Consider the following 54,337-nt stretch of genomic DNA (forward strand, 5'->3'; position numbering starts at 1 on the left):
GTGGCCAGACAGATTATAGGAAGAACAGGATGGGTCAGTCAGGCTTTGAAGAAATTTTACGCTATTGTTTTTAAAAATTAGGGAAGTGGTTTAAAAAAGTATCGTTTGGAGATCTTTTCTATTTCTGGTTCGATCCGGAAATAGGCGACTTCGACAGGATTGATAAGAAAGGGATCAAACATTTTTAAAAAACCCAATCGGTTCGACAGAAATCAAATGCTTAAATCAACCTATAGAATCTACAAAAACGTCTCTTCTATACTAGATACTGGAAGTTGACTGGCTAGCCTTGTTTATTAATCCATAGCTGATTATACTTTTTCCTTCCGCGGCCCTAGAAGCTTACTACCAAGTACTAACGTTCACGAAAATCGTTAGATCTTTCAACACGAGCTCTCACACTATTATTGGGATAGTATTTTTGGACATCGAAATTAATTTTTTAATTATTTTTATCCACAGATTTTTGTTTCACTATTTACACTTTTGGTAATTTCCAATTGTGAACCACCTGTCCCAAATAATCCATATTTACGACTAAGTAAAATGGGATTAAAAAGATTTGAAGTTCCTATGTTGAGAAGAGGTGGTTTAGGAAGTTATGGTGTTCCAAATCAGTCTTATGGTTTACCCAGACAAAATAATGATATTCCACGTCCACAATATGGCCCACCAGAACAAAATAGTGAATCGTTTGGCTATGCTGAATTCAATAGCGATATTCCAAGTCAGTCTTACGGTGTACCAAATGCAAATAGTGGTGTTCCCAGACAAGCGTATGGTCCACCAAGAGCTAAAACTGGTGCTTCAAGGCAAGCTAATCGTGCACCAAATGTAAATGGTGGTGCTCCAAGGCAATCTTTTGGTGCACCAAATGTAAAAAGTGGTGCTCCAAGGCAGTCTCTTGGAGGTCCAAAAGCAAATAGTGGTAGTTTAAGTCAATCGTATGGCGTTCCTGAATTTAATAATGCTCCAGTTCAATCATCCCGCCCATCAAAACAAAACAGAGGAACACTCAGTACTCGCAATCAAAATAATGGTATTCCTAGTCAATCGTATGGTCCTCCAATTGAAAGTATCAGAGCTCCAAATCAAAACTATGGAATTCCCGAGGAAAATAACGATATCCCTAATCAATCTTATGGTGTTCCAAATCAATTTTTCGAGTCTCCAGTGGAGTTCAATGACATACAAAATGATATTGCAAGTCAATTATATGCTGCTAAAAATGTAAACAGTAGATCTCCAAGTCAATCTTATGGTGTACCAAGTGCAAACAGTGGTGGACAAAATGGTGTAAACAAACCTGCTCCATTCAGACCAACCGTAAACAGTCCACCTCCAAGTCAATCTTATGGTCCTCCTGTGCAGTTTGTTGACATTCCAAATGAATCTTATAATCCTTTGAGTGTAAACAGTGTTGCTCCAAGTCAGTCATACGGTGTTCCTGATATAAGCACAATACCAATTGAAAACAGTGGTCTAAGTGAATCTTACGGTTTTCCAAGTGCAAACAGTGGTCCGTCAAGTCAATCTTTTGGTGTTCCACGTGCAAACAGTGGAACTGTTAGTCCAAAAGGGAACTCAATTGGTCAAATTGGAGGAAACAAACCTACTCCACTTAGAGCAACTCGTCCATCCTCAACATATGGGCCACCTCCTAAAGAAATAACACCTAGCATCACTATACGATCAAACATAGAGTATGGAATGCCAAGTTCCATTAACCAACAACCAAATAATGCATACTTGCCCCCAAGTGGACAAGAACTTGGAACTGGTGGAAACACTTACAGTCATGGAGAAAACAATGGTGACGAATTATCTGTAAGTATGATTAAATATTAAACAATGTCTCCTAAAATGTGTTTAACAACTAATCTTATTTTTTCTTTATAATTTAGGAGCCAGCCAACTATGATTTTGAGTATATGGTAAGTGATCCACCATCTGGTAATGATTTTGGCCACAAAGAATCTCGTCAAGGTGATGAAACTCAAGGAAGTTACTATGCTGCCCTCCCCGATGGCCGAAGATTAATTGTAGATTATAGAGCAGATAAAAATGGTTATCAACCAAATGTTCGTTATGAAGGTGAAGCTAAATTTCCAACACCAACAAGTAGTTCAACAAATCAAGATGGAGACTATAGTTTGAATGATGCATCGAGCGGAGGCTATGAATCCAACGATGGATTCGATTCGAATAATGATGGTACTCAGGATGGATATGTTTATTAACTGACAACAAAAATTAGTTGTTTATTTAAATTGTTATTATTTATTTATATACAAATTTTTATAGTTTTGTAAATAAAATTTTTATTCAAAGAAATTGATTTTTTAATTAGTGAAAACAAACAATTGAATGAGTTAATTGTTGAAATACCATATATAGACAGTGTTGATTACTCTGTCACATTACATATTCGCTTCGTGTGTGAGTTTCGTTTCCATGACAACGATACACTACTTTAATTATAGAATTGTATGGATGCATATATAATTGTGTTGATTGCATTGAAAACTTACATTTAAAATTTAATATTCTTGTTTCACAAATTTAAATAAATAATTATGATAATTTACATTTGAAAAATAATATTTGTACAATTTGATTTTTTATTTTCACAATTTTTAATGCATTAAGTTTAATTAATTAGTGTTTTTCAATCATTTTAATTTGACAGTTTCTATATCATTAACATGTAAAGAATTGCAAATTAGTCATAACAGCCCCCTTTATCTCAAAAATTTTTCACTTAAAGCGCTGGCATCGATTTTATTATCCCTACCATGACTACGCACACAACGAATACATAAATGTCACACACATATAACTGATATTGCCATAAAATACATACTATCCAATTTGCGCTCTCACGGGTAAACAGTGATGTATACGAAAAAATGTTTCAAAAAGAATACAGAAAGACGACAGAGTGACAACCGGAAATGGACTAGGAAATGGAAATTAGGTGATTTTATGAACACCTATACCAAAACTTTGTTCATACCATCAATATTTGTAAGCGTTACAAACTTGGGACTAAACTTATCTTGGTATATTTCCCAAGTTTGTAACGCTTAAAAGGATTGATGCTATGAACAAAGTTTTGGTATAGGTGCTCATAGAATCACCTAATTAGTCCACTTCAGGTTGTCTGTCTGTCTGTCTGTCGTCTGTCGTCGTCTGTGCGTCTGTCATCACGATTACTCAAAAACGAAGAGATATCAAATTGAAATTTTAATAGCGTGCTGAGGATGTAAAAAGTGAGGTCAAGTTCGTAAATGAATAACATAGGTCAATTGGGTCTTGTGTCCATAGGACCAATCTTGTAAACTGTTAGAGACAGATCAAAAGTTTAAATGTAAAAATGTTTCCTACAGAAAAATAAAATAAACTCTTGTTGAAACATTTTTTCATAAACAGTACTGCTTACCCGTGAGAGCGCAAATTATGCGCAAATTGTACAATAGTATTATTATTTATGGCTATATTAGTTATATATGTGTGACATGTATGTATGCGTAATGTGAGTAATCAACACTGTCTACACATGGTATTTCAATAATTAACTCAGTCAATTGTTTGTTTTCACTTGTTTTCTAATAAGATCTTTATCGATAATTTTTTATTGATTAATTATCGATATTCTTATCGATTTTGAATTCAACTTTGGTATCAATAAAAGAATATTATTCTCTTATTTCAATTATAATTGATTTATTATTTTCATAATGTTTGTAATAAGTTCAAACGAAAATTTTATATATCAATTTTGCAAACCGACACGGTTAAGGAGTTTTGCGAAAATCCGAACAGAGGGCGACAAAATCAATGTTTTTCGGCCACTATTTTGTACACATAGCATCCTAAAGATTGGAAATATGTATTAGACTCACAGTAGTTTTCCACCATCATGCAATCTCAAATTTGCTGCCCTTCAAATTAGCAGCTACTTGTTTACTTTACCTTAGGTACTTATGTAGTTTAATAATAATGTAAACATGACTTTCGTATAACATTTCTGAGAGATCTTTGTGGAAATATTTGGGACCTGGTCGCCAAAACTATTATATTTTTTTTGTGATTTATCAGAGAATATGATATTATTCTTTAAATGAGAGTATTTATTAAACAAATCTCATAGGTAGGTAATCTATCGAAAATTCACAATTTGGGTGCTTGACATGAATCCAAGAAGTCCGGGTTCGAGTCCTGGTTCGAGTGTATAATCAATTATAATCGAGAGACCATGATGTATATAAATATCGTATACATGATTAAAAGTAAACAAAAATTAATCAATCACAAATTTTTATTTAAAAAGTAAAGGATGCTTTTACACAAATCTGAATTTAAATTCGATAAAAGTATAGCATGCATTCTTTATATTGCGGCCTTGACATAAAGCTTTATTGATTTGCTTTTTGATTAGATTGATAATCTAATAATTATGAAAAATTTCTTTGATTTTTGTATATAAATAACGTTATATAGATGTTTTGGCAAATACAAATGGTCAGGTTTATCGATAATGAAGCCGAAATGAAAGAAACGAGACGATACCCGTATAAGTCAACGAAAAGTAAGACAATAATAAGACTTGGATAAATATTAGACAAACAGGTGATTGAAGAGACAGCCGAGATATTTTTTACTGTTCTTAGAAAGGAGCAAAGTAAATAATTTAAAAAAAAGGATAATATTTTTAGGTTTACCAATCTTGATTTAATCTTCTACCAGACGGCAAAGCAAATCTCTTAATTCTGTTTATCCTTAAAAATGTTGGAAGTATCTAACCAGAAGTAATGATTATCATTATTATTTATGTACAAAAATTTATTTTTAATTGATGCGTCTTCTGGAAACACTGTTGGTTATTCGAACTGTCTTGATAGAAATGACAATAATGCTTTCGACTTAAATAGATTCTAATATATTTGAAACTATGTCCATTTCAAAAAAGAGATTAGAAAACAAAATCAAATAAAAACTCATTCTAGACATATATTTTCATAATTTTTCATAAATATTTAACTTCCGTAAAATAAATCACATTAATTTCTCTTTTATTTTATTTTTTTCAAATGAACGAATTTTAATTATTTTTATGTTTATTAATTTTTATTTGGTATATATTTGAAATAAATTAATGTTATAAACATTTTTTATTGTCTGTATTATTAATATTTATTAATTTTATTTAATAATACCCTTTACTTGTTATTCTCACCTCCCATAAATTTCTGTAATTATTATTTTCACAAATTCATTTATGGAATAAATCATTAATTTTATTCCGGCTAGACTAAATAAAAATAAAAAAGCGTGAGGATGCACAAAATAAATGTTTGTACTTTGATGATGTAATCAACGGTATGACGTTAGAAATAAGTATAAGCAATAAATTTGGTAATCAATTAAGCTGTTTGTCTGTGGAGTTTTCTTTGGTATCATATCTATCAAATGGATGTAATGGATTAATTTAGCAATAAGCAATATAAATAGTTCTATAAATAAGTAATCAATTTTGTAGTTCGTGGACTTCTTTTTTTGACATCATAGCTTTCAAACGGATGTGAAGTACTTACTGATTTCTCAATAAGCAATATAAATGAAGTTAAATTATAATGAATTTGGTTGGCCAATTGTGGATTTTTGTTTTAGTTCATAGTCACGATAAATGAATGTCACAGGTTAAATTTGGTTTTTTTAGCGCTTAGTTATCTGATTGAGAAGATCATACTGGATTAGGAAATTTAAATTATGTTTTTTCTTAGAGTGATATCCATGATTGACCTATGCTATTTGTACCAATTGAGAAATTAGTATATTATAATTTTTCATTTAATACAACGTACCTGTTTTAATCGTTTATAATATCCATATTCCAATGAGAATTTGGTGATCATGTTCAAAGGTTATTGTATAATTATCGGATTTATAAGTAGAATCGGTAGAAAGAAAACTGCGCAGTGAGCACTATTTTGAGTGACATTCAATGATTCAAGAAGAGAAATAGTAAACAAATGGTAAGTTTAGGTATTATAAACGACAATAGATATGATGCATTGCCAAACTGCCTCATTTTTTCGTTTCTGCCTCGGAGGATCTGAAAGACGTATAACTGGAATAGGATGTGGAACATATAAAAAACTTCGTATGATTTTAACGACTCTGTACTGCAAAAATAATAGTTTAAAAAACACACTTATGTAACCAGCTAAACTAAAAAGAAGAAAATAATTTCTATAAGTGAAAAAAACAGACTGATTAAGATAAAAATCATATTATGAAATCTTATCTGCGCTTCCACCATCAAAGATTTTTTAAGTAAATTGTAAATCCTGACGATCCTGACCAGAAAGATAGGACAAACTTATTAAAATAATGTATTGGCATCGGTCCTTAATAAGTGTGCGAAGTTTCATCCGACGTTTCATGTTATGTTTTGATGTGGATGAAAATTTCGTTACATAGATACAATAAATACATTCCAAGCTGTGTTAAAAATCGATCATAGAACTATTTGTATCGGAAAAAGATGGACATAAGGGTTGCAAGGGTTGAAACAAGGATCAGATTTTGTTAGGGGGATTGAATGCCGGCTTTTATTATAGGAAAGTAAATATCACGAGGCAATATAAATAATAGGGTTCTCGATTGGCCAAGAAAGGTTAGAGCAAAGAAAAATTGAAAATGCTTTTTGCGACATATTATCCAGATGGTTTACTAGTATATTTCTCCTTATTTTATAATTAATGTAGAAATATTTTTCAGCTTATGCATAGGCAAAGATTTCAATGTAATAAAGGACTATAAAATGTTGTAGTTAACTAATGAGTATACCGTAACAGGCAGTATTCAACAGAAATTTTTTGCATTTTCTCTTAAAAATTAAAAATAACAAGTGAAAACAAACAATCGACTGAGTTAATTGTTGAAATACCATGCATAGACGGTTGATTACTCTATCACATTACACATAGATACATTACACATAGATACATATCACACATACATAACTGATATCCCCATATAATACATACTATACAATTTACGCCTTATTTGCGCCCCCACGGGTAAACAGTGATGTTTACGAAAAAATGTTTCAAACAAAAGTTGGTTATTTTTTATAAGGAATATTTTTTACATTTAAACTTTTGTTCTATCTCTATCGGTTTACGGACCCAAGACCCAATTGACCTTTGTTACTCATTTACGAACTTGACCTCACTTTTTACGTCCTGAGTACGCAAAAAAAATTTCAGCTTGATTTCTTTTTTGTTTTTGAGTTATAGTATTGACAGACAGACGGACAGACGGGCAGACAACCGTAAATGGACTAAGTAGGTGATTTTAGAAACACCCATACCGTAATTTTGTTCATAGCATTAATATATTTAAGTGTTAGAAACTTGGGACTAAACGTAGTTTACCTTCCATATTACATATATGCATGGCATAATAACATCCACTTTTTCAAGAACAAAAAGCTGCTTCTTTATTGATTTATCAGTAAAAAAGAAAACCGTGTAGCCAGCGAGAGACTTAAAGAATAGAAAATCATAAAAGATGATTAATAATGAAATTAAACAGGCAAGGGTAGCAATTGAAAACTTGCAGTATCGCTGCCAACAGTCGAAAACAATCGCTACATTATGGGCTTAGTTTTTTTATCCTAAAACACTTTAGAAGGCAGTAGAGATAAGGAGCAATGAAATAGTACAATAGACCAGAAATCTGTAAGTAAAGACCAACCGGAAGTCTCGAAGTAGACACATTCTGATTTACTAATTTACTATAGATGATGAAATTTTCTAATTTACTATAGATGATGATGTTTTTTTTTTATACTTCATACTTTAGTGATAAAAGCAAAAGAAATAAAATTAAATATAAATATGTGAAATTAGTTTTTAGTACTATATAAAAATCATTTTAAGAAAGATAATAAAGTATTAGAGATAAAATTTTGCAAAATTGGATTCAAATTTGCTCTTCAGATTTTCATACACTTGAGAACTAATATACATAATAACTATACCGGTGGGAATATCGAGTAATAAATTACGATAAATCAAGTTTAATATGTTTTAATGATAATATTTTGGTAACGACCTAAGATGTAATGAAACGTCCTTGTGTTACCGAGATAATCGTATAATTTAAATATTCTTCATACAACACAAATATAATAAAAATAATTACTAATTATGTGTGCAATGTTTATTTAGATCATGAATTTTATGTGAATATGTAAAACAAAATTATTTATGAACCTTAAAGATGAACGCAATGAATAAATAAAATTCTTAAATGATTCTTGATTTTACATAATAAATAAATAATCATCACGAGCAATGATTCAAATTCATATGTACATACTTTAAATTTATTTTGGGGGTAAGAATGTGTTGTTTACAGGTATTGTAATGAATTAGTATAAATATGTAGATCTGAATGTTATTAAATCATTACAAAGTTAGTACTTCTCATCTTCATTTGAATCAATTTTATTATTTTAGTTTAGGTATAGTTACTTAGAAGTGTGGTAGCACTATGAAGGTAATTCAATTAAAAAAAAAAAATTATTGTTAATATTGTGATTCAAGCATTAATTTAAAAAAAAATATTTTGTGATTAGATTTTTATACCATTATGTGCACTATTGGCGTTAGCCACAAGTGAACCACCTGTACCAAACAATCAATATTTACCACCGGGACAATCAGGATCAATACCTTCATCTTCATATGTAGTACCAGAAAGAAATAGTGGATTAGGATCAAATTTTGGCGCACCAAGTCAATCATACGGTGTTCCAGGTGTAAATAGTGGGGCTCCAAGTCAATCATATGGTGTTCCCGGTGTTAACAGTGGTGCTCCAAGTCAATCTTACGGTGCACCTGGTGCTAATAGTGGTGTACCTAGCCAATCTTACGGTGTTCCAGGTGCAAATGGCGGTGCTCCAAGTGAATCTTATGGTGTTCCAGGAGTAAACAGTGGTGTGCCAAGTTCTTCTTATGGTGTTCCAGGTGTAAATAGTGGTGTTCCAAGTCAATCCTATGGTGTACCATCATCACGTGGAAATGGACGATTTGGTGGACGATTGGGAAGCAATGGTAATGGATTGGGTAAACGTCCATCTTCATCTTTAGGTGGTGCAAGGCGGCCATCCACACAATATGGAGCTCCTGGAAATGGAATAACTGATGCAGTTATTCGTCCAAGCACAGAATATGGAGCACCTGGTTTTAACAGCCAACAACCAAACAATGAGTATCTTCCTCCGAGTTCAAATGATTTAGGGTTAGGAGGAAATGGTGGTTATGACTACAGTCGTGGTGGTAATGGAAATGGATACGATGAAGGTCCATCAGTAAGTTTTTTTTTTTCAATTTATATTGAAACAATTGCTCATAAATGAATTTTTAGGAGCCAGCCAACTATGAATTTGAATATATGGTAAATGATCCACCATCAGGAAATGATTTTGGTCATAAAGAATCTCGTCAAGGGGACTTTACTCAAGGTCGATACTATGTATTACTTCCTGACGGACGTACACAAATTGTAGAGTATGAAGCAGATCAAGGAGGTTACAGACCCACCATCCGTTATGAAGGTGAAGCCAATACCAATGGTAATGGAAATGGTAATGGATATGGTCGTGGACCAGCAGGACAAAATGGTGGATACAGTTCAAACGGTGGATATGCTTCAAATGGAGGATACAATTACTGATCAATTGTATTTGACAAAGCTACCTTGTGTTCCGATGACTGTTAAAACACTCTCGTTTGTAGAGTGATTATTAACTTTGTTCATCCTATACTTTAAGACAAAATTTGGTAACTTATTTAATGATTAATGTTATCGTTGAAGAAGAGAATTTATTATTTATTTATTTTTTATATTTTATTTTTTATTTTTGTAAATAAAATGCTTTAAAACTTTATTTATTTTCGTTTTTGTTATGATTCGATAAGCTAAATTCATTTCCTAACATTACATATTTTTGTTGGAACTAACTTCAGACGATTGAAATACGAACGCGAAATTCCAAAACACATTAATAGTCCTGAATTTAACAATTACAAGCTTCTATTTTTTAATAGTTTCCAAAGTTCAGAGCTTTTAAATGCATAGTAAGAAAATGGCTTTTTTTTTAATTTTAAAGAGAAGGTGATAATAATTAGTTTACCATTCATCTTTGGATGACTATATTTTTTAGCTTCTGCATAAAATGAGGAGAATTTTACAAGTTGAACGATTGGATAATATATCAAAAAATGCGTGTTCAATTTTTCTTTGCTCTAATCTTACTTAGTTATTTGAAAGCGTATACCATTATTTAATGGCCGCACGGTATTCACTTTCCTATTTTTGATTAGCAGAAAATTATATCTTATTCCTTCGATAGCTTCGATATTCTATCTTATTCCCCATGCCTATCTTTTTCCGATACAAAAGGTTCAATCATAGATTTTTTCTCTGAAGAATTGTAGAATTGAGAAAATTTTTTTAAATTGGGTTAACAAATGTTTTGTTATGTTAACAGCAAAGAACATTTTACACGTTATTCCACTAAAACCTATTAAATTTTCAGAATCTCCGAGGTAGATTCGAAAAAATGAGGCAGTTTTCCAATTCATCATCTTGTCGTTTCAAATACTTTTTTTTTTTTTTAATTTCCTCCAATTTAATATTTCTCTCTTTTAATCATTGAAGTTCATCCAACGCGTTGAAATAGTTCCTTATTAGATCTTCGACTCCTACCAAAATTATAGAACCGTGATACAAATTTCGACCATTTCTATTTTAAGGACATTCATGCTATTTTATTTTGGCATTCGTGGAATAAAATAACTATTTCAGATATTTTTTACATTATTTTTGGCTTTATGAACACACGACAAAAATCTAGGTTTCTTAATTCTGAAAACTTGTGAAATAAGCTGAGCCTTATTTGGAAATGTAGTATTCAATGTGAAATATTTATATATAAATAAATCGCGGCTTGTGATACCATATATTCAAATAATAAAGCATAATTTATAGAAATTTAATGACAGCTTTGCAAAGCTCCAACACAAGATTATCTATTAAGGTGATAATGATTTCATTTTAATGTACCTTGTGACATTATCTTTAAGAAAACCTTTTCTGTCTGAAAATAATTGAGTGTAAATGAGTAGATACATTAAATTATGAAAATTTCATATACGAAATCAATTACTTAAGAAGAAGTACATTATTACGGGATAGTACGTAAATGCAGGAGCTTTTTATTTTAATTAAAAAGTAGGAAACACTAAATAATTTTTTTTAATTTTAAACAATAACGCAGTTTCTAAAACTTAAATATGAACAAAAAAAAACTTTTGAACAACAAAATCAACTTTTAAACAAACCTAATCAATTAAATGTCCGTGCCGATCGAAAAATTCGGCTATCAGTTTACTCATAGATTTATTACAAATATTCTATGTTTAGTATCACTTTCTCTGGTACCTATGACAAGTTTTATTATTTAATCTCAAAATTTTTCGAACTTGCGTTCATTCTCAAGAGATTCAATTTAAGTTAATTATATTTAAATATTGATTAGAATGAATAAATTGTTTTTAGAGCTTTTTCAAATTATTTTTATTTTATTTTATTTTTTTAATTATCGGTTTTACGATTTCTGTAAACATATTCTGAAATCTAGTGATAGTGAACCTTATTGCGGGAGTCTTCTGTAATTAAAATACGAAGTAATTATTTTTAACTCTCATTTTCAATTGGCATTAAAATTATTAAAATATTTTATGCCAATAGATGCAGAAAATACCATACATTGTTGTAAGGTAACTACGGGATGTGTTGTTTTTTATTTTATTTGTATAATTAAGCCTAAAATATTTGCCTTTTATGAGAAATATTTAGAACCTATGAAAATTCAATTATAATTTCTATTAATTTAATTAATTTATTTACGATAATATTTTTATTCATTTTATAGCATAAAATTGCTACCACAAAATGCTAATATTAGATTAAAAAATTTCCTTTTAATTTATCTATGTCAAGTGTATATCCCGGAAATATGTACATCTATTCCCGGATTTAGATTCAAAGTCAAATTTAATCTTGAATTAAAGACAAACTCTAAGAAACAGAAAATTAACATTTAGTACTATAAATTGAAGACTTTGGTGTGAAAATTGTCCAAAACTAATTGTCAATAATCATTTTGCACGACAAACCAATTTTCATGGTGAAAATATTTGTATTTATTTTAATAATCAGCCTCAAAGTGCTTTATGCTTAAGCATCTCGTAATTTGGCACATTTTCCTTTACTTAAGGATATATTAAAAAATAAAATATCATATACAAAAATTAAAAAGTGAATGACATTCTTCTAATATTTTTAAAGAATATATACATACAATGCCTATGCTGACTTTGGTTGGTTCAGAAAATTATTGCTGATAGCATTCAGGATAGACACATCTAACATACAGATAACTTTTCCGATTTTGAGTGCATATCATTCAATTTATCGGATCAAAACAAAAACGAAAATAAATAAAGTTTTAAAGCATTTTATTTACAAAAATAAAAAATAAAATATAAAAAATAAATAAATAATAAATTCTCTTCTTCAACGATAACATTAATCATTAAATAAGTTACCAAATTTTGTCTTAAAGTATAGGATGAACAAAGTTAATAATCACTCTACAAACGAGAGTGTTTTAACAGTCATCGGAACACAAGGTAGCTTTGTCAAATACAATTGATCAGTAATTGTATCCTCCATTTGAAGCATATCCACCGTTTGAACTGTATCCACCATTTTGTCCTGCTGGTCCACGACCATATCCATTACCATTTCCATTACCATTGGTATTGGCTTCACCTTCATAACGGATGGTGGGTCTGTAACCTCCTTGATCTGCTTCATACTCTACAATTTGTGTACGTCCGTCAGGAAGTAATACATAGTATCGACCTTGAGTAAAGTCCCCTTGACGAGATTCTTTATGACCAAAATCATTTCCTGATGGTGGATCATTTACCATATATTCAAATTCATAGTTGGCTGGCTCCTAAAAATTCATTTATGAGCAATTGTTTCAATATAAATTGAAAAAAAAAAACTTACTGATGGACCTTCATCGTATCCATTTCCATTACCACCACGACTGTAGTCATAACCACCATTTCCTCCTAACCCTAAATCATTTGAACTCGGAGGAAGATACTCATTGTTTGGTTGTTGGCTGTTAAAACCAGGTGCTCCATATTCTGTGCTTGGACGAATAACTGCATCAGTTATTCCATTTCCAGGAGCTCCATATTGTGTGGATGGCCGCCTTGCACCACCTAAAGATGAAGATGGACGTTTACCCAATCCATTACCATTGCTTCCCAATCGTCCACCAAATCGTCCATTTCCACGTGATGATGGTACACCATAGGATTGACTTGGAACACCACTATTTACACCTGGAACACCATAAGAAGAACTTGGCACACCACTGTTTACTCCTGGAACACCATAAGATTCACTTGGAGCCCCGCCATTTGCACCTGGAACACCGTAAGATTGGCTAGGTATACCACTATTAGCACCAGGTGCACCGTAAGATTGACTTGGAGCACCACTGTTAACACCGGGAACACCATATGATTGACTTGGAGCCCCACTATTTACACCTGGAACACCGTATGATTGACTTGGTGCGCCAAAATTTGATCCTAATCCACTATTTCTTCCTGGCACTCCATATGAAGATGAAGGTATTGATCCTGATTGTCCCGGTGGTAAATATTGATTGTTTGGTACAGGTGGTTCACATGTGGCTAACGCCAATAGTGCACATAATGGTATAAAAATCTAATCACAAAATATTTTTTTTAAATTAATGCTTGAATCACAATATTAACAATAATTTTTTTTTTTTTAATTGAATTACCTTCATAGTGCTACCACACTTCTAAGTAACTATACCTAAACTAAAATAATAAAATTGATTCAAATGAAGATGAGAAGTACTAACTTTGTAATGAATTTAATAACATTCAGATCTACTTATTTATACTAATTCATTACAATACCTGTAAACATTACATTCCTACCCCCAAATTAAATTAAAAGTAGTAAAGTTTTTTAATATTTGATTTATTCATTAACTGTTTTCGTATTTATAATTTCGGGAATTTTTATTTAATGATTTGTCTGGTTTATTTCCATTTTACGTTATTAAATTTAATAAAGTTTTTTTTTTTTTAAATTTGTAAATTTTGATAAAATAGATAAGTACAGAATGAACTGTGTGATCACAATATAGGAGGTCAAAAAACAGACAAGGGAAATTGATTCTTATCATAGAAAATGCTTAGTGTGAGTGACCCGAAAGGACGAGTGAAAAGATTTTAAAAGAATTTAAGCGGACCATAACTTGATCTAGAAAAGTAGGAAGCGGGAAAATAAGACCTACCTATATAGTTTTTTGAAGAAAATTAAGAATCTGTTTGTTTAATTATCAGCTTTACGTTCTAAAACTATCGATAATGAAGGTTGTTTTATTAATCCAAGTGCCAGAGCAAAACGCCATTGTTGATAACGTGACGAATATGCTTGGTTGACTCACGATTTCAAGATTTACAGCTTCAGGAAGGAACTTTATGTCGTTTTTTTTTTCGTTACATATTATAATTATTGCCGAAAAAATAAGGAAATTATCGCTTATAAAAACCATTTGAACGTTAAAATTATAGACTGAAATTAAGACTAATTATTAAAATGATTTGTTTTACAAGTATTTTATGAATAGTTTTCATCGAAAAACAAGTGAATATAAACAATTGACTGAGTTAATTGATGAAATACCCTGTGTAGACAGTGTTGAATAAAAGGGTTTTTAAAATAATTTTCTAGAAATTATGTTTTTCGATTTTTAAAAATATTTTCTCAAGTTCCCTAATTGAGCTACCCTACAAATTTTTAACTAATTAATTTGCACCCCGACGGAAAAACAATGATGAATATGAAAAATGTTTCAAGCAAAAGTTGTTTATTTTTATATGAGGAATATTTAATTTTAAACTTTGGTCCTGTCATTTAAGGTTTACAAGATGGATCTTATGGACCCAAGACCCAGTTGATCTATGTTGCTCATTTACGAACTCTGCCTCAATTTTTGACGTAAAAAGCTATAAAAATTTCAGCTTGATCCCTTTTCATTTGTGAGCTATCGTTTTGATAAACGAGCAGGCGAACAGACGGACAGACAGACAACCGGAAATGGTATGTACCTTTACCAAAATTAATGCTCTTAGCATTAATATTTTTAAGCATTACTAACTTGTGGCTTAACATAATTTACCTTGATATATTTCATATATAGAGTTTTCATCGATGAAAAATATGATTGTAGGCATTCTGGATTTAAGATCAAGGTTGAAAACATTGAAAGAAAAAGAAGCATAGTCTCGAAAATCATCGAGTTTTCACCGAATAAAAAAAGGACTGGATTTAAGTTAAAAAGTTGAAAACACCGAAAGAAAAAAATCATAGCCTTGTAAAATATTTGTATTTAGTAAATTAATAATTTCGATTGATCTACTAAACTCAATGAATGAAACGAATTAAAAAATTACAAAAAAAGAAGATTTCAAAACGCTTTTTCAATTAATTAAATATGTTTTTATATTTTGGCAACTGAAATAACTGATTCAAAATATTTATTTATAAAATTATATATTAATATTATAAATTTACAAACAATAAAATAATTCTTTCTTTAATATGTGTTTAAAATATTTTACATTTATAAATTGGTTTATGTAATACCCACGTTTAGTTGTTGTCGGACTAATTTAATTAAAAATTAAACAAAAGAGATTTTTTTTTGAAATATATTCACAAAAATTTTTTTTTTACATTTGTTGTTTCTTATTTTTTAATGCAAACTATTATTATATATTTTACACATCATTATATCTGAATTTATTACAGATTTATTAATAATTATTATACTTATACTTATACAAACTGAAATTATTGTTAAATTAATGTACTACTAAATTTAGACAAATGTATTGTAATTTAAATATGATTTTTTATACCATGTATATGAAATATACCAAGGTATACTAAGTTTAGTCCCAAATTTGAAACGCTTAAAATATTGATGTTATGAACAAAATTTTGGTAAATGTGTTCATAAAATCACCTAATTAGTCCATTTATGGTTGTCTGTCTGTCTGTCGTCTTTTTATAGCGTGCTGAAGACTAAAAAGTGAGGTAGAGTTTGTAAATGAGCAACATAGGTCAATTGGGTGTTGGGTCCGTAGGACCCATCTTGTAAATCATTAGAGATAGAACAAAAGTTTAAATTTAAATAATTTTTTCGTAAACATCACTGTTTACCAGCTGTGAGAGCGCAAATTGTATAGTGTGTATTATATTGGAATATCAGTTATATATGTGTGACATGTATGTATGTGTAATGTGACAGAGTAATCAACACTGTCTATACAGTCAATTGTTTGTTTTCACTTGTTTGTATAGTAAATTTAAGATTATAAATCTAGCAAGTTTTTAAAAGATTTCCAAGTAAATTGGCAACATAGGACTAACCGACCATTAGCCAATACTATTTACTACTTTTAACACTCTTTTATTAGCTTGATCTGTATGTATGTTTGAATGTAACAGAATCTTTCAACGTAATTTTCCGCAACTTGTAAACGTCCGATTAGTTCAAAATTTCCAATGTTATCAAGGAAGAATGATAATAAAATAATTTTATCCTAGTATCCTGACCAGGATCATCAGGATAATATTAATAAATTAAACTTTTGTTCTATCTGGAATGGTTTACAAGATGGGACTGCTTACAAAGAACTGTTTAAAGAACCAATTGACCTATGTTGCTCATTTCAACGGAACGGTTCATTTCATCATCAACGGAAATGGTCTAATTAGATGAATTTATGAACTCATTTTCCAAAATTTTATACGGAGCACCAATACTTTTAAGTGTTATAAATTTATATTAGACTTATATACAGGGTATAAAAACGTAATTAAATAAGTGTTTTCTAATAAACAAAAATGAAAATTGCATTATATGCCTAAAGCAAATATGACCTGGTTAGATAAGGTACTTTGCATAAATCCAAGAGACCCGAGTTCGACTCCTGGTTTCTGTGTATTTTTTTTCAATTCTCTTTAATTAAAACTTAATGTTTTAAAAGATACAGACAGTATGGAATTGAAGATTAAGAGACCGAATGAGAGAAAGATAAAGTTTCTTTATTAAATGAAAATTTCAGAATGGCCTGTAAAAGCAAGATAATGAATTAAGGGCCAGGCCAAAAAAAAATGCGTAATCGCAATCCTACGGCAATCATAACTGAATTTTATTTATTTATTATACATACATAAGGGCTGACTGACCAGCCCTGTTCTAACATTTAACTGACTAAGAGTCATAACTGTTATTTATATGCAATGTACAATCTGTATAACAATTTTCAGCTTTAGTAAATTCATTTAAATACCACGAAAATCATAATCGATTCTGACTAACCTCAGTGTGAGTGTGTGCACAACTACTATAACCATATCCTCAAATAATCAGCTTTAGTAAATTCATCGAATTTTTTTTTTGGCCTGGCTCTCCCATTATTAGTAGATGAATTAGAATCCCTATTATTTTAAGGTATCTCTTTATCATACACTGTCTGAAGACAACAGTCAATTTAGGATTTTAATTCTTTTGGTTTAATTAAACTTGAATTATTGAGTGTTTTGACTAATCCAGAAGTATAAGGGTTTCAAATTATGAGTATTTTGAAAATTTTTATAAAATTTTATTTATTTATTTATTTATTTTTTTAAATAGTCGAATTTTTTTATTCCAATAGGATTTTTAGTAATAAATGATGCAAAGCCTTTCTGCTTTTTTAACCGACTTCAAACAAAAACGGAGGGGGTTATCAATTCGACTGTATTTTTTTTTATGTGTTACCTCAGAACATTTGACTGGATGAACTGATTTTGATGATTCTTTATCTGTTTGAAAGCTGGTGCTACCCGTGTGGTCCCATTTCATTTTAGTCCAGTTCTGACAACGGCATCCATGAGAAAACCATTAAAGTCTTAAATTTGCATTAAGTATGCACGAAAAGAGGACGAATAACTCAATATCATGCCAACCAATCTCGATAATTCTTTTTTTAGTGACAAATTAGTTAGTGTACTTCAGATTCACTAAAAATCACAAAATAAAAAAAACTTATAAAAAAAGAAAACCGACTTCTAAAGAAAAACTTTTTCAAAACAAATTAATATGCACTAAAAAGTAAAAAAATCAAAACGATTATTATAATGTAGTTATAATTATTGTTATTTTTGGAGTCGTTGTCAGCCAAGCTAATGATGCAAACTGTTCTGTCAAAGTTGTTTCCTTGGCTGACAAAAAAAGTTTTTAAAAGTTTTCTTTATCCAATATAAAAATATCTCATATTACACAACACAGAAAAAAGAACTGGACTAATAAACGAAATGCTATACAAATATTCAGAATCCTAAACCAATTCAGCTTTAGGATAAAAAAAATATTTTTCAAAAAATGAATAAACTGTATCAACAAGTTTTTATTAAATTTCAAAATAAACATTGTAATATGCCGTAATTACGATTAGCGAACAAGATGATACGAACTATAAATCCAAATTTTATTTTATCCGAGAATAATTTTTATTGGCAATCAAGTTTTTATGTCGTAATTCTTAATACACACTGGAATAATATAATAGACATATAAGCAAGCGAAAAAAAATTACATATGCCTTATTATCTTAAAAAAAATTACATAAAAACTTAAAAACCTATCTTTAAAAATATAGCCGATGGGCGATGCTACAATTTAAATTATAATTAATTTATATGTATCATCATTATCAAAATATGTACATCGTTCGTCCTTGCCTTTTAAAATTTGTATGAAATTGGGACCTTTAACATGGTAAACACAGAGCATATAAAATAATAGTATAATTAATTATATATTGCAATATTTATTTAGATCATAAATTTGATGTACGTTTATATGTAAAACTAAATTTATTTATGTACTTTAAAGATGAACGCAATGAATAAATAAAATTATTAAATGATTCTTGATTTTACATAATAAATAAATAATCATCACGAGCAATGATTCAAATTCATATGTACATACTTTAAATTTATTTTGGGGGTAAGAATGTGTTGTTTACAGGTATTGTAATGAATTAGTATAAATATGTAGATCTGAATGTTATTAAATCATTACAAAGTTAGTACTTCTCATCTTCATTTGAATCAATTTTATTATTTTAGTTTAGGTATAGTTACTTAGAAGTGTGGTAGCACTATGAAGGTAATTCAATTAAAAAAAAAAAATTATTGTTAATATTGTGATTCAAGCATTAATTTAAAAAAAAATATTTTGTGATTAGATTTTTATACCATTATGTGCACTATTGGCGTTAGCCACAAGTGAACCACCTGTACCAAACAATCAATATTTACCACCGGGACAATCAGGATCAATACCTTCATCTTCATATGGAGTACCAGGAAGAAATAGTGGTTTAGGATCAAATTTTGGTGCTCCAAGTCAATCATATGGTGTTCCAGGTGTAAATAGTGGGGCTCCAAGTCAATCATACGGCGTTCCAGGTGTAAACAATGGTGCTCCAAGTCAATCATACGGTGCACCAGGTGCTAATAGTGGTGTTCCAAGCCAATCTTATGGTGTTCCAGGTGTAAATAGTCGTGTCCCAAGTCAATCTTATGGTGTACCATCATCACGTGGAAATGGACGCTTTGGTGGACGATTGGGAAGCAATGGTAATGGATTGGGTAAACGTCCATCTTCATCTTTCGGTGGTGCACGACGACCATCTTCAACATATGGAGCTCCTGGAAATGGAATAACTGCTGCAGTGATTCGCCCAAGCACAGAATATGGAGCACCAGGTTTCAATAACCAACAACCAAACAATGCCTACTTACCACCAAATGGTAATGGACTTGGAAATGGCGGTTACAATTATGGACGAGGTGGAAACGGCTATGATGATGGTCCATCTGTGAGTTTTGTTTTTGTGAATCAAGTTAATAAGGTATTTCAAATTTTAATTTTTTAGGAACCAGCCAACTACGAATTTGAATATATGGTAAATGACCCACCATCAGGTAATGATTTTGGCCATAAAGAAGCTCGTCAAGGTGACTTTACTCAAGGTCGATACTATGTATTACTTCCTGACGGTCGTACACAAATTGTAGACTATGAAGCCGATCAAGATGGCTATAGACCTACCATCCGTTATGAAGGCGAAGCCAATACCAATGGTAATGGTAATGGATATGGTCGTGGCCCAGCAGGACAAAATGGTGGATATAGTTCGAATGGTCAATATGCTTCAAATGGAGGATACAATTATTAATGATATATTTTTAATATGTGATAGGAACACTTAATTTATATTTTGTATAAAAAATTTTTTATTTTTGTAAATAAAGTTGTATAAAAAAAATTTAATTCTTTTCAATTAATTAAGAAGACCATAGCTTCCTGAGAAAAAAACAATTAGGTATATTTATAATAAACTACGGTTATGGCAACAGTCTGTGGGAAGCTACCTTTCAAAGTCCAGCTAATTCTTAAAGTCTGTTCTTTCTTAATAGAAGTTTAAATGGTCTTTATTGTGACTCCTCATCGACAGTTTCCCTTCTCATTACTTCCCCTAAAATCAGTTAAAGTAGTTCTCGTTGTCAATTTTTTGGAATATAAATAAATTATTTTGGGATATTATTGGTTTTATTTTTTGTGATTGCACAGAACGATATTCTTCGATGTTAGCACCCGACTTGAGTATCCCTCGGATTGCTTGATATACAAATTTTTTGATTTCTCAATAACATATCTTCGATATGCAGCATATTATTTCATGGCTCAAGAATATTTAAAGAATAACAAAGATGACTGGAAACAATTAGTCCAATCATCTTAGAGTTTTACAGTGAAATCTAACGGAATAGGCTGAATATTTGTACAAAACTTTATTTTGATTATACAAATGTTGCATCAAAAGTCACATATAATCACGTGTGAGCGTTCATAGATATTCAAGGTCAAAGGTTGCAAAAATCAGTTTTTTGTAGAATATTTCGTTTCCTTTGCCTTCAATCGTATTTACATTTATTATAAAAGATGTAGAGGATAAAATTTTCAACAAATTTTGTATGAAACCTGTTTTTAAACGTTGCACCGTTTTTCAAATAAAGGGCGCCCAAGGTGGAGCTCTCAACTATACGTACCTTAGAACAGGGTCAATATTTATCAAATAATAATTTATGTAGGTAGTATTTAATGAATTATTACGTAAAAAACCTAATAACAGACTGGGTCAATCAGGAATCCTAGTCTATTATATGTAACCAATCAAAAACGGATGGCTGTATCCCTTGCTAATTATTTAGCCTTCATTAATAAACTTGGTGCTCTCTTTGTGGTGCCCTTTCCTATAAGTTTGTCTTTCTCGCTAATTTTGTTTTAGTCTTCGTTAATGAACTTCGTGCCCCTTGCTGTGCCTTTTTATACAAATTTGTCTTTTCCCCACTTTTTTAAGACTTTAAAACCCACTTTGGACTCCCCTGCGGTGCCTTATTTCAAGATTCCAGTGGGAAACCGTTGCTTGCTTCACTTCTTTGTGTTCTTTTTCGCTGATATAAAAGGCGGTCAAAATCAATCTATATGCAAATAAAAACTTAATCGTTAATTTTTTAGTTTTTAAATGAAATTTGATTCCAGATCAGAGTCACCATCTATGTGAGTGCTAAGAGCCTTACACCTTAATTGCGGATATAACGTAATTTTGTATCCAGCCAAATTTTAGAAAAGTACAATAATATTTTAATTATTAAGAAATAAATGATTTTAATAAACAATGCTGTCTATCTTGTCTGTTTGTAACTCCCACATATTTTTTAAATAATTTGTTTGACAATCAGTGAATAAACCCGGCTGACTTATTTTAACACACATAGGTATATATTATATAATACGGAAACATTAGTATAATTTTGCAATAACTGTAACTTGTAAAAATGTATTTTATATATGAATTAAAATTATTATAAAGGATTTCTCATTTAAAATGATAGAACTTTACTTCAAAAAGTATTCCATGGAAATTTGTAATACGATCCATATATAACCATATGTATTTAATTTACTGAGTACGAATATGAATTTGTGAATAATTTTAGAATAAAATCAAAATAGTCATCAAATCAATAATCATATTCATCAATTATACTGTAAATATTTATTGAATTAATTCTTTGCATATTACAAATGATGATTTTATATAGAAAATAAATACAGTCAAACCTGGATAAGCGAGAGTTCAAGGAAGCACAATCTCATTCTCGCTTATAGAGGTTTCTCACTAACTCGAGTTTCTCGCTAATGCAGGTACATGGGTAGCGTTTCTCTCTTTTAGAGGTACGCAGCTAGTCACAGCAAGTACGAATGTGTTCCTCCTAAATAATATAAATAAATAAAGCTCGACTGTCGCTTATAGTAGCAGTCTCACTTACGGAGGTCCATAAGGGAAAAACGACTCTCTCTTGACAGAGGTTTCTGTTTCTCGCTAAAAGAGGTTTTGGGAGCTTAAAATGACGGGTCCTGGCTATTACTCTCACATGTAGAATTTTCTCACTTATCCAGTTCTCACTTACCCAGGTTTGACTGTACTCTAATAGTTCATGTACCAGTAAGAATGCTTTTAATAAAAAAATAAAATGAATCATAAAAGTTATTTACAACAACGACATCTGCATTTATTAAACTTATTTTTAAAATTAATTAATAGTTATTAATTTTCGTCACAATTATTATCACTAAAATTATTACGACGTTGCAATGTTTTTGACAAATAAATTTTCAACGACTTATACCGTACAAAGCCGAGCATCCGCAATCTACACAACGACTTTTTCACAATTTCTGAAGGACATGAAAAAAAGTATTTGCATTGCTGCAGGTAGATTGAAAAATTCATAAAAATTCATAATTCTACAATAGATAAAATTAAAAAGTGCTGGAGGATTAACTATATTTGATCAAACTTCACGCTTTGAAGATGATCGCATGTTGTTTGATTATTTACCGAACGGGTTTATTTTAAAACTCTTTTCATGTTGGCATTACGGTAAGTAGACCAAACGGAAAAACCATTTTCATTAAAAAAAAATCAATAACTGCTGGATATATTTGGCTGGTATTGTGAATCACAAAAATTGCCGCGCCTTTTTTAATAACACAACAAATTATATAATATTTCTTACATAAGTTGTTTATTTTATAATAAAATTTCTATCATTTTAAATGAAACACTCTTTGCAATTAAAAATACTTATTAGTTAGTATCTTTATAATAATAATTCATTTTAAAATAATAATAATGTATCTATTTTCAATTTCCGTACTTGAAAAAGTAATTAAACGACTTGAAAAACTAATTTTTAAATATTTTGATTAATTTGAATAATTATATCACTTTAATATATAGGTTATGCCGCAATGACCTCATTCAGGCAATCCAGCGAATACAATTCAAGTAGATACAGTTCTTAGACATTTTATGATCTAAAATACCGCTGACCTTTTTTTTATAATTAGAAAAATTATAGAAAATATATTTCACTACTAACAATCTGTTACTTTTTCTTGCAATATAATTACTTTAGTATATCACTCGTCATCGTCAAAGATGCAACGAATTTTGTATTTTCAAAACTACTTAGAACATATTATTTATCGACACTGTACATTCCAAAATTTTTCCGATTTCTTGCAAATTTTTAAATGGACAACTTACTTCCGGAATTTGATGAAACTGTAACCAATAAATAGAAAAATAGTGTTCATTTAGTAATTGAATGAATAGTTTTTGGGATATAATCTAGAATCCTGTTCGGAAAGCTTTTATTTCGGATCGGTCCTGAAGATATCTTAAAAAATCATTTTCGTCAATTGAGCTATTTTTTGGTTCCTTAGTACCAAAAATAATCCATAGAGACGGAAATGTAGTTAATTCTGCGATTGATCGAAATTTCTGAGGTACGTGGTTGAAGAAATTTAGTCGATATTGTAGAAATTACTTGTTTAATTGAAAACAAGACAATTATTTTTTAGTTTGTAGCAATTTTCTTTGGAAAAATGGAGGAATTTACAATAAAGTTGTTGTTATCTACATAATTTAATAATACTTTTTAAATAAGACAATTTTTTCGCAATTATCGGATCCATTTAACGATTGGTTGAACAGTTTTTCGCCTTAATATGTACAAAACTCTGTACAAAAAGTTTTTGTTTCTGGGCGATTCTGAAAATATCTCGAAAATACTCACTTTATCATCAAAGAAGCTTGAATTTTATGTTTTTATAATCTAATTGTCGAAAATAATAAAATTTTCGAGGTATCGGCTCAATAAATTGTTCCGGGGTATCATACATTGTATACAATTTCAAACGTTATCTCAGAAGCTACTTGTCCAATTGTTAAAAGAGCTTTTTTGCATATCTTGGTTAAAATTATTCTAGAAAATTATTTGTATTCAAATCAAAGAAAAAAAAGCGGTCTAGGTGCGAACCGAAAGGTCCACACGACTAACTTCCCAGTGTAAAGGATACAAATCATGACTTCATCAATTAATATTTAAAATTTTTTTTTGTAAAATTTTTTTTTTCCCATTTTACCTTCCACTGACATCCAGCGGGGGCTTCGCAACCCTTTGCAACCCGAGCGGGGACTTCGTATAAATACATACATACATACATACATGTGCACACACGGGCATCCTTTTAAAAACCATACTATTCGATTCTAAAGGCCTTGAAACGTGGAGATATGTCTAAATTTTCAATTTGAAAAATCAGACCCATTATAATAACTATCCCACTGGGAAGTTAAAAATTCTCGATTTGTTGTAGATCTCCATAGGTTACTTAATTTGAAAATATCAAGAAAATAAAAAACCAAATTAACCTATTACCATAAATTCTTTTACAGAGAAGACAAAACACGGTAATCGCTGGTATGCAGATTATATAATGCATTAATTAATATTTAATTTAATTTGAAATTTTATTGAGCATATCATAACTTTAATATAGTAGGTAAGAGAATTTAATGAAGAAAGTATGTTCATAATTATTAATTGCATAATGACATTAAATTTACTAATTATACAAAATATGTTTATTTATTTGTTTCAATTATAATTTTTAATATTTCTTCTTCAAATTAATAACAAAAATTTTATTACTTTGTAAATTATTATTTTATTAATTTTTGTGATTTAATATTTTTTGATTCAGGAGTTCGAAATCAATTGTGTAAGCATATTTCTTTTTTTTTGTAAATAGTTTTATAGCCGTCCATTGACTATAAAAAGAGCTGATACAAGTCTTTTCTTTGGCTTGAGCTCCAGATGCCAAAATTTTCCCTAGCTATAACAAACATGAAAATTACTTAAGGATATTGTTCTATTAATATTTTCTTTATTATGCTTGATGAGGTGTCCTTTTTCGAGAATTATTAGGCGCTATTGGCTCTCCGATATTTGATCAGTGCTGTTAGGTCTCTTATCCATTGACATAATGGGCGAGAGATTTAATTGCTGCATGAATCCTTGTAAGAAACGATTGCAAAAATATGATACAGATAACGCTTATTATATCTTTAGAGAAAGTATTGTGCAAAATATTCAGCCTTCGTTAGTCTGATCAGAAAATTTATACAGTTCTTTTATAAAACTTCTTTAATTTTCTCAATTCTTTGAATGTGTTGGTCCTATCGAAATATCCTAGCTATGGTGGTGTTTTTTGAAAAACTATACAAATCTACATCATTTTCTTTTTTCCGTTTTATCTCTAATAAATACCTTTTTACTCATTTAATAAAAATCTGTCTTTTTATTACGCAGAAAAATCAGTTTTTTTACAAGATCTTTTATCATGAAACAGCCGGCTTTGGATTATTTATTTTTTAAAGACTTAATATGTGGTGCTTGGCACATCCATATATATAAACTAGCTTGATACCCACCCGCTTCACTGGTCCTAAAAGTACCAACGCTTTGTAGCCTCCACCTCTCTTGATCTCACTTATAACCCTTCCATAACACTTGAAGGGATTGTTTTACGCAGCTAAAAGATATGCACAATTTTCAATTTTTTCAATTGAAAATATTCATAATTCATTGAGTATATCAGAAAAGGTGGCCATGGTTTGACATTTACTATTTTAAATTTTAACATTTTTTAAAAAATTTTCTTTTTTTTATATATCTTTATAAATTATAGTTCATGTGTTATTCTGATGTATGAGCTATATTGCTGTACTGTATAGTTTTTGCATGAAAGCGTAACAAACAAACAAACAAACAACCTTACTTTCACATTTATAATATATTGGGATAGGGAAAGGATAATTGCTGTAAGGCTTCCCTACATTTCAACTATATTGTTAACCATTTCAACATCAAAATTCAATGTTTACTAGTATCCCTAAGTATTCTATATTTGATTTATTTAGAATTTATTATCATAATAATAATTAATTATTACTATAATTAATTATTTAAATTAAACAATAAAAACTATTTAATTTATAAATAATAATAATAATAATAATAATAATAATAAATTCAGTACAAATTCTAATTTAAAAAAAATTTTGTTTTTTTAAATACAAAAACCTATTTATTAATATAAAAATATATTACTATCTTATTGTTATAAACAAATTATTACCAAATAAAAACATAAAATAAATGCATGTAAATTAATTAAAACACATTGGAATTTATTATGGTACCTCATAATAAATATTATATTTTATTCAATAATAAAATACAAATATAATTGCATATTTAATTTATTTTTTATTTATTAAAAAAAAATAAATGTGTTATACTTCTGTTAATCAATAATTAAATATCAAAATAAATGATGGGCATTTTTTATTCGTGGTTTTCAATATCATTAAATATTTTTTAATATCACATTACTTCCATCCTTTTTATTGATTGAAGTGCGTTATTTTGGTTCAGAGAAAATCAGATCACGAACTTTTTCAAAACGAGAGGTTTTATTTTTCTTCTTTAAAAATAGCTACAAAAAAGTGAAAACAAACAATTGACTGAGTTAATTGTTGAAATACCATGTATAGACAGTGTTGATTACTCTGTCACATACATACATGTCACACTCATATAACTGATATACCCATATAAAACTACAATTTGCGCATAATATGCGCTCTCACGGGTAAATAGTGATGTTTACGAAAAAATGTTTCAAACAAAAGTTGTTTATTTTTATATAAGGAACATTTTTTATACTTAAACTTTTGTTCTCTAACGGTTTACAAGATGGGTCCTACGGATTTTCGAAAAAAGGTTTTAAATTAAAAATGTTAGTTCTACGAGGAACAACTTTCTAATTAAAAATGTTCTAATTCTATCTCTTACCGAAGGATATGCAGCTATTGCTTTTGTACTGATGGTGGAATTTAGAAAAAATTTCTTCAAATGTCCATCGATCTTACCTATTAGATGTCAAAAATGAATATATATAAATATATATAAATTTTAACGATGTTCATTTTTGACATCTAATAGGTAAGATCGATGGACATTTGAAGAAATTTTTTCTAAATTCCACCATCAGTACATGTAAGAGCAAGATCTTATATACAAAACATTAAATTTTTTGAATAAATAAGAGAAATATTACTTCACAGGTGATATTTTGACCTACTGTAAATCATGGTCTTGTGTTGTTTAAATTATTCATTTTCCACAAAGCTTCGGGTAAGGACATTGTGTTTCTGGTTACACCAATAACAGGTAAAAGTATTATACAAACGTAAAAGTGTTTTGTTCATTTAATGGTAGTCATTGAATATAAAAATGGTATTTTATTCATATATTATAAATAAATATAAATATAAATATATAATATACCTTTATAAAGAATATTCATAAATAATATTGGTTCGTAATATTATAAAAACATAATCATATTTATAAATGATGCATAAAATTTCTCAATTAATAATAAGTATAACCTTCGGAATATGTAACAACATACATACATACATATGAGCACAGGTAGGTAGATTGTTACTTCTTTAGTAGGTACATCATACTGTTGTAATTTCTGTTTTGTAGCCGCTGTCAATAATACGATATAAGATCAAATTTATGTGTTCAGTATATTACTTATAAAGTTTGTACATTATACTATGTGATATGTAATATTTTATCTATATATATATATACCTAAGCGATTTATCACTGACTGACTCATCACGAAATCCCCGAAACTATCGGTCCGATTACCTTCAAATTTCGCATACTTACCTCTTTAGTGACATAGACGTCCACTAAGAACGGATTTTATGGAATTTATATCCCAACGGATTTTCTGTAGTTTATAAGTCTGTAGATACAGTTATAGAGGTAGAAGATACTGTTCACTACCCTGTCGAGTTTCTGCACACACCGGGAATACCACCTCATATTCTTCTATTTAAATACCCCAAAATTGTGCAATGGCACTAGACTACGAGTAAAAACCATGGAAAGAAACGTTATCGAAGCAAAAATTTTTAAAGGAAAGTATGAGGGTGAAAGTGTATTTATTCCGAGAATCTCTCTGATTCGGAATTCGATTGGACGTTCATTTTGAATTTAAGCGTTTGCTTAAACTTGCACAAGCTCAGAGTTTAAAATTAGCCGGTGTATACTTACGAAGTAACTGTTTTTCTCACGGTAAATTTTATGTGGCGTGTTCAAGAGTAAGTTCACTTGAGGATCTCTTCGTTCTCCAATCAGATAAACGTACGAAGAATGTGTAAAAAGTATATTACCGGTGTATATATCTTTATCCATTATAATGAGTTTCATGTACATGAAATGTTAAAATTAAGAGAAATAAATTAATGTGATGAAAAATGGAAATGTAGTTGTTATTTATAAAAATTGTCATACATAAAAAATAAAGGACGCAAAAATAAAATTGATTACAAAATTTAATTTAATACATTTTAAAAAAGATTAAAAATATTTTTTTTTTTAAATTCCAAAATTTGTCTTTAGTTTTATGGTGGTAATTTTTTCGTGATGTAGGCCTGTCTACTGGGGATCCCGCCACAATAAATAACGGTAACTTATCTCAATACACAGTACCTCACGTGGAAATCTGTGTATACACATACTGGCACTATATTTTCCTATTAAAATTTGAAATAATATTATCTAGAAATTTTGACATTAATTATAACGTACCGGTATAGTATAATGTTTAAAGTATCTGCTCCGATTGCGGACGAATATCATGTTGAAAGTCAGCAAAGATTCTTCTTAGTGCTATATTGTTACCCAAAGACAGAACAATTTTTAACTTAGGGAGACTATAAAATAGGATTTTGGCAAAAATAGACCTAAAAAAAAATTTCTTTGGTAGAGTCCCATTTTTGAACACAAGGGCTAGAAACTTTAGAACCCCACTAACTTCTCTATGATCGGCAAACTCAACTCAATCAACTTGTAATTATAACAGTACTTCGGGTTTATAAAATTTTCGGTCTTTTTCCGGGTCTATTATTTCTAACCTACAAAATCAGAAAATAAATTGAAGTTTAAACAATTAAAAAACACGCTTTATTGCCCTAAAAAATGAAAATTGATTTGAATTGTAGTGTAAAATTCAAAGCGAGGGGTCTCTGCAATCTGTCTATAAATTAATTGATTTGATAGAGACGAATCACCCCACGCTTTGAATTTTAGATTGAAATTTTTCTCCACTTTTTAGTGCAATAAAGCGTTGTTGGGTTTTAAACTATAATTTGTATTTAAATGCAACAATGAAAATGAAAATTTGTATCTTATATGCACAGTTTTTGCTCTTTCCAAGGACCTGTGAGCTTTTACCAGAATTTACTATTTTCGGTATTGTAATCAGGCTTCTTTAGAGAGGGATTTATGAAATGCCTCATAATGCGATTCAAACGATTCTCTTTAAAAACCATTCTTGCATTGTACAGCTGTTTTGCACATTTTCCTATGAAAATTCCTAAGCAATAACATTACGAACAGGTCATTACAGGTGCTAGAATATAATTCATCATTCATTTATTTTTTAATGAAAATACGTTGATTTAATAGCTTTAAAAGTAAAAGTGTTTTTTTTTCTTTTTATCTGATATTGAACCATAAATAGATAATCTTTTAGTTTCTTTTTTTTTTCTTTTTTTTTTAAATAAAAAATAAATCATAAGTATTTACAAGAATCCCTAATAATTGTACCACATTTAAAAATATATTTAAACTAATTGAATGTTTTTTTTTATTATCACAACAAAAAATCAACTTTTAAACATGACCAGTGATTTATGTTATAATGTACAAATATAAAATATTACACTAGTTAATAATTATTTGATTGGTAAATCGCTTGTTAAAGAAATATATCTATTTTTAAGTAAAAGATGTTTTATGTGTATATATTTAATATTAATAATAATCATATACACTTAAGATTAAAGTGCAAAGTGATTTTAAATGATTGATGATCATTAACTTCTTAGTAAAATATAATAACTATATACATTTCACACTTCATGCTTTTAATTAATTTTATTTAAACAGCCACCAATATTTTCTTTTATTTCTAAAACTTGACGACTAATAATATATTTATCGTGTGATTGACAAAAAATCTTACCGATGCACTAAATTTTAAAATTTTATTTATATTCCACAGCCACCTAGCTTAATTAGCCGTTCAATTACTAGCCTAGCCCTTTTACTAAACGACACACAGCTAAAGCATCCAATACAACATTTAATGAACTGACTGACTGACGCTTAGGCCATTTATACAATAGGGTGACAAATTGATAAAAAAAGATGAAATTTCGGACATTATAATTTGTTTATTTAGTCAATTTAAAATTGGTAATCATGAGATCAAATTGCGTCACTAAATAATAAAAAACACAGGTAAGTAATTAAAATAGTATTTATGAGACTACCATGGCATTTACATCCGAAAAGAACTTTGTTTAAAACAAGCACATTTCTTACTCCAACCATTTATTCATAGTAGGCTTACAACTATAGTTTTAGAATTTCTGATAACCGAAAAGCGATTGACCTGATACAACCTCTCTCAAAGAAATTGGACTTTGTGAAAATTCGTCGCAATAGTTTGTATTTGCGTACTGCAACTCTTGCCGTGAAAATCAATTTTAAATAGTACCATACTTAGTTCCAGCGTTTTGTCAATGCACTCTTCCATATTGACAGTGTGTCGGTTTCAGCGCTAGGTGGCAGAAAGTGGAACTAAATTAAAATGACCCAGATATGCAAGTAATTAAATGTTATTGATCCAAGTCATTAGACAAGCTGTTTTATTAAATGGGAGAGACATTTGTGATTAGACATTTGACAGACGGATTGAACAAATTGTATTTAAAAATGATTTTGTTTCAAGAAATTTCGGAAAAAACTAATTTTTTAAACCCTTATTCCAGACATATCAATAAAATATTAAAATTTCTATCAGAGTTTTTGTTAGGTGGTCAAAATTTTACGAGAGGCTTGCGCATTTACAACTTTTGGTCTAATAGATTTGGTTCAATTTATGTTATTTTAGTATACTGCGTTACAATCATTCATTTCAAACATTCCCTATGCACTCTCGCACATCTAATGCAAGCAAATAAAGATCTGTCTATTAAAACATCTTTTGATACATTTCTTTAATATATTACTGTTTTTAATATATAATGAATACCAACGAATCAAGTGCTTGAATATTACCTACTACTACTTTTTAAATACTTTTATCTACAAATGATCATTATTACACACATAGGTGCTTAAAAAATATATATTATTTACTGTAATTTAAATTGGTGATTCTGTTACAGAAGTGTGTATATATCACGAAAAGGTAAGTATCATTATATGATTTAAAAACACGCAAAGTTATTAGTTTTATTAACCAAAAACTACTGCATCTCATCTGTTGTCTGTGTGAAAATTATATATTCACAGAAAATGTTTTAAATACATTGACTTTGTAATAAAAATTCAACATTCCGTAAATACATATATATCAATTAAAATAATATAATTGGTATGGTGTTTTGAATAATACAAGAGATTTCAATAAAACTTTATAAATACATTTTTTGAAACAAAGTTTCAAAAAATCACAAAAAATTTCTAGGTCATCGGACTTTTTATTATTATTTTATCGTTCAAAGTGGGCTGAAAAAATGATGAATCATATAGGTTGTCCTTTTCAATTGGATATTCTACATCAAAAAATCTAGAGAATGTGATAAAAAACTATCTAAAATATTAAGACAATCTTGTAGTTTATAATACCATAAAAATATAAAAAACAAAATTTTAATTTAATTATGAGTCGAAGATCATCATTTGATGAACAGAGACGACTATTGTTAGAGTATTTATGATTGAAGAGCGATATCTATATTATCAAATTTATACATCACTTGCACATATTATATATTTTTTGTTTGCGTGGTATTGTAAGGCCAATAATAACTTATTACTTGACTACAAAGCATGTATTTGGTTTATATGTATGTCACTTTAATATCCTTTAAATGAAAACTAGCGACCCGCCCCAGTTTCGCACGGGCGCAATGCTGATACTTTATATACTACTGAATGTCTATATATACATGTTGATTTACAAAAATGGGTTTATTTACGACATCACATTATTTTCTCACAAATCTCTAAAGTTATCAGTATTTCTCTATATGCAAGCATTATACATATAAACCTTCCTCTTGAATCAATCCAGGGGGAAGCGATTTTGTTTTATACTATGTATTGATAAAACAGAAAAAATATTAAACATGATACATTAAAATTAACAGAAAGAACACCATCTTGAATACATTTCCCCTAAAAATTCAATTTTTATCACAAATTCTGGGAATTAGAAAAAGTTTTTTGGAAATAAAATAATTGTAGATTGAATTGTGTTTAAAAAAAAAGAAAAACAAATAATTGACTGAGTTAACTGTTGAAATACCCTGTATAGAAAGTTTTGAATCAGTACTTGCATTACTTTTTTATAAATTAGAAGAGTTTTAAAAAATCAACACAATTATGGACTCTCTTTATATACAAGAATACAATTCTTTAAACAGTATAAGACGTGTAGGGATATTTACAAAGCTCTTTGAGACACAAGAGTCCAGTGGCGGTTTTAAGGGAGGGGGCAAAGGAACAGTTGCCCACAGGGTCCCCAAAGTAGACCACTCCAAGGGGCCCAAAGTGCATTAACAAAAAAAAAGTAATGGCAAAAAAGGTAAAATTTTTATAAGAGGACACGGCAAGGAGGCATGAAGTTCATTAAGGAAGACTTGTTGAAAAGAAAAGTTGGGGAGACAAATTTGTAGCAAAAGGCACCGCAAAGGTTTGTAGCAAAAGGCATTAAGTTCATTAACGAAGACTAACATAGAAAGAAAAAAAGGAAAAGTTGTATAAAAGGGCATCACAAGAGTATTTATAGATTTTGCTCAAGGGATCTTTTTCCCTAAATCCGCTACTGAATGTGACTTCCATGGAATTGAATTTAGAATGAATATACATTTATTATTAAAATCATAATGTTTTGTTTACATTGAATAAAATCACGGGATTTTTAGCTCAATCATACACCACATACCTACCTGTATAGTTTGCATATAAAATGTGTAAATATGACGTAATAGCTATATATCATTATATATTCAACTAGGATGTGCGAGTATTTTTGCAGTAAGATTGGTGATGCCGCGAGAGACGAGAGAAAGGAGAATAAGTTAACAAGAGTAGATATTAAGAATTCTTTTTTTCGATATATTTTCGACAGATAGGCGAATATCAACCGTAGGTAAAAATAATCGAGAAATAGAAGACAAATTTTTCAATCAAAATATTTTTAATTTTTTTTAAATGTGCTGACAACATAACGGCAAAATTTAAATGGCTCTTAAAACTTCTTATTTTATATTTCGTATTTTTTTTAAATGCATTTTTTAAAGAAAATAAGTCTTTACAAAATTGACCATATCAAATATTCTAGTGTAAATTAGATATGAAACGACAAAATGAAAAAATTTATATAGGTTGCTCCACAAACTAAGGAATAATCGGTGTTTCAGCTAAAATATCATGAAAATGTGTTTTATTAATTTTTTTGAATACTATCATTTTCACCAATTTTGAGTTGGCCACTAAAAATAACAATAACTTAAATTATTTTTTTTAACGTAATTAGTGCATCCCGATCGAATCTAGACAAAAGTTTAAGGGGATTTATTTACTACTATATTAAGGGCATAAATTAAACTAAAATAATGAAGTTAATTATTTTTTCTTACCATGGAGAGCTATTATTAACTTATTTTCCTCAAAAATACAAGGTTGTTCACGCTATACGACACGGAAAATTTTGGCAAACGACTTAATTTTCACAAATAGATGAAGAGTTGCTATTAGCTGTACATTTTAAAATTATTTTCGTAATGTACCAGGTGACCAGAAACGCAGAATGTATCATAGTTGAATTTTATTAAACTAGGATACCCTATTGATTATTTCATTTTCCGATTCTACGATCAAAATAAAAGTGTTTTTCAATAAGTGTAGCAAATTATAGTAGCAATTTTAACGTATAATTTCTCAAAGGTTATATCTTTTTTTCAAACCAAAATTAACTTGGAGTCTACTAATCGACTACGTTTCTTTTCGCAACTGTGAATAATTGAATTACGTATACAGATTGTAAAAAAATGATTAAAGAAGAAGCTTTGAACGATAATAACTTGTTTTACTTAAATACAATACGGGGTTTATATCAACAGCAAATGTATATTGTAATTGTTTAATATCAAATACCATCAACTTTCCTATAGCTTACTGTGTACGTTTTCATGAAAAAGCATATTTTTAGAATCGAACTGATTTTAACAGATTTAATATTCATGGACAAAATCAGTTCAACCATAGATGTTTACTTGAAAAGTCAACAAAATATTTTTCTCAATTCAGTTATTCAGCTTTAATTTTGTTTGAATGTTCTTTTTAAGTTTTTTTTTTTTTAAATTTTGTTTATGTGCCATGCTGAAACTACTGAACGATTATTAGGATGAAATTTGGCACACAATTAGTTTATAATCAGGATTAACACATTAAATACTGTATTTCTTCCTTAATTCAATTCTGAAGTCTATGCAGATAGATCTTTTCAGTTTCCTGCAGATTGATTTTTTTTTTAAAATGATACAAATTTAAAACTTTAAAATATTTTGAATGTTCCACTTAACATAAGCTAAAAGATACTGTATTTTTATACCATGTATATGAAATAAATCAAGGTACATTAAGTTTAGGCCCAAGTTTGTAACACGCTTGAAAATATTAATGCTACCAACAAAATTTTGGTACAGGAGTTCATAAAATCACCTAATTAGTCCATTTTCGGTTGTCTGTCCGTCTGTCTCTCAACACGATAACTCAAAAACGAAAAGAGAGTAAGTTTGAGTTCGAAAATGAGCAACATAACTGGGTATTGGGTTCGTAGCACCCATCTCTTAAACTGTTAGAGATAGAACAAAAGTTGTATGTAAAAAAGTATTTAAAAATGTTCCTTATAAAAGTCAATTGTTTGTTTTCATTTGTTAATAATAAAATAGATTTTCAACCAGAATGTACAAAATATATCGATCCAGAAATTAGACTAACTTTTTCTTTATTTTGTATAACAACCCATATCTCATTTGGTCTTGCGGCAATACTAAGTACGGCTCTCGTTATAAACTAAAGAAGAGTATATAGTGTAGTGTGCAAGGATCAAAGTAATAAATTTACTTACACCATATGATTTACTTTCCATATGAAATAATATTTTATATTTTAATTATTTAATTGTTCTACTTTATTTCATATAAAATATAATAAAAAGATTACTTTTTAAAAAAAATTTATTTATCTTAATATTATTATTCATATTTTATATAATAGTTATACTTTAATATTCAATAGATCTTTCTTAACGAGTTTTCTTTTTAAAGTCTTTTTTCACTATACATATTTAGGTGTGTGATTATTATGAATTTTATTGTGGTATGAGATTGGAAACTTGTTGAAAATGATTTGTATCTTTTATACAATGCAAATATGTTATATAGAAAGAAAAAATTTTATTGTACTAAAAAGTAGAAAACAATTTTCTATGAGTCACTCTTACATGAAAAAGCAGTTTGTAAAAGCAGAAGAGACTCAATTTAAAATATAAAAATCAGTCAGAGCGCCTCAAACTACTACACATAGTTGTGCATGAGTGAAATTATTTTCTATTTATTAGTACAATAAAAGCTTGCCCCTTAAAAGTTTTTTTTTTATTAAAATTTTTAATTTAAAACTTAAATTTAAATAAAATTTATGTATATCAAGTATGGTGGAAGCGATGGGAAAATCAAGTAACGCTAAACATAAAAATGTATTTTTCATTTACAAATGCAAGCTAAATTTCAGCTCAATCGATTAAAGATATCTGCTTCATACATTACAGTTAAATAAAACCTTGTCAAGTAAGATAAGATATTTAGATATTCAGACTGTAAAAGATTTACAAAAAATTTCTTTTTGTAGCAGCAGTGATGGATTTATTTATAATAAGACGCATCAGAGGCACCTAGGGCATCAACGTAGAAAGGACAACGGATATTATCGCTTTTAATATAAAATTGTTAGTAGGCCGTCAATCGTAGGTAGTCAATCGTCTATTAAAGAGGCATGTGAACAGTTTTTAGTAACAATAGTATAGCTTAAAAATTGTAACTATTTTACTTCAAAATAAAATGAATATGAAATGAAAAACTGGGGCATGGTTTGCCATAAAAAATTAGGGTGCCAGTAAGTTAATCCAGCACTGCGTAGAAGAAATACTTTTCTTAACATTTCTTTCGCACTTATCATCAGACGGTATTATAGAGTGAATTATTTAAAAAAACAAATAAATAATGATTAGCGAAGATGCATTAACTTTTTTTTCCACAAATTGATAAATAAATAATTGAATAATTCATCTAAAGAATATTTAAGTTTTTTTTTTTAAATTAATAATTCCATGTTTTTATTAATTATTAACAAAAAATAGTAATATTTTTGACTTGTGACGTATTTACACCTGTTCACACTGTTAGTTAATCGGAATTACGCTAAATTCACATTTTTCGGATTGTTTCTATGAAAAATTACTTTATAATATATTGAAAGCGTGTTGAGAGACAAACCATTTATCATTCTGCATGACATTTTATAATTTCTCCGTAGGGTGGCGCTAGTTTGCTAGAAGTTTAGAAAAACAATTTAAATTGCAAAATTACATTAAAAGTCAATTTTTAAAAAAATTCTAATTTTTCTTAGTAATTTTAAAAAAAGTAAACTTTTGAAAAAAATAAAATAAAATAAAATAAAATGCTACTTCTCTATTAAAAATAATTTCCTAAATATTTTTTTAATTACAATTATAAAGGAAAATAGAAAAGTATGGATGGAAACGTAAACCTTAACTATGGATGGAAACGTAAATTATAGCAGAAAAATTTGTGGAATTCTTGTTAAAAAAATTATTTTAGTATTGTCAAGGTCTTTACCTTTCCAAAAATTATGAAGATACATTCAAATGAATTCAAACTATAATCTACAGGATGTGCAAACACTATAGTAAGTAGAATTGGATGTTTTTAAAGCTACCTATAGTAAAGATAGGGCCATTGTTTTTGGCTTTGAATTATGTCGAATTACGTAAAATGGTTGGAATAGTGATACTGGTATGGTGTGAAAGAATAGTTTTTTATGGAAGCGCTTAAGAGATAGTTTTTTATGGAAGAGTTTAACTATAACCCACAACTTTTAATGGCAATTGGTGATAAATAGGTGATAAATAAGTTATGCGTTTGCAGTTTAATTTTACGTAAGTGTTTTAATGCTTGCGTTCGTGGCGAAATAATAAGAAAAATAAATATGTCAACTATGGGCAATGTCTGCTAAGGTAATACGTAATTAAATATCTTGTCTTCTAAGCTGTACATCATTCTGTATTTGATGAACGGAAATAAATGCGGTTTTTTTAAGACAATTGTGGTTTCCTTGATGAGCATATAATTAATAATTTCTTTATGCATCTTTACTAATACACACACAAGATTATGCGATAGGTATTATATATAGATGATAAGTTAATTACTTCTTCTTTATACCGAACTAATTAGTTTCTTTCAAAACTATAAAATAGAATAAAATTTGAAGGTCGCAATTAAATCAGAATAAATAGATTTTCTATGCTTTACATATTTTTTGTTGTTGTTAAATAATGATGATTTTTTTGTTATTTAATATAGGTTAATTTAATATAATACGCCTCCTTAAAATTGTTCTTGAATTTATGATTAGTATAAGAAAAATAACGGATGTTTATTCATGAAGGTACTTTATTATTTTTTACGCATTATATGTGAGTAATTTAATTTAGTTACTTTTTAAACATTTTTTTTGCGTAGATTTTTAAATGTAAGAAATAGGTGTTTAAGGAGATATGCAAGGATTGAATAATTCTAGGGGATTTCAATCAAACTTTATAAATACATCTTTTGATTAACAAAGTTCCCAAAAAATCACAAAAAATTGCTAGGTCACCGGGCTTTTTATTTTGATTTTATCGTTCAAAGTTTGGTGAAAAATTGATGAATCATACAGGTTAACCTTTTCAGTTGGATATTTCTATATCAAAAATCTAGAGAGTGTAATAATAAACTATCTAAAATATTTAGATAATCTTTTAGTGTATAATAAGGTTGAAGATAAAAAAATAAATTTTAATTTAATTTGAGTTCATCGAAGATCCAGCATTTGATGAACAAAGACGACTATACCCGACTAGAAATTGGAAACAGGATAACCCGATATATGTGAGGACCTAATAAGGTTGTCCATCTTAAGGAAATCCTAGTGAGGTCCGAATGAGGACTTTATAAAGATATCCAAAATAGGAATATACTTGTCGGGCCCTAATCAGGATGTCCACAGTTTATCCTATCAAAGTAAAAAATTGATGAAATCAAGTTTTTCACGCTAGGTTCTTATCATGATTAGATCATTTTATCCTTTACAAGGTAAATATAATGGAATTCTGATCAGGACTGAGTGTGGTTAAACTTGATTAGCCAGAATTCGAATATCGGGTAACTATCCAAGAAAAATTAGATCAACTTCGAAATAATCAAGTTACGCAATAATCAATTTATGCATATATGATATCATATAAGCATAATCTTTATAATGTTGATTTACATTCTTAGACAACGAGACTTATTTGAAAACAATTTTAAAACAATAATCGTAGGTGTTATTTTGATTTTAATTATTTTCATTTTATATTATTTGAAATTGTAACGATTTAATTTTTAAGATTTTTGTAACGTTTTTAGATTTCGTTACAAATTCAAATATTATGTTATTGTGTGTTAATAATGAAACAATCAAATACAAATGTCAAATGAAGTTTGCGATGCGCGCGCAACTGCAATTTATATATTTTTCAATCCGCAAATTGCTCAGACTAGAAGGAAGTGATTTGTATTCCATTTCATCTTGGGTTAAAATTAATTGTATATTTGATAGTTTATGTAGAAGTGTCATTCTGGTTTTTTCTACTAATTTTTGTGAAAAGTGTTTGTATAATTAATTTCTGTTTTATAATGTCGGAGACGAACGATTATCGTATTCGGAGATCACGTGAGCTCTCACGTCTGAGAATAAATCGAAGTCGTAATGCTCATCGTGAAATGTTAATGACTTCTAACAATAACAGTGATAGTGGTTCTAATGTTCAATTAAATGATTGTAAGGCATTGATTAATGAAGAAACTACCGAAGAAAATAATTATAGAGAAGCCAGGTATGTAGAAGAAAGAGAAGAAACTGAAGCTGAACCAAATTCAGAAATTAGTACGTATGGAGAACTGCAACGCGTAACAGAGGGAGTGGATGCAGAGGCTGACTCACAGTCAGAGTCTAATATAAATTTGGAGTCTGAATCAGAATCTGAAGAAATAATTCATCGATCAACAGATTCTGATACAGAGGAGGACGTAGATAATGAAGATGAAGAATACGACGATGTTAATGAAATCCGCAAATGGGCACTGCAAAATCCCCCTATACCCCATGCTCGCCTTGAAGGATTATTAAAGATCTTACAAAAGAAGTATCCAAAATTACCAAAATGTGCAAAGACTTTTCTAAATACATCGTCAATGCCGTACGATATAGAGCATTTTGATAGTAATAGTGAATTTGTGTACTTTGGAATTGAACAACATCTTCAAATAATAATTAACCCAGCTTTACACGAGTCCAACGTTATTGAGTTACTTATCAATGTTGATGGATTACCACTTTTCAAATCGAGCTCCAAACAGTTCTGGCCAATATTGTGCAAAGTGTTTAATGATCCAGATGTTTATCACCCATTTCCAGTGGCAATTTATTGCGGTAATGAAAAACCAGCTGACCCCAATAAGTATTTAGAAAAATTTATCGACGAAGTAAATCATCTACAAGCAAACGGGACACACGTTGATGATCAATTCTTTCATGTTAAAATTAAAGCCTTTGTAGCTGATAGACCAGCACGTGCGTTTTTAAAATGCATAATTGGCCATACAGGCTTCTACAGTTGCGAGAGGTGTGAAATCAAAGGTATTCGAGTAAAGAATCGAACAACTTATCCATATTCCTGGGTAGACGGCCAGCCCATGTTCAATGATGATGAAAGAACTGATGCATCTTTTCGTGCTCAAAACAATCCTCATCACCATAATGGAGTAAGTCCATTGATTAACACTAATCCTCCAATTGATTTGATTAATCAATTTTCTTTGGATTCAATGCATCTAGTTTTCCTGGGCGTGATGAAAAAACTTTTGGAGTATTGGCTAGAGGGAACTATCAAGAATGTAAGATTAAGTCATAATGCTAAAACGCAACTATCCAATTCACTGGTATCAATACAAAATCAAGTACCTCATGATTTCCAGAGATCAACGAGATCGCTAAAAGATGTCAAAAAATTTAAAGCTACAGAATATCAGTTTCTTCTGTTATATGCTGGACCTATAATTTTCAAAAACATTCTCCGAGAAGAAATTTATACTCATTTTATGTTTTTACATATCGCCTGTCGATTATTGTGGTCGACTGAACTTGCCACAAGTAGATGTAGTCATGCAAAATATTTCTTGAGAAAATTTGTTTTGTGGGCACCATTTTTCTACGGACAAGAGTGTCTAATTAGTAATATGCATGCTCTTATTCACCTTGCCGATGATGTTAGCTACATGAATTGTCCGATGTCTAGAATAAATGCTTATCCATTCGAAAATATGCTAGGAAAAATAAAAAGATTACTTCATCATGGAAATAGGCCATTATCACAATTTTGTCGTCGGTGGAACGAAATGTTGGCTGTTATGAAGAAACCAGAAAAACCAAAATCTATTGAAATATTACGGAAACTGCATCCTAAGTGCGCTAGTGATGATATTATTGTAAAACGAATTATGTTTAAGAACTGTATTATTACAAGTGAATTCCCAAACAATATCGTTTTGCTGAAGAATGGCAGTGAAAGTGTGCTACAAATTGATAGAATGTTTATAAGTGGTGGTGATAGTGAAAACAACATACAAATCTCAGGCAAAGTCCTCGAAAAAAAAGGATCACTTTTTACAAGCCCATCTAATTCTGGAATAATGAAGATGTGGCGTATTTCAAGAAGAAATTGGTATGACAAAACATGCAGATTTATAGACATTAAACAGAAAATGATTTTATTTGCTATTCATAACGGAAGTCGTGAAAAACTATATGTCATGCCTCTGTTGCATTGAAGAAAAAAAAAATAGACTAAAAAAAAAATGGCAGTCACAGGTACTGTCGATAGAAGTGAAAACTTAGAACTTTTAGTATAAAAATTTGAAATTTCATAATATTTGAATTAAAAAGATCAACATGAATCTGGTTTTCACATCTATTTACACTCCGAGCAACAATATTATGCATGTTTATATGGTTTTTTATTATTTAAATATATTACGGGCTGTACAAGATTTTGACAAAATATAAATACAAATCAATTGAAATAACAATCATATGATTTGTGGATAGAATTTGTATTGAAATTTACATAAATTTCAATGTACACAATTTCAACGGGTTTTCACTTAATAAAACAACAATGTTCACTCTATGCCCACCAGTATTAACTCACACAACCTAAGCTGTGTGTATGTGAGCTGTGTGATTCGATTACCTATACATATACACAATAGCATAATATTTTATGTATATCGATGCGCGCGCACTGCATGTCGATGACGCGAACCCATAACAAAAAAATCCCGAACATTGTAAAAAAATTGTATTTTGTGAATATTAGAACTCTATTTAAAATATACCGCCCTTTTTTTTGTTCCCAAATAAAATAATTACGCACTGATATCAAGAATTTATAGTATTGCCCCAATTGTTTTATTTTTGTGTATCTAATTTCAAGTGTTGGTATTGCCCCTCTTACTATGACGCGTGAACACGTGACTATTCTTTCATTCTTTGTCTATAACAGTTTTAGTTAACTTTGTTGTGCGTCGCAGTGATTTTTGTCGGTTAAAAAAAAGTTAGTGTTAAATATTACATTATTATAATTAAAAACATTATTAAAATATTAAACCATGGACTACAAGTATCGGTTGGTGATTTTTACCGAAAGTAAGAAAGAAGAATTAGAAATTGATATTGTGCCAACGTCATGGTTCGATTTTGATGGTGACCATGATGTGTTAAAATGTCGATTCATGCCAAAAAAAAAAGACGACGATCCATATGATAAAGAAGAATTGGATTTATTGACCCGGATGATCATCAATTGTGATGATCCATTGCCTAGCTGGCCTTTGTTTAGTGTCGAAGTGCGAGGAAGGGCACGTAAGTTTTTTTTTCCAAGTATTTACAGATTTACATTATCAAAATTAATTATCAACAACTTTTATTAAAACATGTTATGGTTATTCTATATAGATTTTTCATGAAAAATTGAAATGCTTTTTGTTAATTTTTTATGAAAATTTAGGCCGAGCAGATCCTGTAACAATTGTTAAAAAGTCAACATATTTTAAATAATTTAAAACGACTTATATTGGCTAGTAGCCTGTGATGTCAATTATTAAGTATTAATTATTATATTTCATACGAGCAGCGGTTTAGGCTATGTAATGATCCGTCAGTCATTCAGGACAAAGCATTTTATAGAAATAGATTTCCAAACACTGTTTTGACATAGTTTGCATCTTTTTTATTAAATAACTCGTTTACTTTCGAAAATCGAAAAATATCAATCCTAGGAAAAAATTGATAAGAACCATAATTGAAGGAAATGGAATTTCCAAAAACTTTGGTAATTACCATTTTTCGTGTAAAATTAAAAAAATAGGAAATATAAACGAGTTATGCAAGAAAGAAAAATTCACGACCAACTTTTTTCGGGTCTAAATCGGAAAATACCGTAGGAAAAAATTGATAAGAACTAAAATAGTAGGAAATTTAATTTCAAATAACCATTTTTCGTGTAAAATTGAAAATAAAGGAGTTATTCAATAAAGAAAAATGTAAACTATGTCAAAACAGTGTTTGAAAAAATATGTATGAAATTCTTATTAATTGACGTCACAGCGCCATTGGTATAACTTCATGAATTTCTGCATCGTTTTCGCCAATTTGAATTTTAATGATTTTTGTTGCTAGTTTCTTCGGTCATATGGCTCAAAAATTTAAAAAAAATGCTATAAACGTCTTATTAAGTTTCATGTATTAATTTGTTGCTTTCATTTGTAGGTTCATATGAAGATGCTTTAATGAAAGTAACGATTTTAGAGAAAAAACCGTATGCATTTTCGACCGATAGTGAAGTAAAGGCTAAAGAAAAAGCTCAACAAGATGAGAAAATTTTAAAATTCAAAACGGCGTCAGTTAAACAAAAACTGAAAGAAAATATTCGTGACGTCATGGTTGATTTAGAGGATATTGAACACAGCGAATGTAAGTTATATTTATAACTCTCAAATAAAGTGAATATTTCTTATCGTAAAGTACTGAACCGGTGTATACACATATACATATTCTATTTTTCACATGTATAAGGTGTATACACATATGCATATTATATTTCTCATATGGATCTGTATTTATAATGACATATTTTCACAATATTTTAGCTACTTTATCGACACTTTCGAATAGTGGCAACAACGTACGCAAAACCACTTCCAGGAAAAACAAATATACAACACAAAAAAATTCCGATGGCATTAAGTATAGTACAAAAAAACAGGCTAAAAAATTCACTTTCAATAATTCTGACGATTCTGCTAGTATCAGTTCATATGAAGAAGAGGGGGCTGGTACGAAATTTAAACCATTTTTATCACCATCAAAAAATCCATCTAATAAAGGCAAAATTTCAAAAAAATTAACTTTTAAAAAACAATATAATGATACATTGGCAGAGAAAAAAGTTTCTTCTGATGATAGTAGTCCTTCTACAATTCAAGAAGACCGAGATTTTACAAAATCTAAAATACATTCAACGAAAAATTCATCTAATATACCTACAGAACAAATACATAGTACTAAAAAACCGGAAGGTGGAAATGCTTTTGAACGTGAGTAACATTTATAATTTTCAAATCGAATTATTATTGATTTTCAGTAGAATTTTAAGTTTAATTATTTTAATTTTATTTTTCAGATTATTTATTGGATATGTTTGAGGATTTTGTTAAGACGTATGGCCGAGCGCAGCGAGAAATGCAGTCAAAAATTGTTGATTTAAGTTTGGCTATGCAAGAAGTGAAGGATGCAGTCATGTGTCGAGATTTAGCTCAACAATTCACCACAACAAAAGCAGTTCAAGGCAAAAAAGTTTTGAAGGATTTTGCATTCTACCAATATTTAAAAGGTAAATATATATTATCAATTTTTATTGGTGACTTTATATTCTGGTGTTAAATATTAGATCAAATGTGCCATGTTACATAGATATACATCAATTGATTTTTAATTCATTAAAATTACAGAGGCAATGTCTACAATATTCAAGGAAGATGATGGTGGAATTCTGAATGACAATACATTCAAAGGAGCAGTGAAATCGGTGATGAACAATGTTAAAGATTGGGATGGTCAGGGTAGCGTGCGGAAACAAGCCTCTAAAAAATAAAAGTTTATTTAAGGATGGATACCCAATATTAAATTTGAAGTTATTTTATTCAATTTAAAGTATGTTGAAGAATAAACTCCACTCTTTCGATTACATGGAAAAAAATAGTACTTTTCCGTGGGTTTAAGAGAAATAATCGAAATTGAAAGCGTCATTTAACACCGGGTTATTTTTGCCGGAAGTAGTTTAAGTTAGAAAAAAATTAAAAAATATGATACGTAAAATTGAACTGAAGTAAAAAAAAAAAAACGTAATTTTTGAAAACTACTACTGCACTTTTTAGAATTATTTTATGCAAAAAAAAATTGGTCGTTACTGTCATCTGAAATTGTTTGTCATTCGCCAATTTATCATTAAACTCAGTAAAGTTTTTGTAGAAATATTTGAGTTCAATTTTGGGAAAATCATACTTTTATGTCATTTAAATGTTATTATAACATTATTTTATGAAAATTTCAAGTCAAATTACATACTTGTTTTATGATAAATAATTAACTAAAGATACAATATTCATTATTTCATACTTATAATTACTAAAAAAAATATTTGTATGTATGATTCTCTATAAAAATTAATTAAAAAATTAATTAGATGTACTGCCGAATTTGACATGGCATCCATCCTTAAATGTTCATATACTAATATTTTACTAGTATTATACGATGTAAGAAAAATTTTATTAATAAATTAATGATTATCTTAAAACTGCTCTATTTTTAATAATCAATCCGCGATCAGGTTTTAATAGGGTTCTGTGAATTTCCCTATTAGGTCCTAATTTTTATTTCCTTATCAGGTCCTTCTTAAAAAAAAGCGCAACAGTCCTACTCATGTCCACATGGGGTAGACCTTATCAGGACCTTGTGTGAATCAAGGCTATCCCTATCAGGTCCACGATCACAATTTCTAGTCGGGTAGTTACAAGCCTCACTTTCACACAATATATTATATATTTTTATAGTACTGTAGGTTTACAATCACCTTAAGCTCATGTAATATAGTAAAACTCTTTGTCTTACAAGAATAAAAATGAACATTGAGAAGGGCTTTACTATTGTAAACTTTCAGTAGATTAAACAAGTAACTTCACCACGTTACATACAAATAATTTACAACAAAAAATGAGTAATTTAAATTTCTGCAACATATTGAATGAAAATTTTTAGCTTTGAAGAGTCTTGTTAAGTAAGAATTAATTAGTTTTAATCAAAATTATAAAATAGAATAAAATTTGAAGGTCGCAATTAAATCATAAATAAATTTTCTATGCTTTAAATATTTTTTTGTGATGATGATGAATTTTTGTTATTTAAAATAGGTGAATTTAAAATTGTACTTGAAATTATTGTTACTAAGAAAAGCAGAGGTTTATCTAAGTAGATACCTTAACTTCAAAAGTAATTATCTTCTTAGTCAAAATAAGTGGTCAACCTCGGAATCTAACGGAATAAGCTAAATTTTTGTACAAACCTTTATTTTGATAGTACAAATGTTATCTCAAAAGCCACATATGGTAACGCGATCGCATCCCTAGATATTCAAAGTCAAAGGTATCGAAAATCAGTTTTTTGTGAATATCTCGTTTCTTTTGCTTTCAATCGTATTACCATTCAATATAAAAGTTGTAGACGATAAATTATCTAGTAGCGAGATATTAACGAAAAACTGATTTTCGAGACCTTTGACCTTGAATATCTAGGGATGCGAACGCGTTACCATATGTGGCTTTTGAGATAACATTTGTACTAGCCAAATAAAGATTTGTACAAAAGTTTAGTTTATTCCGTTATATTCAGAAGTGAAACCCTAAGATGATTAGAGTAGAAGAAGTTTGTGTGTGTATTTTTTTATAGATGTAATTTTCCGCTTTTCATTACCAAAGAACAGCCTTTATGAACGTTTTCCAACTATTTCACGCTTTTCGTACGTAAAAGGTAACTAGCTCGAATTAAAATATAAAATGTGTAACAAGTAATATATTTCGTTTTTAGAGTATTTTACACTTTTCTTAACCCTTTCAATTCACTTTGAAATACCTTATCATACAAATAAGCGATGGGTAGTGGAAAAGCGAAAATTGTTTATTCAAAAACTTTTGGATTAAAGTGAATATAATATCATAGCATCTATTTTGAAAATTATAAATAATAATTTAAAAAAACTGTAAAAACTCCATTCCTTTGTAACTTAGCTGAACTAAAAAGTAGAAAATAATTTTCTATAAGTTAAAAAAAAAAATGATTTAGAAAATTGACAGATATTGATAAAAGTAAGGTCACTATAAAATATTTCAAAAAATCATCCCGCGCTTTTTACGATAAAATGAAATTTATGTTAATGACTATTTATTTTTGAACTTATAGAAATTATTTAGGTATACTTTTTATTAATATAATGAAACGTTATCAGCGCTTCCATCAACAAATATTTTTTTAATTAATTGTTAATACTGTACATCCTGATCAGGATAATCGAACAAACTTATTAAATTACTGTATTGTCATCGGTCCTTGATAAGTGTGGCGAAGGTTTCATTCAATTTAACTTTTTGAAGTGGGTGAAAATCATGCTCAAAAATACGGTTACATAGATTCACCAAGCTAATAAAAGCGTGTTAAAATACAAAGTTAGAATACATATTTTTATCTACGGAGTCTGAAAGTTTCCGAAAAAATCATTATATCCTGTGCCCTGTGGATTGTTTTATCGATTATATATTCAAAAATTTGACACAATAAATCAATTATAATAAAATATTTGACATAGTAATTTTAAGCTAAGAATAAAATACTTGATTGAATAATTTCTTTCAATTTAATATGAAAATTTAATTGTTCCGTTAAAGAAAATAATTGTTTTGGGTTTGGAAGTTACAACGATTTAAATTTAATTTCAAAAAAATATTTTTTCTTAGTTCAAGTAATTTTTATCTGTGCTCTAATATTTATTTCAAAAGCTGATCTTACTACAAATACTTACATCTTAACAAATCAATTACAAAATCGTTTGAAAGTTAGTAGTAAATGAATGCGGCGTACCGTATCGTTAATTTAATTTGTTGGTATTTTAGTTTATTAAGCACTAACATTAAACATTTCATAATCGCTAAACACAACAAATTATCATATAGAGACTTGAATAAGATCTTGCGAAAAAAAATTATTGAAACATATATAAATTATTATTGTTCAGTAAAAAAATTCCATTTAGCCATTTAACAAATAATTCATTTCAATTATTTAAAAAAAAAAATTTTTTTTGTATTAAAGATGCAATTATGAATTTATGAAAATAAAAAAATATGAGCAAAAAATCTAATTGAATACATCTATCAATCAATTACGTTTAATATTCTAAACCATTTAAAGACGATTAAATCAATTAACAGATATTTTAATAGTTTTGAAATTGAAATTCCGTTTATTAAAAAAAAAAATGAGTTGTATACTGAAAGGTATGGAGAATGATACATGGATTACAGGTGTAAATCAAGTAACATTTTTCTTCAAATTAATTATCAAACTGAACAATAAGGTTTTATAAGAAATTTAATCCAAAGATTTGCATTCAGAGAGCAAAGCCCGAAAACAGAGTGGTTTGAAGGAAAGATTTTCAAGAATCAGTGCGTAAAAAATAATCATGAAAAAATGTCAATCCAGGGATTTCGTGGGAATGGAGAACGAAGGTACAATTGTCTGAAGCAGTAGCTCATTTTACTACGTTTACCTAATCCAAATTTTGCAAGATGCGTTTTTAATCTATAAACCATCAGAGAACTGTTCGTAATTATTTAATGAACACTATTGAACATATTTAATACATTTGTATGCTAGACAAAGAATTCATTAAACCTATTCGTATATATAAATGGTAAGTCGATGTATGTACGTTTAGAAACTCAAAAAGTTCTGCATTGATTGAGCTTAAACTTTATCTTCAGCATGATATATAATCCATTTCAAAGAATGTTTTTTTATCTGTTGTTAACTCCCTACGAAAGGGGATATAGAGTCGGGATTGTAAGTGGAGATGAACAATCGAATATTTTCAAATGTACCCAAGTGGTAAATCAAGTAAAAGGGCATGACGTGTACTTTAAAAAACTGTTAGTTTATCAAATTTGATAAAATTTATATTATGTATATTCGCGTCAATAACATACCCGCGATCGCGAGAAAACCGCTTTTTTAACGGTCAGATTTGTTGGGAACGAGAGTAACACTTGCCAAACATTATGCGTCTCAGGAAGAGCGTTATAGGGTACAGCTAGTATTTTTATTAGATGTACAAAGCTGCTAACAAGTAATACATAGCCGGCGAGACGTTTCGAACTTCCATTATTTGGCGATGATTGATAAAAAAACTTATGTACATTTTTCACGACACCAAGAAATCATAGATAGTACTGTGGTTGGCGACATGGTTTAAACAAACAAATTTTTATCTCATTCATAACTCAAGCTCGTAAATCAAACGGTACAAATTTCCTTTTTTTGTCATTAACTTATAAGTTATAAGATAATATACACCCTCTTAAACTGCCATTATAGTGCTATCTATGGTTTTTTTAAGTCACGAAAGTTGCTTTTACTTGTCAAACATAGATACAAACTCAAATTTTTTAATTTGGATCTTAAAAAAAAAACTATTTTCAAAATATTAAATATGATGAAGAAAATTAGTACAGTTCATTATTTTGGAAGATATTATAATAGAAGAAGATCCCAAGAAACTAGAGCAAATGATTCAATTACTAAATATGAAAAGTAGTGGTCGATCTAGAAATGAGTTCTAGTAAAACAAAATTAATCACTACGTCCATAATGGTAGACATAAAAAAAGATGATATTAGTTTTGAATATGTTCAAGAGTATAATTATCTAGGACAAATAGTTGCTCCCACTGACATGATGTCCAAGGAAGTCGACAAACGAACATCAAGTGGTTGGAGAAAGTTCTGGTCACTTAAAGAAATAATGAAGAGAAAAACACTAAGCCGCAGAATTAAAAGAAAAACATTTGACACATGTATTCTTCCTTGCATTACATATGGGTTTGAGTTTCGGGCACCCACTGAAAAGCATCGCCTGAAGCTAGATGTCACACTAGCTATGGAGAGAAGTATGACTGAATAAAGCTCAAAGACAGAATCAGACAATCTAAAAGAAGGAACAAAACAAAAGTAACCGATATACTCTACCGCATTGATCGGTTTTACCGATTTTATTACGGTGAAATAGAAATAAATGGAGCATACTTTATGGTACCCAAGAGACAGCAAAAGAAGGCATGGTCACTAAATAGGAAGATGGGAAGATGAAATACGCCTCACTTTGGGACCTTATTAGACAAGGGTTGCAGGAGACAGAGTACAGTGGAGACACATGGAGGAGGCCTATGCCAAAAGGCACACCGAATTGAGAGATACTATATAAACTTTTAAGAAATGGCCTACAATTCGCAAAAGAAAGACTATTATTATTATTATTATTCATTATTTTTAGCTATATAATACTTAAAAAAATATTTGAAATCCAACCCTATACCAATTTTTAATTTGATCTTTTAGCCATACGTCTTGAAATCTAAGAAAATTGTTTTAAAGCTAATGAAAAGTAGATAAAAATCAATATAAAAATACCAAGTTTTCAAATAATAATGTCCCAATTTTTATTGTGGTACCTGCATTGATATTTTCAGTAAATCATAAACCTGAATTAATAAAGATGTTTCAAAAAATATCGTATTATTAAATAAAAAAACATAAACGATTATAAGAGATATATATGGCTATCAGCATTTTATTTTTAAGTTTTAATAATATATTTAGCATAAATAAAATTATTAAAAAAAAAGAAGTGTGTCAAACGATCGATTTATCAATAATTATATTACTCCAGATCTAGTTATAATAATTTAAATTAATTCAATTTATTTATTATAAGATAATTACTTTGTGTTTGAAGGAGTGTATGGATTGTGTTTTATATGTGTGTATATGTTACCGGCAAAGCATAGAATGGAATATATAATGGTTGAGTTTCCTTCTGAAAATGTTGAAATCCCGAAATAATAAAATCGACCAGTATGAAATTTTGTCATCGAATAGTTATTTTATACAAAACATATTGCTATGTAAATACAATGAACACAGCACTCATTACACTCCATTAATTAGTTGGATAATTAACAGTAAACAGGACGGTTTTGACCCCCCCCCCCCTCATAAAAAGAAAAAATATAATAAAAAAGAATACTTTGAGGAAAAAAATAAAATAATTACTGGGAAAAGGAACTAAAAGCAATACAAAAATTAAATTTTGGAAAATTAATTTAGAAATTAGGTATAGATATTTTTACCTAATCCAAGAAAAACTCTCTTTATTAAAAATTAAGGATACCGTGATTCCTAAAAATGATAATCAAGCTTAAAAAAATAAAATAAAATATTTTAGCCCGTCAGCATTTAAGATATAAATAACTTTTGTTTGTCAAATGGTATGTGCAATGTGTTTGTCAAATGGTATATGGTATGCGTTTGTCAAATGGTATGTTGAAAATGGTCATTTTTACTAAGCAAAGAATTAATTCAATTGATTTCTACAGTATAATTGATAAAGCTAATCATGATTAATTTGATTTTTGTTCTAAAGTTATTCACTTATTTAAATTCGTATTTGTAATTAATGAATATAGAACGTCCGAAATATTTGACTCATCTCCATCACGGGATTAAAGATTATAAAAAATTTCGCCTGCGCAATTTTCAAGAAAAGCAAGAATAACTGACACTGACGGCAACAAATATAAGTATTAAGTAATATACTTCTTCTTTCTTTATAATAATCGTTTGTATCAATCAGAAGACGCAAGACATAGGTACTACAAACAGCCTTATAGCTAAAAAAATTAACTGAGTAAAGTACTCTAGTCTCTTGTTATCTCTATGTAATAATAATAATGATACATTCATTCAATGTAGCTAGCATATTGAAGAAAAAAAAATCAGTAAAGAAAAATACATATTCACTTAAATGTATATGTAATAATACTCAAATGACTGCAATATTATTCATTTACAGTTACAAAATAATGTAACTGGTTTCAAAACAATTAGCCGGAAAGCACCAACAAATTTTTCACGTTATTACTATAGCAAAAATAGAAAAATAACTAAGTTTAAAAATAATTTCTCTTCTCAATTAAATACAAATAATTTATTTATTTCATCTTGCAACAGTTTTTATTTTATTTATATCAAAATTTTTGCAAATGATTAGATATCTAAGGTTTTAAAAGTAAAAAATCCTCAATTTACTCTTTATAATTATAAAAACATAAACTAATTTTTTTTTAAATTTTTGGTTACAAAGATAAAGAACTAAAATAACCTATTGCATTAAATGGCACTAACACCAAAAGGAAATTTAAGAAGTTTCTAAATGACCTAGAATAAATCAATCTAAAATAATACAAATAAAATAAATAAATTGATTAAAGTATATAAATCAAATAAGCATGACCTGAAGTTTTTGATATGAACAGGACCGATTTTACACAAAACATGGCCCTTGGGCAATGGCAAAAAATACCGCTCTAAGTTTCTTCAGCTAGTTCTGATACAATAAAATATATATACAATTTGAAGTGAAAAGAAAAATTGCACGTAAATTTTTTAAATCGATTCTATATGCTTAAAAATGCGTCATTATTTCAGAAAGCGTATACACGAGGATTTAAAAATTATTTATATAGGTTTGATTGAGAATATGTATGTGAAATTTAAAAGTATAAAATTTATTCAACACCTTCAACATTTTGGTCATGTCTAATATCAAATTCACATGTACCTTTCAAGCATGGTCCAGTAAGTAAATCCAGGACTGGCTATGAAAATAAAATGGCAATGGAAGCTGAGTATTAGCAACATTTTGTGCTAAGAAAAGAGAGAAAAAAGTTGAGTACAATGAAAAATTTTTTTTCTCAAAACACCAATTAACTACTGGTTTCATTTATACATGGTAATGAGCTATGAATTGGTTTTTTTTTATTGGAACTATGTTCCTTATCGCACGATATTTGTTTGCTGGTTGGGAGTTTAAACCAAAAAAACTGCGGCAGACATCAAAAACCGACATCAAGGCTGCCTAAAATGCAAAAATCAGTTTATAGCTGCCAATCAGTGTTTTGTTCCAAATTTTATGTTTTATCATTTAAAAAAAATTGAGTTGGAAAAGTTATCAGAAGTTAAAGAAAACAGAGATCATTTAAAGTAAGTACAATGCAATTTTTATGTTATATCATAGTAAATATCTTAATGAAATCAAACGTAATCCGCTCACAAATTGGGTTGACCACTAAATCAGAAGTATGTCGTTTCTAAACTAACACTACAATTATTTCATACAGTAAAACTACAAGTTGCTATAAAATTAAATTCTTTTAAGAATCAAACAAGTATTTGACTTCTAAAATTAATACCTTCAATTTTCAGAAAAATATTTTTTAAATAAAAAAAGTAAGCGTTACACTTAAAATGTAAAAAGGTACGAAAGAAATATAGTTGTTACCGGCACCCCACGACACCTTTCGATCTTTTTTATAGCCTTTAATTTTTTCGAGTTTTTATAACACTTTTCTAACATTTATGTTGCTTAGTCAAAATGGATAATTTACTTTATATTATTACTGAGACTGTAGATAAAATGGCTTTGGTGATAACGAAACGAATAAATTCTGCCGATTTACCGTGTTGTGATCAATTATAAATTAAATTATCACCCAATTGATAAAAAATGCGTTAATATGAAAATTTTA

At 29.1% G+C, this 54,337-nt stretch overlaps 5 protein-coding genes across 5 annotated transcripts in view; 4 read left to right on the forward strand and 1 right to left on the reverse strand.

The window, feature by feature from the left end:
* LOC123293523 (pro-resilin-like) overlaps positions 1-2,240 on the forward strand; it is a 2,460-nt gene extending 220 nt beyond the window's left edge. The window contains exons 2-3 of the mRNA XM_044874373.1: positions 463-1,827; positions 1,905-2,240. Coding sequence (XP_044730308.1) covers positions 463-1,827; positions 1,905-2,240 — 1,701 coding nt within the window. The remainder of the gene's footprint in view (positions 1-462; positions 1,828-1,904) is intronic.
* A 6,259-nt stretch (positions 2,241-8,499) lies between these two features.
* On the forward strand, positions 8,500-20,537 carry LOC123292964 (pro-resilin-like). Its single transcript, XM_044873678.1, has 7 exons — positions 8,500-8,574; positions 8,654-9,388; positions 9,445-9,745; positions 13,257-13,469; positions 19,298-19,302; positions 19,518-20,153; positions 20,211-20,537. Exons 1-7 carry the CDS (start codon positions 8,569-8,571, stop codon positions 20,511-20,513), a joined length of 2,199 nt encoding a protein of 732 aa, XP_044729613.1. The 5' UTR covers positions 8,500-8,568; the 3' UTR covers positions 20,514-20,537.
* On the reverse strand, positions 12,660-14,053 carry LOC123291708 (pro-resilin-like). Its single transcript, XM_044872100.1, has 3 exons — positions 13,979-14,053; positions 13,165-13,899; positions 12,660-13,108 (listed from the first exon to the last, which is right to left on the reverse strand). The coding sequence occupies exons 1-3, from the start codon at positions 13,982-13,984 to the stop codon at positions 12,800-12,802; spliced, it is 1,050 nt and encodes a 349-aa protein (XP_044728035.1). The 5' UTR covers positions 13,985-14,053; the 3' UTR covers positions 12,660-12,799.
* A 19,407-nt stretch (positions 20,538-39,944) lies between the features above and the next one.
* LOC123292965 lies at positions 39,945-42,137 on the forward strand. Its single transcript, XM_044873679.1, has one exon. The coding sequence runs from the start codon at positions 39,945-39,947 to the stop codon at positions 42,135-42,137; it is 2,193 nt and encodes a 730-aa protein (XP_044729614.1).
* Positions 42,138-42,936: 799 nt separating this feature from the next.
* Positions 42,937-45,692, forward strand: LOC123292966. The gene is made up of 5 exons (XM_044873680.1): positions 42,937-43,230; positions 44,137-44,340; positions 44,517-44,963; positions 45,050-45,259; positions 45,378-45,692. The coding sequence occupies exons 1-5, from the start codon at positions 42,978-42,980 to the stop codon at positions 45,518-45,520; spliced, it is 1,257 nt and encodes a 418-aa protein (XP_044729615.1). The 5' UTR covers positions 42,937-42,977; the 3' UTR covers positions 45,521-45,692.
* The last annotated feature ends 8,645 nt before the right edge of the window (positions 45,693-54,337 follow it).

Source organism: Chrysoperla carnea, chromosome 2, assembly GCF_905475395.1.
Source record: "Chrysoperla carnea chromosome 2, inChrCarn1.1, whole genome shotgun sequence".
NCBI lineage: Eukaryota > Metazoa > Arthropoda > Insecta > Neuroptera > Chrysopidae > Chrysoperla > Chrysoperla carnea.

Excerpts from the sequence above, each read along its gene's own strand:
- LOC123292965 (XM_044873679.1), top strand. The coding sequence starts at position 39,945 with ATGTCGGAGACGAACGATTATCGTATTCGGAGATCACGTGAGCTCTCA.
- LOC123292964 (XM_044873678.1), top strand. Across the intron at positions 9,389-9,444 it reads GATACGATGAAGGTCCATCA|GAGCCAGCCAACTATGAATT; the intron begins GTAAGTTTTTTT and ends ATGAATTTTTAG. Across the intron at positions 20,154-20,210 it reads GCTATGATGATGGTCCATCT|GAACCAGCCAACTACGAATT; the intron begins GTGAGTTTTGTT and ends TTAATTTTTTAG.
- LOC123291708 (XM_044872100.1), bottom strand. Across the intron at positions 13,109-13,164 it reads GATACGATGAAGGTCCATCA|GAGCCAGCCAACTATGAATT; the intron begins GTAAGTTTTTTT and ends ATGAATTTTTAG.
- LOC123292966 (XM_044873680.1), top strand. The coding sequence starts at position 42,978 with ATGGACTACAAGTATCGGTTGGTGATTTTTACCGAAAGTAAGAAAGAA. Across the intron at positions 44,964-45,049 it reads AGGTGGAAATGCTTTTGAAC|ATTATTTATTGGATATGTTT; the intron begins GTGAGTAACATT and ends TTTATTTTTCAG. Across the intron at positions 45,260-45,377 it reads ATTCTACCAATATTTAAAAG|AGGCAATGTCTACAATATTC; the intron begins GTAAATATATAT and ends TTAAAATTACAG.